At 47.8% G+C, this 72,089-nt stretch overlaps 1 protein-coding gene across 3 annotated transcripts; it reads left to right on the top strand.

The window, feature by feature from the left end:
• The first annotated feature begins 14,054 nt into the window (after window positions 1-14,054).
• On the top strand, window positions 14,055-35,596 carry slc29a3 (solute carrier family 29 member 3). Of its 3 annotated transcripts, none has more exons than XM_038783040.1 (6): window positions 14,055-14,162; window positions 23,675-23,993; window positions 25,663-25,745; window positions 29,498-29,724; window positions 30,770-30,932; window positions 34,194-35,596. In XM_038783040.1, exons 2-6 carry the CDS (start codon window positions 23,739-23,741, stop codon window positions 34,852-34,854), a joined length of 1,389 nt encoding a protein of 462 aa, XP_038638968.1. In that variant the 5' UTR covers window positions 14,055-14,162; window positions 23,675-23,738; the 3' UTR covers window positions 34,855-35,596. The 3 variants fall into 3 exon arrangements, with proteins under 3 accessions (XP_038638968.1, XP_038638969.1, XP_038638970.1); XM_038783041.1 differs by lacking the exon at window positions 14,055-14,162 and adding an exon at window positions 18,047-18,336; XM_038783042.1 differs by lacking the exon at window positions 14,055-14,162 and adding an exon at window positions 19,181-19,202.
• Window positions 35,597-72,089: the final 36,493 nt, after the last annotated feature.

Here is a 72,089-nt window from a genome sequence, read left to right as displayed (position 1 = left end):
TTCCTGGAGTGACGGCTTCTTTTCCAGCCTGGGAGATGGTGAGAGGATGCAGTTCCAAGGAAATAGTTGTGTCCAATGAGATTATTCACTCTGGTCAGTGTGTGGATGGAGGATTTGTTGCCTTGCTTGCGGTTCCTGCGTCGGTAGGTGGGTCTGCGCGGTCGAGCGTTCCGGGTCGCTGTCGGGCTGCGGTTTGTCTTCACAGGTTGGTGGATGTCCAGGACATGGTGAGGGCCGGTAAGTGGATGACGTCTCTGGGATCGCCGGTGCGGATGAGGCAATGGCCGTGTCCGTGTGTTGGGGGCCGCAGAGTCCTTTCCAGATCTCGGTCTTCCTTCAGAGGATGGAGGATCTCTAGACCAAGCAAATTTAAAAGAGCAGTATTAGTGATTGTTAGGCTGTGAGAGTTGATTTTGAGGCATGTGGGGCGACTGTAGAGGGGGCGGGGGAGTGGAAGGAGTCTCGGGATGTGCAGGAGGTCGCAGCTCTCCAAGTCAGTGGGGTTGGGAGCTGGGGGGGTGGAGGTGGGCTGCAGCTTCTGTGACGCTGGTCTGGTCGCTGAAGAGCAGCAGAGTGGAGATCCCGCCTTCTGGGAGCCTGTAGTGTGAAGGCCCTGGCTTCTAGGGTGTTTTCCTGGTCTCTGGCAGCTGCTGTAGGGGAATCCCCAGGCCAGGGACTGCAGCTCCGGCAGCTGCTCTCACGTGGTCGGCTGGTCCGGGTAGATTTCAGGTTGTCAGTTTCAGGCATCTCCAGGGTCCTAAAGATTGCTAAATCTGTAAGCAATTGAATAAGAACATTGTTGGAGACTTTAAAAGAGTTAGAATGAAGTTTTAGAAGCATAAAAGATAGATTGGATTACGACCCTGAGCGGTGTATCTGCATGGGTTTCGCCTCTGGCCAAAATCACCCCTTTGTTTCAAATTTGGAGTATCCAGTTCATTCTTTCCAATTAAGGGACAGTTTAGCGTGGCCAATCCACCTACCCTGCGCATCTTTGTGTTTGTGGGGGTGAAACCCACGCAAACACGGGGAGAATGTGCAAATTCCACACAGACAGTGACCCAGAGGCGGGATCGAACCCGGCTCCTCAGCGCTGTGAGGCTGCAGTGCTAACCACTGCGCCACCGTGCTGCCCGAAATCGCCCCTTTTACACCGATAACACCACATTGTCAAATTCTCTACCGTTAACACTCTTGGAGGTGGAATTGGATCCAGAGATTTATAGCAGCAACCAGCATACACTGATACCAGGAATTTGCGATGTAAAGTGTGTGTGTGAGTGTGTAATCTTTGTTCTCATTATTCAGTTGCTGCTTTTCCAGTGCATCAATTGAGCAACATTGTGGTGAAGGTTTGTGCTGAATGCTGCTCGCGTGCTGAATGACTCCCCAGTCATGGTCACACGGAGAGCGGGAAGTGCAGTGAGGTGTGATAATCAGGCAGAGGGGCAAGAGAAATGACACGTGATTCAATTAGTGTCAGGTGGTTACATCCGTGGCTTAATTACAGCGAAGCCTGAGTTAGTATCGAAGCAAACTCCTAGTGTTGGCTCAGGGTATTGTGAGCAGAGCATGATGTCAGCATTAAAACAATTCTCACTGCAGCCTCGCCTGCCGTTCCAAAAGAAATCTCTGCTCAAATCAACACACACCGCATTGTCGCGGCTGCCAGTCATTTTTAGCCTCTTGTGTTTGAAGGTTCTGGATGCCAATCAATGTAAATGAGGTGGGTGTGTACACCAAAGATGTTAATGTTTGGGGACGATGCTTCTTCAGTAGTTGCTACAATATACGTTCACCCTTACCTCCCCGAAACGATTAGAAAAATGGATACATATCAATGGAGTGCAGCCGAAATCCAGGTCATCCAGCCACCTCTAGACTCTCCCAGGCCTGAAGAGCGGCACGGTAGCGCAGTGGTTAGCACAGTTGTTTCACAGCTCCAGGGTCCCGGGTTCGATACCCAGCTTGGGTCACTGTCTGTGCGGAGTCTGCACGTTCTCCTCGTGTCTGTGTTGGTTTCCTCCGGGTGCTCCGGTTTCCTCCCACAGTCCAAAGATGTGCAGGTTAGGTGGATCGGCCATGATCAATTGTCCCTTTAGTGTCCAAAATGGTTGGGTGGGGTTACTGGGCTATGAGGATAGGGTGGAGGTGTGCGCTTGGGTAGAGTGCTCTTTCCAGGGACCGGTGCAGACTCAATGGGATGAATGGCCTCCTTCTTTACTGTAGGGATTTTATGATTCTACAGCACCAGGGTCCTGGGTTCGATTCCCAGCTTGGGTCACTGTCTGTGCGGAGTCTGCACGTTCCCCCCAGGTCTGCGTGGATTTCCTCCGGGTGCTCCGGTTTCCTCCCACAAGTCCCGAAAGACGTGCTTGTTAGGTGAATTGGACATTCTGAATTCTCCCTCCGTGTACCCGATCAGGCGCCTGGACATGTGGTGACTAGGGAATTTTCACAGTAACTTCATTGCAATGTTAATGTCAGCCTACTTGTGACACTAATAAAGATTATTATTAAGATGCAGTAGTGATCCACTTCTGTATGTAATATTTCCCGTTGGGTAGATAACAACTGCAGCGTTTATTTACACATGAATACATTACAGAGGTTGGCAGCCTTGTGACAGGCAGTCAGCTCCCAGGATCGAACAAACATCGCGACTGCTGGGGTGAGCCCCCACCCTGGTCCCTGATTAGTTACCAGGGTCACATGACCCGCTCGGGAGACCGCCCCATGACCGCACAGTGCCAATTTAGTGCATCTCCTATTTGCCATCTCTAAATCCGGGGCTGGCTTAGCACACTGGGCTAAATCGCTGGCTTTGAAAGCAGACCAAGGCAGGCCAGCAGCACGGTTCAATTCCTGTACCATCCTCCCCGAACAGGCGCCGGAATGTAGCAACAAGTAACTTCATTGAAGCCTACTCGTGACTATAAGCGATTTTCATTTCATTTCATTTCGGATGAGGAGGCTATTCAGCCACTTGAGTCTGTCCTGCCATTCAACTCAATGATGCTTGATCAGCATCTCCTCCCTAACCACCCCCCCCCATATCCTACTTTAATACCCTGACCTAACAAAAATCTGTCGATCTCAGTTTTGACATTTCACCCACGCTCCAACATGCCCCCTTATTAGATAATGGTGGAAGTTAATGATTTGCGGTTAGGGTTGGGCAGCCAACGTCGGCCCAGCCAACGATGCCAACATCCTGTGAAAGAATTAAAGAAAGGGCTACTTGTTAAGATTTGCGGCGATGTAGTTCATTGATTCAAGCTGGTCTTGATGTGAGCAAGTTCGAGTTGGCAGGTGGGGACGTGTTTTGCGATATTTCTGCCAGATGCGATGGGATTCTTTCCAAGTGCAAATGTTAACAGAAAGGTTGGCATTTAAATAAAACCTTTTGCATCCTCAGGATTCTCCCAAAATGCTTTCCAGCCAATGAATCTCTTCTGAAGTATAGTCACTCAACCCTCAGTAACCAATTTGCGCACAGCAAGTTCCCAACACAATGTGGTCATGGCTAGATAAACTGCTTTGCGATGTTAGCTGAGGGATAAGTTTGCCCAGGACACCCTTACTCGTCTTTGAAATAGTGACACGGGGGCGGTATTCTCTGTTTCTGAGGCTAACTGTTGATGCCAACTCAGAATCCGTAAACTTTCATTACAGAAAAACTGGCGCCACACCTGGACCGATTCTGCTACCGCTGAGGAGCTAGCACCGGTGCGGTATCAATTCCAATGGAAAACGGTGCGGGATTCGCCGGGTCCGAGATTGACACTCGGGAGGCTGACAAGCTACAGCCAGGCATACTCATTACACTCCACACAAACACACACTCATCCCAGCCAACAAGGTGGCACTGGTTGTGCTGGAGCGCGTCCATCCTACTGATGGGTCAGCTGGGGCCAGAGGGCACCCAGAGGGGTGCCCTAGGGGGACACCTATACGACCCGTTGCACTAAGATCAAAGTGGGCTGTTAGAGGTGTGCGCAGCTGCATGGCTGCCTTGTCGGCTGCGGCAATGGTGTTCCATGCCCGTCCACATTGACCCTACCGCCCAACTCCTGGCCGCCCCCCATTACTACCCCTCCCGGCCAGCGGCACAACTGTCAGCAAACAATGGCAATGTTGGACACTTTCCATACCCCCTCTTTCTCCCTCAGCAGCCAACACGCCGCTTTCATGATTTTTGAAAGCACGTGAACGCCCGGCGTTGCCGGGAATCAGAGGCGGAGAATTGCAGAGACCCCGGAGAATAGGGGGCGGGATGCTCCCAATGGGAGTGTTTTACTCCGGCATCAGCGCACGTTCCGGGACCCCATTCTGCGGCCCACAGGGGGCTAGGACGGCGCTGGAGCGGCCTCCGCTGCCCAAGCTGCCGATCCCGGCCTGAATCCGGCGCCGCGGGGTCCACGCATGCGCAGTTGAGCCGGCGCCAACTAGCGCATGCGCAGTGGCCTTGTTCCCCACGCCGGCCCCGATGCCAAATGGCGCAGGGCTACAGGAGCCGGCATGGAGGATTTGAGGCCGCGGGGAAGAGAGGCCGGCCCGCTGATCGGTGGACCCCGATCGCGGGTCAGGCCACTACGGAGCCCCCCCCCCCCCCCCCGGGGGTCGGACCCACGGGGCACCCCTGGATCCTTCAACGCCGAGGTTCTGCCGGCTCTGAGGATGTTAGAACTGTGCCAGCTGGACTCGGCTTTTTGTTGACGGACGCTCGGCCCAGAGAATCGGCGTGCCGGCCCGGGCCAGAGAGTCGGCGCATAGCCCGACCGGCGCCATGCCGAGCAAGCCTGCGCCAATGGCGCCGATTCTCCGCATGATTGTGCGACCTATGAGTCACGGCTGACAGCGCTGTCTTTTCTAAGTAGCCATGATGGGGATGCTGGCGTTGGGCTGGGTTGAGCACAGTAAGAAGTCTTACAGCACCAGGTTAAAGTCCAACATGTTTGTTTCAAACACTAGCTCTCGGAGCACTGCTGATTCACCTGAGGAAGGAGCAGTGCTCCGAAAGCTAGTGTTTGAAACAAACATGTTGGACTTTAACCTGGTGTTGTAAGACTTCTTACTATTTTCTAAGTAGGGCAGTGGTATCATCTAAAGCAAATATTGTAAAAAAAAAAGGTATTGGTGATGTTCGAACAGATATCTGATGGTGCCGATCTCCTAGTGTTTATATGTGGAAGTGTTGCGGGGTAAGTAGACTTTGAGTTTCTGTCAGGGGTTGAGTTTCTCTCTGTGGTGAAATTTCTCTCATCGCCATTTCCTGTGGGTTTTTTTTTTGCTGTGTTGTCTCAGTATCTGTCACGAGGAATTGTTCTTGATTTTCTGATTTGTTGTTAAAATCTTTTCCAAATGTCATCAACATTAGGCATCAGACAAAGAACCTATTTCCACATCACAAGTGGGTTGGAGGTTCTTGGCTTCGTGCATTTTTGCTTTGGTTTGGTTTATTGTAAGGCCGCTATTTACAATTTAATTGAGCGGTTTGCATTTCTATCGTTAAGTGGAAGGGAGAGTTCGCTGAGTTTCACTAAGCTGCAATTGCCTCGAGAACAGGGGCAATGGCTATTTGTGGTGCTCGTCAACAGGACTCCTGATTGGTCGGTATTTACACTCACTGCAAAACCGATTTGCTTTTTGTAATCTCAGGACACCCCAACGTACTTTACAAACAATGAAACTCATCAGATAATGAAGCAGTCCATGTCCAGATGCTGCAAGACCTGGACATTATCTAGGCTTGGGGCTGACAAGTGGGAAGTTACATTCGCGCCACACAAGCACCAGGCAATGACCGTCTCCTACAAGAGAAGATCTCACCATTGCCCCTTGGCATTCAATGCCATTATCATCTCTGAGTCATAGAATTTACAATGCATAAGGAGGCCATTTGGCCCATTGAGTCTACACCGGCCCTTGGAAACAGCACCCTACTTAAACCCACACCTCCACTCTATCCACGTAACCCAGTAACCCCACCTAACCTTTTTTTGGACACTAAGGGCAATTTAGAATGGCCAATCCACCTAACCTGCATATCTTTGGACTGTGGGAGGAAACCGGAGCACCCGGCGGAAACCCAGGCACACACGGGGAGAACGTGCAGACTCCACACAGACAGTGACCCAAGCCGGGATTGAAACCTGGGACCCTGGAGCTGTGAAGCAACTGTGCTAACTATTGTGCTACTGTGCTGCCCTCTGACTATCAACATCCTGGGGGTTACCATTGATCAGAAACTGAATTGGACGAGCCAAATGAATACTGTGGCTACAAGAGCAGGTCAGAGGAATCCTGTGGTGTTTAACTCACCTCCTGACCCTCCAAAGCCTATCCACCATCTACAAGGCACAAGTCAGAAGTGTAATGGAATACTCCCCACTTGCCTGGATCCTGGATGAGAGAAGTTCCAACAACATAAGAAGCTCAATACCATCCCGGACAAAGCAGCCCCACTTGATTGCTCCCCCTTCCACAAACATTCAAACCCTCCACCACCAACAAACAGTGGCAGCCATGTGTACCATATACAAAATGCACTGCAGGTCCTTGTCAAGGTTCCTTAGGCAGCGCCTTCCAAACCCATGACCTCTACCATCTAGAAGGACAAAAACAGCAGATACTTGGGAACCCCACCACCGGAGTGTGGCGACTAAGGGATTTTCACAGTAGCGTCATTGCAGTGTTAATGTGAGCCTACTTGTAACAATAAAGAGTACTTTACTTTTAAATCTTTGCTGTTGACTATTCCCAATGATAATTCAAATAAATGTAAAGATTTACACAGCCTAGTCCCCCCTGCCTCCATTGAATTCTGTTGACTATAGGTCTGCCTTAATATATTTGTCAACGAGATTACGTACCTTTAAAGTGTAAAATGTTGAGGATGAAGAGTCAATCTGTTTTGACAATATTCTGTTTGATGCCTGAATATTGCTGATATTGGATTATTGACCTATACACTAGCGAGTACAGATTCATGTACTACCTCAAGTTTATACTGAAGGCGACAAGGATAGTCTTGTGCTCATGTATTATTGAAGATGTATTGAATGTTGTTGCATTATGGAAGTCCTGCAGATTTGTCGACTAGAAAGCAATGCTTCCAGTTGAATAATTCTCTGCCCTTAACAGCAGCAGTTATTAAATGCATGGGCATGAAGACTTTCCTGACAGTTCAATATCGAGAAATACCTCAATTTTACGGGTGGAAGAGTTGCTGTCAGCACCAAACTCCTCAATATCCTGTGTACTCACATGAAAGGTAGCCTCTGTTTCCCTCAGTTAGGGAAATGTATTTATTATATCATGTTAAAATGGGAAAAGGCTTGTGTGGAGCATGCTGACATACAGTAATTGGGCTGAATGGCCTGTTTTCTGCACTGTAAATTCGATGCAATTTAGATGTGAATTTAAATTGACTTCAGTTCACTGTAGTGAAGTTATTTTACCTTGAGGCTCGTCATTGGGCAGGATTTTTCATCCTTGCTAGCGGTGGGCGTCATCGTGGGAATGAAGGGTAAATTTATAAGAAGATGATTATGTTTTAAACTGTCTCTTTTAATTCAAGGTAAAAAGGGAGCATGTGACCTCCTACTAGTTCTGCCCAGCTTAAGCCAATGTGACCTGGTTACCATAGGGTCTGGAGCCGAAAGGTAAAGTGCTGTTGAAATGCTGGTGTCAATGTTCACACCATGACTGGCCTAGTTTGGAGCAAACTTTGGACAGAGAAAGGGAGCGACAGAGAGAGAAGGATCCTGAGAGAGAGTCGACAGAGGGGAAATGCTGTGGTCAGCAGAGGGGAAAGGGCTGTTTCTTGGTTAAGTACAAAACACAATCAGAATGGAAAGGCCATTCTTTGGACAGGATCTGGGGACATTTAAGGAATGCTGGAAGGTCTTTCTTGGTGTGGCCAGGGTAAGGAACCACCAGAGAGGGCAGTGCTGCCGGAGGTCAGTTCGGGATTTCTCAGAAGATTGATGGAAAGGCCCTTTGACGGTCTCTGGGAATTACGATTCAGTAAAAGCAAAGGGAAATTAGCCTGTTGAAAGACAGGAATAACTTCGGACAGGTTCCTTTCGAGATTGCAATCCTGCAGAGGCTGTTTAGCACAGGGCTAAATCGCTGGCTTTGAAAGCAGACCAAGGCAGGCCAGCAGCGTGGGTTCAATTCCCGTACCAGCCTCCCCAAACAGGTGCCGGAATGTGGCGACTAGGGGCTTTTCACAATAACTTCATTTGAAGCCTACTTGTGATGATAAGCGATTTTCATTTAATTTCAGAGAGTGTCTCGTAATGTATAAATCAGCGCGGGGTTTTCTAGTTGGTTAAAATGCTAATAAGCATTGACTTTTCTGTAGGTTAGTGCTCTCTAATGTTTAGCCGATCATGATCTCAGTTTGCTACAGCAAAGATGTTAAAATGTGAAATTCTGTCAAGTGGTCCTTTGAACCGGTCGTCACAGAATTGTTACAGTGCAGTCGGTCATCGACTGATTGAACCTGCACTGGTTTCCCAAATGAACAGTTCGCCTTGTGCCACTCTCCCACCTTTTCCCCATAACAGCACATTCTTCCTTTGCAGATGACATGCTCCTTCCCTTTTAAAAAATAAATTTAGAGTATCCAATTCATTGTTTCCAATTAAGGAGCAATTTTTAGCGTGGCCAATCCACCTAGCCTGCACATCTTTGGGTTGTGGGGGCGAAACCCACGCAAACACGGGGAGAATGTGCAAACTCCACACGGACAGTGACACAGAGCTGGGATCGAACCTGGGACCTTGGCGCCGTGAGGCAACCGTGCTAACCACTTGTGCCACCGTGCTGCCCCTCCTTACCTTTTGAATGCTTCGATTGAAGCTAGCTCCACCACATTCTCAGGCAGTGCATTCCAAAACTGGACACAATACTCCAGATATGGTCTCGCCAACACCCTATACAATTGCAACAACATCTCTCCACTTGTATACTCCAGTCATTTTGCAATAAACACGAACATTCCATTTGCCTTTGTTATTACATTTTGTGCCTCCATTTTGTGCCACCGACTTTCTGCGATTCATGAACAAAGACACCCAGATCCCTCTGCCCAGACCCATTTTGAATCTGATTTCAATTTGGATACTAATTTGCCTTTCCATTTTTTCGGCCGATATGGGTCACCTCACACTAATCCACATTAAACGTGGCCCATTCTCCTAGCCTATCTAAATATAAATGAACTCTTTATCCCTTCACTACCTGCTTTGCCACCTATTTTAGTATCATCCGCAAATTTTGCTATTTCCCAGCTTGCAGATCATTTTTTAAAATAAATTTAGAGTACCCAATTATTTTTTTCAATTACGGGGCAATTTATCGTGGCCAATTCACGTAGCCTGCACATCTTTGGGATGTGGGGGTGAAACTCACACAGACACAGGGAGAATGTACAAACTCCACACGGACAGTAACCCGGAGCCGGGATTCGAACCCTGGTCCTCAGCGCCATATTCCAGTGCTAACCACTGCACCACCGTGCTGCCCTGCAGATCATTTATATAGATTGTAAACAGGTGAGGTCCGAGGACTGACCGGTGCGGCACCCCACTAGGTACAGTTCACCATCCAGAGAAGGATCCATTGATCCTGATGCTCTGCCTTCTGTCAGTCAGTCAATCCTCAATCTAATCTACTACTCTAACCCCAATCCCCTGCGATCTCATCTTCTGGATCAGTCTTTTACACGAGAACTTGCCTACAGGACAGTCACCCGAGGCTGAGAATTGAACCGGGGACCCTGGCGCTGGGAGACAGCAGTGCTAACCATTGTGCCGCCTTGGAAAGCAAAGGTGATAATAGTGCTACAACAACAATAGCTTGCATTTTCATAGCACCGTAACAGAATAAATTACCACAGGAATGCTAATCAAACACAAATTTGACACCCAGCGAGATATTAAGACATTTGGTTTAATGGGTGGGGTTTAACGCTTGGCCTTAAAAGGAGAAAAGTGGGGCAGGGAGGTTTCGGGAAGAATTCAAGAGGTTAGGGCCCAGGCAGCTGAAGGCACAGTTTCCAATGGCGGAGGAAAGAAAACTGCGGAGACACACAAGGCCAAATTGGAGGAGCTCAGAGAGCTTGGCCGCGATCTAAAGGCAAAAAACTGGGTCCAGAGGTAAAGGTTACAGCGAAATAGCAGAGGGGGTGTGAAGCTGGGAAAATCTGGTATAGCGGAGAACGCTCAAAACAGAGCCACAGTGTATTTTGTCAATGAGCAGTGAGGGTGGACCACCTCCCACCTGCACGAATAATTTGTTGAATCAATCCATCAAATAAATGATCTAATTATCTTACTGCAGCTGCCAAGTGGTAGCAGGCACATTTGTTTACAGTGAGAACATGCAAATTGTGCTGTAGCAATGCAAAGCAGAACAAATGTGCATTAATTATTGTGTCAGTGCTCCCCATCCCCATGGAGCTTGCTGACTGTGGTTTGTGCTTTATACCCTGAATTCATGGTCTGGAGCTTGTGCAGTGTGGTGAGTTACGTCTGATAGTTTGTTTTAATTTAAAGTGCCCAATTCTTTTTTTCCCCAATTAAGGGACAATTCACCTAACTTGCACATCGTTTTGGGTTGTGGGGGTGAGACCCGTGCAGACACGGGGAGAATGTGCAAACTCCACACGGACAGTGACCCAGGGCCGGGATTGAACCCAGGTCCTTGGCGCCGTGAGGTAGCAATGCTAATCACTGCGCCACTCTTAGATAAGTGTGATAATGCCCAAACAGAACGCCTTAAGTGTGGTAGCCTCCCCAAGGCACTTTCCAGGAATTTAATGAATAATAATTAAAACCAATTGCTTTGAGGAAATTAGAAACTGACGACGCATTTCACTGTTGAAGGTGGGTTATAAAATCCTGTCCAAGGTCATCGAAAATCGGATCAGGGCTGCCCTGGAGTCGATGATCCACCCTGACCAGACCTGCTTGGTACTACGCAGAGGGTGATGGGTGATGGGTGCCTGGAACACTTTGCCAGCGGAGGTGGTAGAGGCGGGCACAATAGCATCATTTAAGATGCATCTGGACAGATATATGAACGGGCGGGGAACATAGAACATAACAGCGCAGTACAGGTCTTTCGGCCCTTCATCTACACTATTCCATTATCATCCATATCTTTATCCAATGACCATTTAAATGCCCTTAATGTTTAGAGCAGGGGTGGGCAAACTTTTCCGTGCAAGGGCCACATTCAGAAATTCACAATTTTAAAGGGCCGCATAGTATATTAAGTAAAATAATTAATATTTTAAATAGCCAAAATAAAAGGTCTTTAAAGAAAAAAAAGCACATTTATTTGAAAAACAAAGTAACTCAGTAAGTAACAGAACAATGTCAATGAGAATGATGCATCTGACTGCAGTCATTTACCAGTTTATTAAAATCAGGTGTCAAGTTGCTTGTGCTGATCCTTAACACTGACAGAAGCACAGCCCAGCCGAGTCAACGATAAAAAGGCGCGTAGTGGGGTGGATGAGTGGGTCTGCCTTATTGGCCGGTTTAGGTGGGTGTGCGACCAATAGGAGTCCAGGTTACAAACAATAATAAGGCTTATGGACTCCTATTGGTCGCACACCCAACTAAACCGACCAATGAGACAGCCCCACTCATCCACCCCACTACGCGCGTTTTTATGCGGCCCGCCAATGAGGTGCCCGGAATCATAACCGGCATTTTTGAAAAGCCGCCGGGGAAAAGCCGCTGAGGTAAATGCGCTTATTCAATAAGCGCATTTACTTCAGCGGCTTTTCCCCGGCGGCTTTTCAAAAATGCCGGTTATGATTCCGGGCACCTCATTGGCGGGCCGCATAAAAACCTTTGTCGGGCCGCATGCGGCCCGCGGGCCGTAGTTTGCCCACCCCTGGTTTAGAGGGAAGAAAATACTTGGAAAATAGGCGACAGGTTTGGATAAAGGATCCGGATCGGCGCCGGCTGGGACGGCCGAAGGGCCTGTTCCTGTGCTGTAATTTTCTTTGTTCTTTTGTTCTTTGACATTCTCGGATAGCTTCGCTCTACTCAGGGATACGATTGCCTCTGAGTGGGGCAGGAATCTGGACACCTGCCTCATCAGTCTGGACCCGGGGAAGGCCTTTGACAGAATATCACACACCACCTGATGAATGTGCTTTCCAAAATGGGGTTCTAGAGGGAATCCCCTGGATTTGTGGTAATGGCACAATGGGGAATAGGCTGAGCCATGAGGGGGGCAGCACGGTAGCACAGTGGTTAGCACAGTTGCTTCACAGCTCCAGGTCCCAGATTTGATTCCCGGCTTGGGTCACTGTCTGTGCGGAGATTGCTCGTTCTCCCCGTGGGTTTCCTCCGGGTGCTCCGGTTTCCTCCCACAGTCCAAAGATGTGCGGGTTAGGTGGACTGACCATGATAAATTGCCCTTAGTGTCCAAAAAGATTGGTTGGGGTTCTTGGGTTACGGGGATAGAATGGAGGCATGGGCTTAAGTGGGGTGCTCTTTCCAAGGGCCGGTGCAGACTTGCTGGGCCGAATGGCCTCCTTCTGCACTGTATTTCTATGATCTATGAGGTTACAGATTGCGGTTGAGTACAATTCTGCTGCTGATGATGTCACACGAGTCTCGAGTTGCTAGATCATTTCTGAATCTATCCCAATCAGTGTGATTGTAGTGCCACACAACACGATGGAGGGTATCTTTTGTCTCCGCAAGCACTATGCGGTGATCACTTTCACCGATACTGCCATGGACAGATGCATCTGTAGCAGACTGGTTGGTGAGGATGAGGCCAAGTATATTTTCGCCTCTTGTTGATTCGCTCGCCATCTGTCGCAGACCCAGTCTTGCAACTATGTCTTTTAGGACTGAAAAATCCTTTGCTGGAGTTTTGTTTGCACTTCAGCCCCACGCTCCTGATCTACGTACACCTGGTGCAGAGAGGGACAGAGAAGGCGGAGGACCTGGTTGTGAACCTGCTCCTGGGCCTGGCAAAGCTTGCCATTTTAGTTCCAGGCAGGGGTCGACCGAGGGGCGTCATCCAACCTGACTGTCTTCCCCTCTTCACGAATATATTCGTGGCCGGGTGTCCCTAGAAAAGGAGCACGCAGTGTCCATGTTCAACATTGAGGCCTTCCGTGCCCCATGGGCACCACAGGGGTTGGAGTGCTTTATTGACCCTTTCGTTGCACTCTGTTTATAAGTTTCCATAGATCTTTGTGACGCTTGGGCAGTGCCCCTATCAGGAGTGGCCCTCTTTGCTTTATCCCCAAGTTTGTTTCCTTCCTGATATTTGGTTGACGTAAACTGAGTTGGCCAATCCACCAAACCTTATCTTAATCTCCTCAATCTTCCCGTGCCAGCCTCCCCGGACAGGCACCGGAATGTGGCGACTAGGTGCTTTTCACAGTAACTTCATTGAAGCCTACTCGTGACAATAAGCGATTTTATTTTCATTTCATTTTCGAAGGGAAATCTAAAATGACAGGGAAACAGGGTTAAAGTTTCGGGTCTGATGACCTTTCATTCTGATTTCTGAAGTATTTGCAGCATCTTTTTGTTGGGATTTCACTAACAGAGACAGCAGTGCAATGCTGACTGTGTGACAGGGAAGGGAGGGGGATACTGGGGGGAACCCCAGTCAGGGGGAACCCCAGTCAGGGGGACCCCCAAACAGGGGAACCCCCCCAGGACCCCCAAACAGGGGGGGATTTTCCCAGGGACCCCCAGCCAGGGAGGAACTCCTCAGGGACCCCCAGTCAGGGGGAACCCCCCCAGGACCCCCAAACAGGGGAACCCCCCCCAGGACCCCCAAACAGGGGGGGATTTCCCCAGGGACCCCCAGCCAGGGGGAACTCCTCAGGGACCCCCAGCCAGGGAGAATCCCCCGTCCCAGACCTCCAGCAAGGGAGGACCCCCACCCCGCAGAGACCCCCACCCCAGCTCTGAGACAAGTTTCAATCTGTGCTGGGAGGGGACGGCACAGGTCCGGGGTGAAGGCCGCTGATTGGCTGTTAGCTGCTGGGGGCGGGGAGAAGGGCCGAGTGGTACCGGAGCCGGCAGCTGGAGCTCGGCAGCGGCCCCGGAGGCAGCGCTGAGCCGGGGGCCGCAGGGCGGAGCTCCGCCACGGCACCGGGGGTAAGTGACGGAGCTCCGCCTCAGGGCCGCTCTCAGAGCCTGAGCCGGGCCCTGCCCGTCAGCTCCCTCCCCTCAGCCCCCTCTCCCTCAGCCCCCTCTCCCTCAGCCCCCTCTCCCTCAGCCCCCTCTCCCTCACCCCCCTCCCCCTCAGCCCCCTCAACCCCCTGCCCCTCAGCCCCCTCTCCCTCAGCCCCCTCTCCCTCAGCTGTCCCTCAGCCCCCTCTCCCTCAACCCCCTCTCCCTCAGCCCCCTCTCCCTCAGCTCCCTCTCCCTCAGCCCCCTCTCCCTCAGCCCCCTCTCCCTCAGCCCCCTCCCCCTCAGCCCCCTCAACCCCCTGCCCCTCAGCCCCCTCCCCCTCAGCCCCCTCAACCCCCTGCCCCTCAGCCCCTCTCCCTCAACCCCCTCTCCCTCAGCCCCCTCTCCCTCAGCTGTCCCTCAGCCCCCTCTCCCTCAACCCCCTGCCCCTCAGCCCCCTCTCCCTCAGCCCCCTCTCCCTCACCCCCTGCCCCTCAGCCCCTCTCCCTCAACCCCCTCTCCCTCAACCCCCTGCCCCTCAGCCCCCTCTCCCTCAACCCCCTCTCCCTCAGCCCCCTCTCCCTCAGCTCCCTCTCCCTCAGCCCCCTCTCCCTCAGCTCCCTCCCCTCAGCCCCCTCTCCCTCAACCCCCTCTCCCTCAGCTGTCCCTCAGCCCCCTCTCCCTCAACCCCCTGCCCCTCAGCCCCCTCTCCCTCAACCCCCTCGCCCTCAGCTGTCCCTCAGCCCCCTCTCCCTCAACCCCCTCTCCCTCAGCTCCCCCTCAGCCCCCTCTCCCTCAACTCCCCCTCAGCCCCCTGCCGCTCAGCGCCCTCAGCCCCTGCCCCTCAGCCCCCTCTCCCTCAACCCCCTGCCCCTCAGCCCCCTCTCCCTCAACCCCCTCTCCCTCAGCTGTCCCTCAGCCCCCTCTCCCTCAACCCCCTGCCCCTCAGCCCCCTCTCCCTCAACCCCCTCTCCCTCAGCTCCCCCTCAGCCCCCTCTCCCTCAGCCCCCTCTCCCTCAGCCCCCTCTCCCTCAGCTCCCTCCCCTCAGCCCCCTCTCCCTCAGCTGTCCCTCAGCCCCCTCTCCCTCAACCCCCTGCCCCTCAGCCCCCTCTCCCTCAACCCCCTCGCCCTCAGCTGTCCCTCAGCCCCCTCTCCCTCAACCCCCTCTCCCTCAGCTGTCCCTCAGCCCCCTCTCCCTCAACCCCCTGCCCCTCAGCCCCCTCTCCCTCAACCCCCTCGCCCTCAGCTGTCCCTCAGCCCCCTCTCCCTCAACCCCCTCTCCCTCAGCTCCCCCTCAGCCCCCTCTCCCTCAACCCCCTCTCCCTCAGCTCCCCCTCAGCCCCCTGCCGCTCAGCGCCCTCAGCCCCTGCCCCTCAGCCCCCTGCCCCTGACCCCCTCAGCCCCCTGCCCCTGACCCCCTCAGCCCCTGACCCCCTCAGCCCCCTGCCCCTCAGCTCCCTCCCCTGCCCCTCAGTCCTCTGCCCCTCAGTCCTCTGCCCCTCAGTCCTCTGCCCCTCAGTCCTCTGCCCCTCAGTCCTCTGCCCCTCAGTCCTCTGCCCCTCAGCCCCCTCCCCCTGCCCCTCAGCCCCCTCCCCCTGCCCATCAGCCCCCTCAGCCCCCTCCCCCTGCCCCTCAGCCCCCTCCCCCTGCCCCTCAGCCCCCTCCCCTGCCCCTCAGCCCCCTCCCCCTGCCCCTCAGCCCCTCCCCCTGCCCCTCAGCCCTTCAGCCCCTCAGTTCCCTCGTCCCTCAGCCCCCCTCATCCCTCAGCCCCCCTGTCCCTCAGCCCCCCTGCCCCCTGTCCCTGCCCTCAGCCTCCTCTCCCTGCCCGTGTCTGGGAAGCTTCAAACTGGAAACAGGGAGGGAGGGGGTCTGTGCCTCACTGGGGTAGGATGTGGGGGCTGGGTCTGTGCCTCACTGGGGTAGGATGTGGGGGCTGGGGCTGTGTCTCACTGGTGTAGGATGTGGGGGCTGGGTCTGTGTCTCACTGGGGTAGGATGTGGGGGCTGGGTCTGTGCCTCACTGGGGTAGGATGTGGGGGTGGGTCTGTGTCTCACTGGGGTAGGATGTGGGGGTGGGTCTGTGTCTCACTGGGGAGATTTATATTACTACAATTGTTACATATATTATGTAACTGTTAACTGGATACATGGATTTGTTACTATATTAATCAGACACTGTTCCTCATTGAGTTTGTGAGTGTGAGTATTTTGACTGTGTGGCATTGACTGCACCCACACTCTGATCTCAGGTCCTGGTTACACATTTTCTGTAATTTTCTTCTCCATGTTCTAAACTCGCCTTGTACAGTCTGACTACAGTTTTCATTGGGGGCCACTAAACCAGAATATGAGTTGTTGTTTTGATCAAAATGCAAGTGTAACAGATTTTTTGGATATTTTTAATTAGCATTTGTTATAGGTGAAAAAAAAATGTTCTTGAAGAGGGCAAATGTGTGTGATTATAGGGGAAAGGATTTGAGGATGGACACAGGTTTGATGGGCTGAATGGCCTTCTTCTGCCCTGTAAGATTCTGAGAATTTAACTATTATCCGGGCACTTGCTTTTGTGTTGCACCCCAGCAGCATTGTGGTTCATTTTAGCACAGTGTGTTTGTTAGAGTCAGATTTTTATCAGGTTTTGGTGCCGAGGATCCGAGGTCAATCACGGCCCCAGGTCACTGTCCGTGTGGAGTTTGCACATTCTCCCTGTGTCTGCGTGGGTCTCACCCCTACATCCCAAAGATGTGCAGGGTTGGTGGAATTGCCACGCTAAATTGCCCCTTAATTGGAAAAAGATTTAAACAAAAAGATTTTTAAAATCAGGATTGAGGTCTAGCAAGGAACCTACAGTGTTGCAAAGCAATTTTGAAAACAAACCAGAAACAAACGATTATATTTTAATATCTGGAATTGGAGCAGGAGAGAGAGAGAAGAAATTCCTCACTCACATACTGGGTCTGAAACTGTGTTTTCAAATTTGCAGTTCAAGGTGGTCCTGTAGAGAGGGCAGCAAGCGGGGTGGGGGGGGTGCCGTATTGAAAATGAAATGAAAATCGCTTATTGTCACGAGTAGGCTTCAATGAAGTTACTGTGAAAAGCCCCTAGTCGCCACATTCCGGCGCCTGTCCGGGGAGGCTGATACGAGAATTGAACCGTGCTGCTGGCCTGCTTGGTCTGCTTTAAAAGCCAGCGATTTAGCCGAGTGAGCTAAACCAGCCCCTTTACTGTACTACAGTAGTCCCCCGTTATAACGCGGGTGTTGGGGTCCAAGACAGCCACATGCGTTGCATCCGAGCCGCGGATATCCACGATGGGGGTTTTAAATTTATTTTAAAATCTATGCATGTGCTTCCCATTGTGAGTCTACGGGGGGGTGGGGGGAGAGGTCAGACCCCCGTAGACTCACAATGGGAAGCGCATGCATAGATTTTTAAATAAATTTAAAACCCCCATCGTGGATCTAATTAAAACAAGCTCTCTGATTGCCACAGAATGAGGCTGGGAGTTATTCCAGAGGGAAACCCACAGAAACATACCAGGAACTCTGGTGGGTTTCACCAAACTGGAGGAAAGGATTGCCTTTCAAAAATATGTTCTGACCGCCATCGCTTTAAAGAACCTGTCTGCTGTGCAGGGTTGAGGCAGCTGTAGCTCTGCACTATCCACTTCCGGACGCTGTGTGAGCTGCTCCTCTCTCACTGAATCTCCCTCCAATCAGCCGGCAGTGTCAACTTCAGCGGCCGTCTCACTTTGATCCGGAGAGGGAAGCTGACAGTTTGGGTCCATAAGCCCCCTCCCCGCCGTATATCGCGAACCGCGGTATTGCGGAGCGCGGTATAACGGGGGACTACTGTACTATAGACCAGCGGATGCAGCAACGGTGAGGTGTTGTGTCGTGGAGGTGGGTTAGGATGGAGGAGGGTTTGTGAAATGGTTTGGGGCTGAGGGCATTGGTAAAGACGCCTTTTCCGATGGCCCCAGAGGAAGGGTTTCAGCACTGAGACTTTGCGAGGAAGGAGGTTCCGAGCTTCCCGATGGTGCCGGCCCCCTGGTTGTTGGAAGAGGTATTGATGGCAGGGGCACTGGTGGCTGCGAGAGGTTTGGATAGAGCTTTCTGTACTGTGCCTCGGCGTGGAGGGAATTTCTGACTCTGGAGAAGGTAATATTTGAGCTGAGGGGGAAGAAGGGGTTCTACAATTCATAGGGGCTGTTTTTTATGCACCTTCGGGAACTGGTTGCCATTAAACATTGGGTGGGGGAAGGGGGTTGGGATTATTCTTTTACTGTTTTTGTTGTTAAACTCGTGCTTGGAATGCACGATGGATGTATTGGAATGTATATTGAGGGAGATGTTGTTTCTGGGGGATTGTTATCGTGTTTGTTTTCTGCTTGTTTTTCTTTTATTGTTTTTTGATGAAAATGTGGAGAAATAAAAAGAATTAAAAATAAATAAATAAATAAAATTTGCAGTTCATCTGGCGAGTTTAGTAAAGGGTATCAATTCGAAATGTGTTCGGTAAAATCAAGTGTTACTCGAGAGATTCTCGGGAGATATTGAATTAAGTTATCTTGTTCCCCAATCTGTCCCCGACTTTATTTGTGTTGTGTTTAGATTTATTGTGAGAAACCACTTTGCACAAATACGAGTAGCAGGTCCTGCTCTTTCTTACCTTCTGTAAGTTTTCAAGTTTTCCGAGACATGGCTGAATAAACATTGTCCATACCCCAGATTACCCAAGTAATCTGACCACGTTCTACCATTCTGTGCACTTTCCAATCTGTTGTTCTCCTCGATACTTGAGTGAGACAGCTGTCACAGCCGTGCATTCTAGAATCCTCTTCCTGAACTTTCTACCTACCTTGTAAAGTTTTCGAGAAAACCTCCCTCTTCATCTTGGCTTCTGTTTTTAATTCTTTCATGGAATATGAGTGTGACAAGGCCAACATTTGTTGCCCGTCGCTAATTAAGCAGTTAAAAGTTGGCGACATTGCTGTGGGTTTGGAGTCACAGATGGACCAGACTGGGTAAGGACGGCAGATAGTGTCATGGTTACCATTGATGAGACAAGGGTTATATTCCAGATTTATTAACTGAACCAGCTCCTCCCACCCACCCCCCCTCCCCCCAAGATAATACTGGGCCTCTGGACAACTAGTTCCATGGCATTACCACTATGCGACAGTCTCCCCTTCAGTTTTCATTGTATACTCTCTCAAACAAGAGTGTTTTTGTTCTCTGATCCCTCCTGAAATATTTTGGGGTATTGGATGGTGCGACAGGTTCTGTTGAAGCATTGCTCATCCTGTTACATTTACCTTGGCAATGCAGATCTTTCACTTCAACCTTGTTACTTACTCAAGTGTGATCATTTCACTGAATTGTGCCTTCAAAATTCTTTCATGGAATATGAAAATGTTACTTGTTTCAGTGTCGAGATTGAAGCAAGAACTTGCCTTTTCTTTGGTGCCTTTCTTGACTTCAGGAAGTTTTCAAAGCGTTTCAGATCGGGGAAGGACTTTTAATGGTGATGGTAGAACTGTAAATAAGCCAGCAGGGCATCAGGAGAACTACTCGACGCGGCCAGGAATACTGCCATGTGGTGATTTACATCCACCCGAGAGGGCAGTCGGGGCTATTAACACATTGCACAAAAGGTGCAGTGCAGCACTCCCTCAGTAACACCCTGGGCGTGCCGGCCTAAATTCTGTGATGAAATCTCCGGAGTGGCTGTTGAACCCAGAACCTTCTGAATCCGAGGCAGGAGTGGCAGGACAGAGCTCAACAAGAGGCACGACTGACTCATTATTGCAATTTACGGGAAGGAACTACTGCATTCAAATTAGAGATCTGTTTTATTCCTGTACTGCTTTAACTCTCGCCTCTGTCACCAATAAGTTTGGCAAAGAAAATGATTGCAGTGAGCATTGTGACTCTGACTGTTGTGTACATGTCCCAACCTGACCATCCACAGCAAGAAGACATTTTGACAGGTTACTCATCATATTCATGTCGAACATAAACATCAGAGCAGTTGGGGCATTGAGTACGAGAGTTGGCAGGTCATGTTGCAGTTGTATAAAACTTTAGTTGGCCCACATTTGGAATATCGGGTGCAATTCTGGTCGCCACACTATCAGAAAGATGTGGAAGCTTTGGAGAGGGTGCAAAGAAGGTTTACCAAGGCGTTGTCTGGTCTGGGGGGGTGTTAGCTATGAGGAGAGGTTGAAGAAACTCGGATTGTTTTTGTTGGAAAGACTGAGGCTGAGAGGAAACCTGATTGAGGTCCACAAAATGACAAGTGTTATAGACAGGGTAAATAGTCAGAAACTGTTTCCCAGGCTGGAAGACTCCATTTACAAGGGGACACAGGTTCAAGGTGAGAGGGGAAAAGTTTACGAGAGATCACAGAATTTATAGTGTAGAAGGAGGCCATTCGGCCCATCGAGTCTGCACCAGCCCTTACAAAGAGGATCCTACTAAAGCCCAGTATCTACCCTATCCCCGTAACCCAGTAACTCCACTTAAAATTTTTTCGATTCTAAGGGCAATTTAGCATGGCCAATCCACCTGATGTGCGGGGAAAGTTTTTCACGCAGAGGGTGATGGGTGCCCGGAGCGCGTTGCCAGTGGAGGTGGTGGAGGCAGGCACGATAGCAACGTTTAAGATGTATCTTGATAGACACATGGACGGATGAGGAATGGAGGATACAAATCATTTGGGCAATAAGTAGTAGGTCTAAGTAAGGAATCTGGATTGGCGCAGGCTTGGTGGACCGAAGGGCCTGTTCCTGTGCTGTAATGTTCTTTGCTCTATTGGCCTGACATTGTGCTGTAAATTCTAAGCAATGATTTATGGTTCTATTTTACGAATTAAGGCTGAGCCATTTCTATCTTTCAGTATATGGTGAGTTTGTTAAATTAAATCTGCTTTAGCAGGGTCTTGTGTGATTTCCTTCTGCACCAGCAGAAACTTAGACACTACCACCCAACAGTTAGTGCTCTGGAGTGTCGAGTTCTGGAGTGGGGTGTGTTATGATCCCGGATGAGAACCCAACTATTTGCAATTTGAGAAATGAAATGAAAATCGCTTATTGTCACGAGTAGGCTTCAACTGAAGTTACTGTGAAAAGCCCCTAGTCGACGCATTCCGGCGCCCGTCCGGGGAGGCTGGTACGGGAATCGAACCGTGCTGCTGGCCTGCTTGGTCTGCTTTCAAAGCCAGCGATTTAGCCCAGTGTGCTAAACCAGCCTCTAAACTGTAAAACTGAAGGAATGTTACTGCACCACAGGAGAGATTTAGGGATGGAATTCCAGAGTTTAGGGCTCAGGAAGCTGAATTTGCTGCTGCCAGTGAGGAGGTGAAGCAAGTGGAGGATGTACAAGAGGCGAGGTTTGGAGGAGCAGAGAGCGGGGAAGGTTGTGGGGCTGGAGGAGGTTCCAGAGATGGGCAGGGTTGGGGTTACCAAGATGATTGTAAACAAGGATGTAAATTTTAAAACTGAAACACAACAGGACCAGGGAACTGAAAGGTTGGTGATCACAAGAGTGACTGGTAAATGGAAATTGGTGCAATATATGACCTGGGCAGCAGAGTTTTGGATAGGCTTTAGTTTAAGCAGGATGGGAGGCTGGTGAATAGTCTAGGCTGTTGGGTTTCAGTGAGCTGAGACAGGTGATGTTAGTAAGGTGGAAGTGAACAGTAGAAAAGAATGAAAACAGTTTCACGTGCTTCGTAACAAGCGACTAGTTGCATAGCAGCAAGTTTCAAGACCCTTTGAAAAGGCTCTGCTACTCTCTCGGGACAGGTTCGGAGCATGAAACGGGTGAATAAGCATTGGTCGAACAGAAGACTCTATTGTCGCAACTGTAAATAAGAAATGGGAGGCCATTCAGCCCCTCTAACCTGCTAGTGTCGGAGGTTTCAGAATGCAGTTTTCATTAACAAATGTTCTTCATAAAGCCAATGCGACTTTTCGCATTATCTGATAGCATTTGTGGAGAGAGACGGGAGCTAACATTTCGAGTCTGGGTGACTCTTTGTCAAAGCTAGAGTGAACTGGAAATAGGATAAGATTTATACTGTTGTGTGGGTGGGGGAGGTCGTAGAGTAGTGGGGCACCCAGTCTGCGTCTAGTCTCTCCAGTGTAGAGTATACCACATTGGGATCAGCGAATACAACAGATCAGTTTGAAGGAGGTACACGTGAAGCGCTGCCTCACCTGAAAAGAATATGCAGACTGGGTGACCGCTTTGCAGAACACCTTCCGTCCGTCCGCAAGCAGGATCCAGACCTTCCTGTCGCTGCCATTTCAACTCATCGTCCTGCTCTCAGGTCCACATGTCTGTCCTTGGCCTGCTGCAACGTTCCAGTGAAGCCCAGCGCAAACTGGAGGAACAGCACCTCATCTTCCGATTTAGGCACGTTACAGCCTTCCGGATTTAATACTGGGTTGAACAATTTCCTGTGAACCGTGAGCTCTCTCTTCCACCTTCACCCCATTTTTATTTCTATCAACTCTTTTTTTCATTTCTTCCATCGATCCCGCTTCCCCCACTCCACCAGGGCCGTCTGCTCCCTGTTCCAGGTTGTCCCTTGACACACTGCTTACCTTTGTTCTGCAGTTAACACATTCTAATCTCTTAATCTGTCACTATCAGCACCCGCTTTCGTCATTAACACTACCATTTACATTCCCTTTGTCTTTCTGCCCATGACATCTTTGTCAGTTGCCACCTATCGCTGGCCCCCTACCCATCCCCACGTCTCCCCACACTACAGAATAAATCTGACCTAATTTCCAGTTGCTCGAGCTTTGACGAAGAGTCATCCAGTCTCGAAACGTCCGCTCCCTTCTCTCTCCACAGAGGCTGTCAGACCTCATAGAATTTACAGTGCAGGAGGAGGCCATTTGGCCCATCGAGTCTGCACCGGCTCTTGGAAAGAGCTGCCTATCCAACCCCCCACCTCCACCCTATCCCCATAACCCAGTAACCCCACCCAACACTAAGGGCCGTTTTGGACACTAAGGGGCAATTTATCATGGCCAATCCACCTAACCTGCACATCTTTGGACTGTGGGAGGAAACTGGAGCACCCGGAGGAAACCCACGCACACACAGGGAGGATGTGCAGACTCCGCACAGACAGTGACCCAAACCAGAATCGAACGTGGGACCCTGGAGCTGTGAAGCAATTGTGCTATCCACAATGCTACCGTGCTGCCCGTTTTGTAGAAGACTGCCAAGAAAATAGCTATTGGGGGGGGGGGAAGGGAAATATGGTTTGATTCATTCAGGGTCCTCAAGCTAGTGATGGAGTTGTGGGAGGTGAATCTCAAAGAACAAGTGCAGATAATGAAGTTTGGTGTTTAAAAGGCTGCCTTTGATGCGGAGCCGTTGTCTCCTGGTGGATAACTAACTGTTGTATTCACGTTGTCTTCTGAACAGTTTATTAATCCCCCTCCCCCTTTCTTTGGTTTCTCCTGTTGCACTCCAGCCTTGGGAGACCTGAATAGAAGTTGTTGCAGTGAGCACCCCTGGCGAATCCCAGCACCGAGAAGATGGAAAGCCCAGACTCTTTGCACAGGGCCCCGAGCTCACAGACAGAAGAGGAAGAACCTCTGATCTTCCAGACGTTAGTTAAAAGCCGCTTCCACCAGGCGCCTCCCGACAGGTTCAACGCTGTGTACATGATTTTCTTCTTCCTTGGGATTGGCTCCCTGTTGCCGTGGAACTTCTTCTGCACGGCAAAGCAGTATTGGCTATACAAACTGAGCAACGGGACAGACCGGTCTCCCCAGCAGAATGACCTTGGCGTGAGTATCAGTGTATTGTGTCATGGCATGTGCAGTAATTTCCTTCTGGACAATAATAAGTAGTGTGGAAGCTATAGTACTGGAGTGGCTACCCACCTTGTCTGAGTTCAAATCACAAATCGTGGTTGTTGACCCAGGGAGAAATCCCCCCAAGTCACACACTATCCCGGACTTAGAAATATATCGCCTGCTCCACAATACTAGGTCAAAATCCTGGACCTCCCTTCCTAATAGCACTGTGAGTGTATCTAGGCTACACGCGTTACAGCAGCTCAAGAAGACTCACACCATCTCCTAAAGGGTCATTAGAGTTTGTCAGTAAATCCTGGCTTGGCCAGCTATGCCCACATCTCGTGAATGATTAAAGAGAAAAATCTCACTAGGGCATATTAAGGAACTGAATCTGACACAACTGCTTTGGCAGATACTCGATTGCTCTCGACCTTTTCACTAATTTAAAGAGAAGTTGCCATAACCTGTCTGCGCATGTCAGGCGGTTGTGTCTGAAAGGGGCCACTCACATGCAACAATTTCTCAGTTACCGTCCCCCGGTAAAAACAAAAAATAAACCTCACATTGAAGGCAATCCCACCAAATTCAACTCAAAACCTTACCAAACAATTGGCGAGGTGAGGATCATCATCAGCAAGCTACCGTCCAACAATATCCTCTCCTCGCTGCTTCCTGGACTCAAATATTTCCACCAGTTCAGTCTTGCCAGTAGTTTCATAGAATTTTACCGCACATAAACCAGCCATCCAGAAACAATATGCCCCCCTCAACGCCGTCTGAACTTCCTCTCTGCCTCCCACTTCATCTTAGCATAATCATCTATTCGTATGAGGAGCAGTTGAGGACTCTGGGTCTGCACTCGTTGTCTTTGAGAAGGATGAGGGGGGATCTTATTGAAACGTACAGGACACTGAGAGGCCTGGAGAGAGTAGACGTGGAGAGGATGTTTCCACTTGTAGGAAAAACTAAAACCCGAGGCTACAGCCTCAGACTGAAGGGACTTCCCTTCAAAATTGAAGTGAGGAGGAATTTCTTCAGCCAGAGGGTGGTGAATCTGTGGAACTTTGCCGCAGAAGGCTGTGGAGGCCAAATCACTGAGTGTCTTTAAGACAGAGGTAGATAGGTCATGATTAATTAGAGGATCAGGGGTTATGGGAGAAGGCAGGAGAATGGGGATGATAAAAATATCAGCCATGATTGAATGGTGGAGCAGAGTCGATAGATTGAAAGGCCTAACTCTACTCCTATGCCTTATGGTCTTTTCTCGTTCATGTACTTATCTAGTTTTTCTTTAAATGTACCTATGCATTTTCCTCAGCCACTTGTGGCAGTGTGTTCCACATTCACACCACTTTCTGAACTTTCTCCTTATTAGATTGACTGGTGACTATTTTCTATTTATGGAGGTCTTACCGTGCAGTGGGTACTGTCCATGCCTCTGAGCTAGAAGCTCCACGTTTAAGTCCCTCTCCAGGACTTGATGACTAATGCATTTGTTATGCATTCATAACGCAACCAAACAGGTTGCTAATCAACCTGCAAGTTCTTCCAACACACACCAATATCCTTTTTGTAATATAGAGTGCAGTATACTCCAGTACACAGCGCACTAAAGCAAACTGAATGAAACTTACGATTGTTCTGATTCATTTTCTAGAATTATTTCGAGAGTTACCTTTCGCTGGCATCAACTGTGCCCTCTGTCCTGTGCCTGATGATTAACTATCTCCTGGTGAACAAGTAAGTATTGATGACAGGATTTGACCTCTCCTGGTTCCTCAATAACTGGTTTTGACAAAATGTTGCAGAGTAGGGTGGCGCAGTGGTTAGCACTGCTGCCTCATGGCGCCGAGGACCCGGGTTCGATCCGGCTTCAAGGTCCGTGTGGAGTTTGCACATTCTCCCCGTGTCTGCGTGGGTCTCAACCCCACAGCCCAAAGATGCGCAGGTTAGGTGGATTGGCCACACAATACTGCCCCTTAATTGGAAAAAAATTTAAAATAAATAAAATTGAAATTCATCACTGCTGTACCTTTCGTGATCCTGTCTAGGGTGACATTTTGGGAGAGTCTCGGGCAGCCATTGACATTTCAATTTCATCGTCTCTGCTAGCCCTGGCTCAAAAGAGCTCCCTCATTCTGTATTTCTCAGGTTTTCAGACATTTTCCTCATTCCCATAAATATCTTGATTGGCATCAATCCCCATTTGTGTTGATGCATTCCACGTTCCAATAAACCTTTGCAGTGAAAGAAAATTCTTCCATTTCGTTCTTTGCTGTAGAAATATTTCACGATTTTTCCCTCAACAATTCATCGTTATCGACACGCTTATTATCCTCCCCTTAACATTCTCTTCTCAGTTAATTGGATGCTTTGTTAAGCCTTTCTCTTTGATACACGATCCTGTCCTCCCTTGGCTCAGCCAGGGATTGCATCGTGTGAAAGCTGAAGAGAGGATGGACAGCAGACTATCTAGTCTTCTAGACCGGTTTCATCAGCTGAGGAGAGTCAGAGAGGAATCTTATGAAGCCCCCCCCCCACCACGTCGCCCTCCAGTATTGAAGTTTTAATAAATGATTCCAGGCTATGGGATTGGGAGTGGATGATAGAGTGGGAATGGTCCAGTTCAGTTGCCACAGGCTTGATAGAACGGGCTGACTGATTCCTAGCCAGTCATTCTCCGATTCTCCCAGATGCATACTGATGACACCCAGCTCTCTCTCCCCCCTCCACCCCACTCTTCAGTGGACCTGACTCACTCCATTGTCTCTGCCCTGCTTTGGAAGAGTTGCTTACTCCAACTGGACAAAGGACAAAGAAAGCAATTGCCTCTGGTGACCGTCCTAGTCACAGGCTGAAGCAGACTGTCCAGTGCTCGAAAATTGTTGAAAACGGAGAAGTGCAGTCAAAGCTTTTTGTCTTGCGCTCATGTCAAAGGGAGCAGCAGTTTGTACTGCCCAAGAAAAAGATTCCGGCTATGAGCCAACTCTGGTCAAGGCATTGCCACAGAGAATGCATCAACTATTGTTCCTTAATTGATAAAAGGGACAATTCCTGACAACAGTTCCTTGGTGCATTCTTCATGAGAACACCTTCATCAGAGTCTACTTACCAATCACCTTTTTCTCATGCCTTTGCTCCCTTTGAAATTTGGTATTCTTGCATCTGTCCTGATAAGTGCGAGTTGAAAAGCTTCGACAACTCATCTTTTTTTTTCCAGCAATATTGAAGTTCTGCCAAGCTGCTACATTCAGTGCGGTGTTCAGTTTCTAACTTTGAGTTTCTCACCCTGACCAATCTATTCAAACGTATAAATTGTTTAAATCCAATTGACCTCACAATGTGCACAGTTAGAAGGCTTGTTCTCCCACCTTTGTCTTTGTGAAGGGACTTTTCATGTTGGTATTAAATCTGATCCATACCCAGGCGACTCTTGGCCTTCATCCCAGGAGATGAGCTTGTAAAAAGGTTACGTTTGCCGTGTCTGAAGTTCTTTCTCATTGCACTGTTCCCATGAGCAAGTATCAGACACGTCTTTGTATTCAAAGTGGTAACTGGGGATTAACTTTTGGTCCTAGCGACATAAACTGACTCGACAGACATTCAAAAGAACCTCACGTTTGACTTGGCTTTTTAAAATGCTGTCCAAGGCAGTGCATCCTGCGTTGCCTCCCTCTTTCCTGTTTATGCAAAAGATTGTTTCAGTAATGGGGAAAAGCCAGCGTTCTGTGATGCACCAGAGTGGGGAGGATGTGGGGTTGGTGGTTTGCTGTCTCTAATGAGGGCTGACCTATGAGGCAGGCAGTGCAGCCAGTGATTACATCAGCAAATATTTCTGGAGGACAGGAACTAGGTCAGTGAACAGGGAAGGAGGTGAAAAAGAAGCAAACAAAACTGGCGGCTGGAATGGGTTGTGAGGAAGGGTACTCGAGCTTGAAACAATCAGTTAATGTAAGAATAGTTGAAAATGGTAGCGTATTTATTATGAAAGCGCCTCCAGACCCAAACCTGCCTGAAGCCTAAACTTTCTGTTAAAAAGAGATTATTCTTTCCACGTGATGCTGTAAGAGAAGTGAGACTATTGACTAGTTCAACCAGCATAGATTCAACAGGTTGAATGGTCTCTTTTTGAGATCAGAAAATAAAATTGGCCAATAAACCTTTTTCCACTTCACGGAGTTTGAAGTTGACCCATTGTCTCGACCAACACATCATCCTTCAACCAAATTCATATTAACTGAATGTTCACCGAATCTCTACAATGCAGAAGGAGGCCATTCAGCCCATCCATTCTGCACCAACCCTCCGAAAGACCACCCCACTTAGGCCCATGCCCCTACCCTATCCCGGCGGTAACCCCACGGAACTTTGGACACTAAGGGGCAATTTTATCGCAGCCAATCCACCTAAACTGCACATCTGTGGGAGGAATCCGGAGCACCCGGAGGAAACCCACGCAGACACGGGGAGAACGTGCAGACTCCGCACAGTGGTGATAGTAAGCGAACAAAACAGTAGTGACTACATTTCAAGAATAATTCATTGTTAATAAAGCACTTAAAGACGTGACAGGGTCTGTATAAATGTAATTTCATTCATTCATTGGCTAGGTAAACAAGGTGGTGGACATTGGAGGACTGTGTGGAGTTGGGTAGGATTTACAGTCTATAAATATATCATTTAGCCCATCTAGTTTATTCTGCGGTATTTACTCCATGAACATCTCCCCTCGTTTTTCCGACCTCATCTCGCCCATTCCGCAAATCTTTCTCCATTTCCCTAGTTTCCATTGTCAAAAGCACCAAAGCTATTTACCTCCGAGTTCTTGTGGCAGGGCGGTCCCCATTCTAACCCCTCTCTGACTAAAGAAACCTCTCCTTAATTGCCAACTTGAATTTATTGGTAACTATCTTCTATTTAAAAATAGCGTGGGCAAATAGATTTTGCTTTTTTAAAAAGTTTGAAAATCATCGGCTATGCAAATTTGCCTTGGGTTACCTACTTCCTTGTAACACACCAAAGGATCAAATCGATCACCTCTGACATCATGGTCTCAAACTGTTTTTTGAACGTTGACCATTGTACCTTCTAATTCCCCCCCCCCCCCCCCCCCCCGCCCTTTAACGTTCTCTTAAGGGACGCAACCTTCGCAGTTTCAATCCCTCACATTGGGGCCCTGCATCCCTTGTACTTTTCCTGTAAACCTCCTCCGCCACCCCCTCTCTCAGGCTACCTCCTCGTTCAAGTGTGGTGCCCAGGGTTAGATGCAACAGTATGGTTGAGGATAACTAGCCTTGCATAGCCTCCCTGCTTTTGTACCCCATTCCTTTCCGAATAGAAATAAGGATTCTCTTTGACAGTCCCCTCAGCGTCTGGCCATCTTCAGAGACTTGAGTAACGAGACCCCCTTTAAGATCTTACTGCGAAAAGTTCATTTATCTAGTTTGGAATGTTTCAGTATTGTCTCTGCACATTTCCTCTTTCTCTTTTAGGGTTTCGGCGAAAGTCCGCGTGCTCTCTTCCTTGTCTGTCATGGTCATTATATTTTGCGTGACCACCATTTTGGTGAAAGTGGACACATCTTCATGGACGTATGGATTCTTTGGTTTGACCATGGTCTGTGTGGTCATCGTTAGCGGAGCATCCAATATGCTTTTGGGCAGCGTTTTTGGAGAGGTCGGACGGTTTCCCATGCGGAATTCACAAGCTTTAATTTCAGGTAAGTTGCAGCACCAGAAACAGGCCATTCAGCCCAACTGGGCAATGCCAGTCTTTGCACTTCTCCCATTCCTCTTCATTAAACTCCATCAATACGTCTTTCCGTTCTTGGTCATGTCTTTGTCCAGCGCCTCCTTTAATGTGACATTGCTATTGGCCTCACTGCCCCGTGCAGGTTAGGTGGATTGGCCATGATAAATTACCCTTTAGTGTCCAAAATGTTTAAGTGGGGTTACTGGATTATGAGGGTGGAGGTGTGGGCTTAAGTATGGTGCTCTTTCCAAGGGCCGGTGCAGACTCGATGGGCTGAATGGTCTCCTTCTGCACTGTAAATTCTCTGATTGAAGAAATTTCTCCAGAATTCTTCACTGGGTTTATTAGTGGCTGCCTTCTCTGTAAGGCCTCTAGATTGTCCTGGAATTGTGGATCAGTGCAACGGGCCATTCAGCGCATTGAGTCAGTGCCGGGTCTTTAAAAGAGCAATCCAGTCAGTCACACACACCCACTCTTTCCCCATATCTCTGCAATTTCTTTTTCCCCTTCAGATACTTATTCAAATCCCTTTTGAAGGCTAACATTGAATCTGTATCCACCACTATCAGACGGTGCATTCCAAATCTGAATGACTCTTTGCATATAAATTTTCCCTCGAGTTGCTGCTGTCCATTGCCTGAAATCTTTGTCCTGTGGCTATCGACTCTTCAACCTCTGGAAGCTGCTTCTCTCTCTTTGCTCCATCTGAATGCTCACTCCATTGAACACTTCCTTCAAATCTCATCTTACCGTTCTCTACCCTTTCAGGAGATCAAGCCCAGCTTCTCCAATCTAGTCAAGTAATTACAATCTTCCTCCTGGAATTACACTGGATGCTTCTCTGCCTCGATGTAGTGTTTGAACGGTGATGAACCCCACGGTTTGCGAACTCGTGGTTTCTGAGCCGAGGAGCAAAGTTGAAGATTTGCAGCTACATTTGGAAAGATATGAAACGCCCCGTTCTCCACGACTGATCACACTGCGGCTTAGTCCTCACTTTTCTTCTTTTACAGGACAAGCCATGGGAGGAACCTTTAGTGCTGTGGCTTCAGTGGTGGATCTTGCTACTGCGTGTTCCATTTCAGACAGTGCACTGGCCTATTTTCTCACTGCTGATATTTTCCTCGTGGTCTGTATTGTTCTCTACTTGATTTTGCCCTCGATCCCGTATTCCAGGTAAGCATGTATCTTCATCCTCTCTCGTCTGGGGTGGCATGGTAGCACAGCGATTAGCACTCTTGCTTCACAGCTCCAGGATCCCAGGTTCGATTCTCGGCTTGGCAGGCATTCCCTGTGCGGGCAAATCATTTTTCACACATTGTCAGCCCAGAATGGCTTCATGTGACTCTTGGGATAGAATCTGACCAGGTCTGCCGGGAAGAATGTCAGCCCTTTGTGGGGACAGGAGAATTCCTAACAGGAATGAGTTAGGGCGGCGAAATTGGAGGGCGGGGCTGAGGGGAGTTGGTAAGATGGTGCAATTGTAACTCAGTTTCAAGTGGGTCACTGTCTGTGCGGAGTCTGCACGTTCTCCCCGTGTGTGCGTGGGTTTCCTCCGGGTGCTCCGGTTTCCTCCCAGTCCAAATATGTGCAGGTTAGGTGGATTGGCCATGATAAATTACCCTTTAGTGTCCAAAATGTTTAAGTGGAGTTACTGGATTATGAGGGTGGAGGTTTGGGCTTAAGTATGGTGCTCTTTCCAAGGGCCAGTGCAGACTCGATGGGCTGAATGGTCTCCTTCTGCACTGTAAATTCTATGATCTGGCACTTGGAATCTCTCCGTCATTTCTTTGGCGTTTGATATTGCAATAATTCCAATGTGAATTCATGGAAACACCATCACTCTCAAGTATCCCCCCCAAGCTGCACACCATCCTGACTTGGAAATATATCGCCATCCCTTCACTGTCACTGGGTCAAAATCCTGGAACCCCCCCCAACAGCACTGTGGGTGTACCTACACCACAGGGACTGCAGTGGTTCAAGAAGGCAGCTCCTTCTGAAGTCGCAACTAGGGACGGGTAGTAAATGCTGGCCTAACCAGTGATGTCCGCATCCCATAGAAGAATAAAGAAGTGAATTACTAATATAACTTGAATACAGGGCCGGCTCAAGGCACCGGCAACTCGGGCTGTCGCCCGGGGCGCCATGTGCTAGGGGGCGCCAGACTCGGGTCCCGCGCATGCGCAGTTGGGCCGGCGCCAACCAGCGCATGCGCGGTGGCCGCACTCCCCCAGTGTGGCCGCACTCCCCCAGGGCGCCCCCCCCCCCCGGTCCGTCCCCTCGGTCCGCCCCCCGCTCGGTCCGCTCCCCCCCCGCCCCCCCCTCGGGTCCGCCCCGCCCCCCCTCGGGTCCGCCCCCGCCCCGCCCTCCCCTCGGGTCCGCTCCCCCCGCCCTCCCCTCGGGTCCGCTCCCCCCGCCCTCCCCTCGGGTCCGCTCCCCCCGCCCTCCCCTCGGGTCCCCCCCCCCGGGTCCGCCCCCCCTCTCGGCCCCGCCCCCCCCTCTCGGCCCCCCCCCCCTCTCGGCCCCCCCCCCCCCCCCCCTCTCGGCCCCCCCCCCCCCTCTCGCGCCCCCCCCCCCCCCTCCCCCCCCAAGGGCGCCGAAGTTCAGCTTGCCCGGGGCGCCAGCAACCCTAGGGCCGGTGCTGCTTGAATACAAATCATTTTTACCATATTGTCAGCCTGCTATGTTATTAGATGGTAACCCAATTTCAAGTATGTATAGATCTGCGGCACAAAGGTAAGCAGAATATATTGGGAAACATCACATTGACGCAGTGAGAGTGAAGAGGAGAGACATTCCAATTATCCGCAGCAACATTCCTCACACTGATCGCCTATTGCTCCTCCGGTATAATTAAAATTTAGGCAGTGCCTGTAAATGGCTAATCAACGTTCGTTAGAATCCTATCAGCTGTTGGATTGTTGTCATAAGAGATGAATGAGACTAATGGGAAAGAAAACATTGCAGGTCTGTTGTTTCTTGTTGATCGATTTGGACACTTTCCCTTTCATGTGAGTGACTGGGCTAATTGTAAATGTTACTTGGCCGGATGATTTTGTTCTGGCTCAAGTGAGGGTAATGGTAAATGTGTCAAAAGGAAATACTTTCCTACTTCTGTGCCACACAAGTTAGTTATCGTGAGGTGCAGAGTAGATCTCCCACTGCTCAATAGCAAGCCTTTGTCAGAATCCGAGTTAAATACCCCTGACTGCACACTCCCGTTTCCCACAAATTTAAGATGGGTTTCCGTAATGGACCAATGCAAATTGAGGCTTTCCAAAGTCGGCCCATGTAACCCACTGTGTAGCCCACCCTCCATATTGACTTCTTGCTAACTGGTGAAAACATACGGATAGGAGTAGGCCTCTCGGCCCATCGAGCCTGCTCCACCATTCAATACGATCCTGGCTGATCATTTCCTTCGATGCTTCCCCCCCCCCCCCCCCCCCCCCCCCCCCCCCCCCCATACTATCCCCTCATCCCTTTATGCCACTGGTGTTTAGAAATCTTTACAATTTCTGTCTGGAACGTACTCAATGACTGAGGGCGCCACGGTGGCGCAGTGGGTTAGCACTGCTGCCTCACGGTGCTGAGGTCCCAGGTTCAATCCCGGCTCTGGGTCACTGTCCGTGTGGAGTTTGCACATTCTCCCCGTGACTGCGTGGGTCTCACCCCCACAACCCAAAGATGTAGGTGAATTGGCCACGCTGAATTGCCCCTTCATTGGAAAAAATGAATTGGGTACTCTAAATTTAAGAAACAAAACCCCAAAAAAAAACATACTCAATGACTGAGCTTCAACAACGGCTCTGGTGTAGAGAATTCCAAAGATGCACAACCCTGATTTAAAATATTTTCATCTCGGTCCCAAGTGCAAACCCCCTTATTTTGAAATTGTGCCCCCTGGTTCGAGACACCATAACCAGGGGCAGCATCCTACCCTGAATATTGCTTTAAGTAATTTGTAGGTATCAATGAGACCACATCTCATTCTTCAAAACTCTAGACTAGAGAATACAGTCCCCATTTCGTCCATCTCTCTACCGAGGACAGTCCTGCCATCCCCAGAACGAGATGTTATATTATCCGATCTGATACGGAATGAAACATTCCAGAAGGCCTATGGTGATGTTATTTGCGTTTACACTGACTTTAGCAACTTGGATTGCTGAAGACCTGGGGGGGGGGGTAATCTGAACCCACAAATCTCAGTGGCAACACGCCCCTCAAACCGACACCACACACTGGCTGCCAGGTTGGATGTTGTGCGACATTAAGTCGAGGGCACTTTGCAGAGAGAGAGAGTGAGTTTCCAGATTAGTCCATGTTGGTTTTCAGTCATTTTAATGAAACAGGATGAGAATCTATGTATTTGGCAATTATGTGTCCCAGCTTAATTTTGACTATAAACTTAACACTCTTCTTTATCTTTAGCTACTACCTGAAGAGTATGAGTGAGAGAATACAACATTCTGGTTCGCTCAGCAATGACACTGGCTCCGGGAATGGCTCAGTCGAGAATGCTTCCTTGTCCAGCAACGCGAGCACTGTTCCTCCACTGAAACCCATCCTGAGCAAGACCAAGTGGGTGGGCTTCAGTGTGTTTTACACCTTCTTCATCTCCATCGTCATCTTCCCTTCCATCTCCTCCAGCATCAAGTCTGTCTCAAAGGACACAGCCAATGTGTGGACCAGTAAGTACTTTGTACCTCTCTCCTGCTTCCTCCTGTACAACTTTGCCGATTGGACTGGCAGACAGATAACTGTCTGGATCCAAATTCCTGGGCCGAAGAGTAAAGCCCTTCCTGTCTTGGTGCTTCTGCGGACCTTGTTCTTGCCTTTGTTCATATTCTGCAATTACCAACCACGAGAGCATTTACACTTGGTTGTCTTCAATCAGGATTATTACCCTGCCGTCTTCACCTCCGCTCTGGGCCTTACCAATGGATACCTGGGGACTCTGCCTATGATCTACGGCCCAAAGATTGTGCCAAAAGAATTATCCGAGCCGGCTGGGGTTGTGATGTCGTTCTATCTCACTCTCGGTCTCGCTGTCGGCTCTGCTGCATCTGTCCTTCTTGTCCACCTGATGTAGAAAAGTGTATTTGTGAAATGTTAAATTAATTGAGAATTGCAGTGGACCAGGATTGGACTTTCAGCTGCCTTGTGGGGAATGTCGTTGAGCTACTAGCCAGCCATACCATAAAATGGTGTCACCACTCGGCGAAGCCACACACCGACTATTCGAGTAGTGTGATGACGCCCGAGTTCTCATTGTTCAAAGTGACGTCTACGTTCAGCAATCCCACATCAACTCTGATGAAGGTTCCCTTCTCTACCTGAACCACAGCAGGAAGATTGCCTTGATGTTCTATGTGTAACTGTTGGATTATTGCTCATGAAGGAATGGTTTATGGTTTTCTGAAATGGAAGTGCGTTTTCCCTGTGTGTTCCTAAGCCCTCATCGCAGGTCATCAACCCTCTGTTGAGTGGGATTGCTCAATGCCAGATGGAAAAGGAGGAGAAGAATTGTCAAAAGTGCATACAGGCCACCTTTGTAATAACAGCGACGATATCCAACCCAACCACATGGGTAGGATTTTGTTTCCCTGTCTAAGGACTCGAAGCAGAGTGTTTTTAAACCTTTAGTCATTCCGGCACACACCAGTTTTCACCAGCAATGTATTCCTACGGGTAATTCAAAGAAACAAAAGTATAGGATTAGGTTTGTGGGCTTTTATTACCTCTTTTTATTCTTCTTAGAGCAGACTGGATATGCTCTCAAGTGATTTTCAGAGTCAAGTGGCTTCCATTTTTAAAAGGCGGTCAATTTGCAATTGGACAATGTTTGGTGTTTTTGAGGAGTTTGGGAAAATGACTTTTCTCTCATTAGTGCTGAAGCTGGGACCAAGTTCATTTCTCTCTGGCACATAGCGGGATGAAGATTGAGCTCGCTGACAAGTTTATGAAAGCTGGTCAGAAGCAATCATGAACTTTATTTGTTTACCATCTGCCAAATGTGTGTTCACATGAGCATTATGGAAATTTCACATGGGGGAGCAGTGTGAAGAAAGCTACCAAGTTTTTTTTAAAAAAGGACCTATTTTTAACATTTTAACTGAAATTGGAGAACGGTTTGTTTTCCTTTGCCACGGCAACAGGGCAGCCATTTTGAATGCGGTTGAGTACTTCAAGTTAGACCATGGTTGGGCAAGGGGGCATGGGTTCCAACTGATGACAGGAATATTACCATCAGGAAAAGAATGAAATACGTTCCTAATCGATGTTCAGGGTGCGTAATGGTGAAAACCCTACATCAGCATCAGTCAGAAGTTTATCTCATAGTATTGGGACACTACTTTCTCAATGGATGGGATCAGATGGGCGTGAATGCCTTCCTTTATCTATGTATCTCTTATGATGAGAGGTCATTGCTGTGTTTTAGAACATAGAACATTACAGCGCAGTACAGGCCCTTCGGCCCTCGATGTTGCGCCGACCTGTGAAACCCTTCTAAAGCCCATCTACACTATTCCCTTGTCGTCCATTTTTAATTTATATTTAAAATTCCTTCATGTGGGTGTCACTGACAAAGGCCATTCCAAACTCCCCGGAAGCTCAGTGGCTTGCTCGGCCATTTCAAAGTGCAGTTCAGAGTCAACCACATTAGGGCCTGGCATCATATGCGGGGCTGAACCGGGTAAGGATGACGGATTAGATTTAGATTTAGTTTATTGTCACGTGTACCGAAGTATGGTGAAAAGTATTGTTCTGCGTGCAGTCCAGGCAGATCGCTCCATACATGAAAAACACAGGACATATGATATACACACAATGTAAATACATAGACATCGGGTGAAGCATATGGAGTGCAGTGCTACAACTGTAAAGAAAATGCATAGAGATCAGTTCAGTCCATAAGAGAGTACTTCAGGAGTCTGGTAACAGCGGGGAAGAAGCTGTTTTAAAATCTATTAGTGCATGTTCTCAGACTTTTGTATCTTCTGCCCGATGGAAGAGGTTGGAAGAACGAATACCCCGGGTGAGAGGGGTCTTCGATTACGCTGCCCGCTTTCCCAAGGCAGTGGGAGGTATAGACCGAGTCAATGGATGGGAGGGGGGTTCTGTGATGGACTGGGCCATGTTCACGGCTCTTTGTACTTTCTTATAGTCTTGGGCCGAGCAGTTGCCATACCAGAGACAGCACAGTAGCACAAGTGGATAGCACTGTGGCTTCACAGCACCAGGGTCCCAGGTTCAATTCCCCGCCAGGTCACTGTCTGTGCGGAGTCTGCACCTTATCCCCGTGTCTGTGTGGGTTTCCTCCGTTTTCCTCCCACACATGTGCGTGGAAAGTTGTTTTAAGCAGAGGGTGGTGGGTGCCTGGAACGCTTTGCCAATGGAGGTGGTAGAGGCGGGCACGATAGCATCATTTAAGATGCATCTGGACAGATATATGAACGGGCGGGAACAGAGGGAAGTAGATCCTTGGAAAATAGGCAACAGGTTTAGATAAAGGATCTGGATCGGCGCACAGGCTGGGAGGGCCGAAGGGCCTGTTCCTGTGCTGAAATTTTCTTTGTTCTTTTTTTGTTCAGTCCAAAGACGTGCAGGTTAGGTGGATTGGCCATGATAAATTGCCCTTAGTGTTGAAAAAGGTTAGTAGGGGTTATTGGGTTTCGGGGATAAGGTGGAGGTGAGGGGTTTAGTGGGTCGGTGCAGACTCGATGGGCCAAATGGCCTCCTGCACTGTTATGTTCTATGTATGTACTAGACAGTGGTGCAGCCAGATAGGATGCTTTCTATCCTTCTCTAATGGGCCTCAGCAAATCAGATGGGTTTTTAATAACAATCGATGTTAGTTGTCATGGTCACCATTACTGAGACTGACTTTCAATTCCAGATTTATTAATGGAATTTGGATTCCACCGGTTGCTACAGTGAGATTTGAACTCCTGTCCCCAGGATACCAATCCAGCCACATTAGGAATTTAAGCCTTATGTTAGCACTGATTATTTGTTTACATTGAAAGGTAGGTGAGATGATGGTTCCCTCAGGGTGTTGCAGAATCTGTTCTACATCCCTTTCCTCCATTCTACTTGATTGTCTCTCGAAATTGTCATATTGCAAAAACCCATGGTTCACAACCCCTAAATCTCTTGAAGTAAAATGATGTAAAGGGCAGACCAGTGCTTGGGTGGTGTTGGCACTGGATGAGCGAGCCCGAGACTTGGGGCAGTGTTCCGGCTCCGACACCAACACAGCAGACGGTGAAATTTGAATTCCATGAAAATCTGGAGTTAAAAACTGACCATGGAACCATCGGCGATTGTCGTCAAAACCCATCTGGTTCACTAATGACCTCTGGGGAAGGAAATCTGCCGTCCTCACCTGGTCTGGCCTACATGGAACAACAATGTGGTTGATCTTAAAAAAAAAACCAAAGAAAACAAAAAAACATTGGCTCTGAAGTGACCTAGCAAGCGGTTCAAAGCCAATTAGCCATGGGCAATTATTTTGCTGGCCTACATCTCGTGAATGAATAGAAAAAAAAAGTGACGATAATTCTAAGCGATAATCTGAGGAACTTTTACTTGTCAGTTCGCACAATGTGCTTAATTCTTTTTACCTGTCGATTCTCAGTAATTTCCCATGGTAATTATTATTGACACAGTCGCATCTTGGCTGTTCATTTACCCATTCTTAAAACTACATGATCCTTTTCTCTTTTGAAATTTAAACCTTCAAACTAAAGGCTACGTCACAAATAATACCTCCAGAAACTTCTAACCCTCCGTGTCCAAAATGTGGATTTTCAGTCGATGAATAAATTACACACTTGAGGGACAGGAAATGGAGAGACGTGCTCAGGAGGAAGTTGGATTAATTAATTACAGAGCCAGGCTGGCAATAACCTTCCTGTTAATTAGGTCCCACATCTACACCATTTGGCTAATTGTTGACCTTGTGTGTTTAAGTAAAAGATAAGTTTTTGATCTTAAATTCAATGGATGTGCAATCAGTTCCCAACCATATCTTCGCCAATCCCATTGGGTAACATTGCACAAAATGTGAAGCCTTTAAACATCTGTTAGCTTCACAAATATCCATGTGAAATACTCCTCGTGGGAGCTGAAATTCCCCTTTAAATAATTTGAGCAGCTCAGCTTGCGTGAATAAATGTCACTTCCTTTCGTAAATTTTTCCTGATGTTTTAATTAGGCATCCAAATTTGTTTATACATTTCACACTTTCGATTGGTAATTGAACTGTAAGAAAGCCAGCGTTTTTCGAGGGCTTGTCCCAACAGCATTTAGTGTTTTTGTATTTTTCCCTGTGTCTCCGGCATCGTCCTGTAGATTTTTAGTTTTAAAAATTGCTGGAGTGCTTTATGTCCCCGTGTAACAGGTGCTCGAGCAGAACATGTGGAATTCTGGTGTAAGTTATCTGAAGAGCTGTTTCAATAGCAAGAATCTTGAATGCTGAATAAGAGAGGGAGAGAGATTGCCTTTCTGAAACTTATGTCCCAGAGTGAAATCTATTTGCACTTTGGTTGCGAAACTTGAAATCTTTGTTGGATGTTCTGAATCCTGTAACTGCACAAGAAGCAGCCCCTCTGTGGCGGGACACATACATAGCAAATAATATTCTTTATTGTCACAAGCAGGCTTAAATTTACACTGTAATGAAGATACTGTGAAAATCTCCCAGTTGCCACAATGTGGCGCTGTTTGGGTGCACAGAGGGAGAATTCAGAATGTCCAATTCACCTAACAGCACGTCTTTTGGGACTTGTGAGAGGAAACTGGAGCGCCCGGAGGAAGCCCACGCTGACACGGGGAGAATGTGCAGACTCCGCACGGACAGCGACCCAGCGGGGAATTGAACCTGGTACCCTGGAGCTGTGATGCAATAGTGCTAACCACTGTGCTACCGTGCCGCCTTGTACGATGCGGAAAACGTTGACACTTACTGCACCGAGGGAGCACAGATTCCAGCATGAATCGGGTAATAACTACTGAGGTCAGGCTTCCCGGTCTCATTATTCCCTCTCTAATCTCCTCTGTCCACAAGCTGAGGAGGTAGGTACTGTATTGTGTTTATTTTTCCAAATATATCTGCCTCCAATGCCACCACATCCTTCTGCAATTTGTTCAGCAAAAATCCTTGGGGAATGTGAACACTATTCATGGTGGATGTTCTGGAATTCTGTAGAAACCTGGCATGATTCAAAATACAATATTGACCAGGTTGCCCAATCTCGATCTGCTCTCTGATATTTGGGTCATTTATCGAAACAATTTCATGGATATTCACAGTAAATGACGGGGGGTTGCAGGCAGGGCATTCCATGCCCTTACTACTCTCTGAGTAAAGAACCTACCTCTGACATGTGTCCTATATCTATCTCCCCTCAATTTAAAGCTATGTTCCCTCATGCTGGACATCACCATATGAGGAAAAAGGGACTCGATGTCCACCCTATCTAATCCTTTGATCATCTTGTATGCCTCAATTAAGTCACCTCTTAACCGTCTTCTCTCTAACGAAAACAGCCTCAAGTCCCTCAGCCTTTCCTCGTAAGATCTTCCCTCCATACCATGCAACATCCTTGTAAATCTCCTCTGTACCCTTTCCAATGCTTCCACATACTTCCTATAATGCGGCGACCAGAACTGCACGCAATACTCCAAATGCGGCCGCACCAGAGTTTTGTACAACTGCAACATGACCTCAGGGCTCCGAAACTCAATTCCTCTACCAATAAAAGCTAACACCGTACGCCTTCTTAACAACCCTCTCAACCTGGGTGGCAACTTTCAGGGATCTATGAACATGGACACCGAGATCTCTCTACTCATCCACACTACCAAGAATCTTACCATAAGCCCAGTACTCTCTTCCTGTTATTCCTTCCAAAATGAATCATCTCACACTTTTCTGCATTAAACTCCATTTGCCACCTGTCAGCCCAGCGCTGCAGCTTATCTATGTCTCTCTGTAACTTGTAACATCCTTCTGCAGTGTCCACAACTCCACCGAATTTAGTGCCATCTGCAAATTTACTCACCCATCCTTCTAAGCCCTCCAGGTCATTTATAAAAATGACAAACAGCAGCGGCCCCAAAACAGATCCTTGTGGTACACCACTAGTAACTGTACACCAGTCTGAACATTTCACATCAACCACCACCCTTTGTCTTCTTCCAGCTAGCCAATTTCTGATCCAAACTGCTAAATCACCCTGAATCCCATGCCTCCGTATTTTCTGTAATAGCCTACCGTGGGGAACCTTATCAAACGCTTTACTGAAATCCATATACACCACATCAACTGCTTTACCCTCATCCACCTGTTTGGTCACCTTCTTGAAGAACTCAATAAGGTTTGTGAGGCACGACCTACCCTTCACAAAACCATGTTGACTATCTCTAATCAAATTATTCCTTTCCAGATGATTATACATCCTAACTCTTATAAACCTTTCCAAGACTTTGCCCACAACAGAAGTAAGGCTCACTGGTCTATAGTTACCGGAGTTATCTCTACTCCCCTTCTTGAACAAGGGGACAACATTTGCTATCCTCCAGTCTTCTGGCACTATTCCTGAAGACAAAGGTGACTTAAAGATCAAAGCCAAAGGCTCAGCAATCTCCTCCCTAGCTTCCCAGAGAATCCTAGGATAAATCCCATCCGGCCCAGGGGACTTAGCTATTTTAACACTTTCCAGAATCGAATCATGGCTAATATTTTCTCATCCCCATTTTCCTCCCTTTGCCCCATAACCCCTGATCCCCTTATTAATCAAGGCTCCTTGTGGTTGGGTACCTGACCTCTGTTCTCCTATATATGTGTGGCTGCCTGGTATTGAAACATACCACGGGGCATACTTGTGGTCCATGAGGTGTGCCCTGCCTGTCGCTGTACTGGGCATTCTTTCCGGATCCTCTCGTGCTCTTTCCAACTTCTCTGCTCCTCTTGCGCTCCCTTTGTAAACATAAGCCAATTAGGAGTTTAGGCACAATCCTGGCCCTGGCCGTTTGGTCAGTTAGCCCATGAGTCATGGGAACAAGACCTGGATATCAGTTGTGCTTTAGTTTAATAAACCGCTTTACTGTTTCAAGACTGTCTTCTCGATCGCCTTGCAATACAACAGCTGCCCAACCATCTCCAGGTGGCCCTCATTCCATCGTAAGGTGAGAATTGGGGATGTTCACTGATGATGACAGCTCATGATGAAACAGTCCATGTCCATATGCAGCAAGACTTGGGCCAATAAGTGGCAAATAACATTCACGCTGCAGCATGTGCCAGGAAATGACCATCTCCAACAAGGGAGAACCTAACCATTGCCCCCTGACATTCAATGGCATTGACATCGCTGAAGATAGTTGGGCTTCGGACAGATGCCCGAAGTAGCTCATGTAGCGATATCATGGGTCAGGCATTGGCCTCCAACAACACAGCAGTCTGCCTTTTGTCCTAGGTATGAGTTCAACCAATGGAGACTGATTTGCTTCGACCTCAAATTTGCTGGAGCTCCCTGATGGCAAACTCAGTCACATGCTGCCTTGGAGTCCACCCTCACCTGAGCCAGTACTAGTGCAAAGTAATAGCATAAATAATATTTTAATGCTCCAAATATGTTTATAAAGCAGAAAATTGCACTTCTCAATAAACAAACAGTTAAAACAAGGAAAAGGCATTGGGATCATTCCATAATGTGTGATTATTATTTCATGAGCTTTACCCCGTCACACTCCTTTGTTATCCTGTTGATTCCCAATTTTAAGGAACACCAAGCCTGAAAGTGACTTGACAGTCGTAGAAAGCAGACATTGTGGTGATATGCATCACTGTAAATACACAAGGGGTGAATGTAAATGCACTACAACTAAGTAAACACTAGAGGGAGCACAGGAGATGTCCTTAGAGAGAAGGACAGGGGCAGATCAGAAACATCACACCCACCACATGGCTTGGAGCAGACTGGTTAGTTAGACTGAGTTACTATAGCAAGATTAGCAGGAGAGTCAAACTCAAGTAGGAGAATTGTTAACTCTCCAATAAATGTGTTCAACCGATCTCCAAGTCTGAACCTTCCTTTGTCAGAGCATACATCAAGGAAGCAGCTTATACTACATGAAGAAGCATAACACAACAGACTTAACATGACTTAATATCCTCAATCTGATATTCCAACTGAGGAGTTACTCTGTTTAAAACCCTTCAGTCGAGAAAAACTCAGATCATCGTTATAAAAAGGATGAGGTCGACTAAACAAGCAATTAACTTAATAAAGCTTTCAACAGAATTTCTTTCCTGTCATTTCTTTTTGCTCCTGACAAATGCATTGCAATCGTAAACATGAACTAATATAGCCTGTCCCCTCTTGTCACAGGTGAAACATCTTGCATTTGTATAGCACCTTTCACAACATTAGGGTGCCCCCCCCCCATCCCAAAGTGCTTTATTGCCAATTAATAACTTTTTGAAGTGTAGTCACTGTGGTGATGTGGAAAGTGCGGCGGGCAAGTTGTGCACAGCAAGATCCCACAAACGGCAATGGCCGGATCATCTGATGCTGGTTAAGGGAGAGGATTTGGCCAGGGCCCTGGGGAGAAATCCCCTCTTTTCGATTCGTGCCATGGGGTCTTTCACGTCCACCTGAGAGGGCAGGTACGGCCATGGTCTGGTGCGAAAGGCGGCACCTCCAGCCATGCGCAACCGCTCGATACTGCGCCTTGTCCTCGAGAGCATCAACCTGGGTTTTGTGTTCAATTCCCTGCGGCGGGATTTAGGTCCATGACCTCCTGACTTGGGGGCAAAGGTGGCACCCCTGACCAACAGTTCAAACAGTCGTTTATCAAACATTATCAAACTGATTCGCATGCTGCTAGCGGGGTGCGGATGAAGACCAGGCCGAACCTCTACCCCACAAACCCCCCCCCCCCCCTTCCACACCCAATTCTCCATGAAACCAGCGGGTTAACACACTGGTTCAGAGCGCTTCGGGACCAACATGGGTGTGCAGAAGTCAGGATTTCCTGAGGAAGGCCCGGTGTTGCCCTTGGAGTTCGGGATGGAGGTCAGCAGCAACCCTGGAACCCTCCCGCACCACAGTAAGTGGATTCTCCAGCTTCTGTGTCATTGAGGAGATCAATCATCTTCCTTCCAATGGTGGGTCAATGATGCTCAGTGCCTTTTAGATTTGGCACCTAGGCATGATGGCTGGATGCGCACCGTCATGCCCACCCTGCCACAAATACGGTGCAAACCTCCCCACCCCCCTCCCCGGTGCATAATATATGCGTTCGGGGCTGGAAGATATGGCATGGTTTCCCATCGACTTCTGCAGCAGCAACACTCCCTGTTCTGTCCCGTCCCTGCCACAGGCCTTAGTCTCAGGCGGGAGAGTGTAAAAAACTGCTCTGTTTGAGAACAAGGACAAATATTCTCTAACATAAAGTTTCTCTTGTATTCCTGAGCTTGTGTTTGTCATGATTATTTCATAGAATTTACAGTGCAGAAGGAGGCCATTCGGCCCATCGAGTCTGCACCAGCTCTTTGAAAGAGCACCCTACCCAAGCCCACACCTGCACCCCATCCCCACAACCCAGTAACCCCACCCAATACTAAGGCCAATTTTGGACACTAAGGGCAATTTAGCATAGCCAATCCACCTAACCTGCACATCTTTGGACTGTGGGAGGAAATCGGAGCACCCGGAGGAAACCCACGCACACACAGGGAGAACGTGCAGACTCCACACAGACAGTGACCCAAGCCGGGAATCAAACTTGGGACCCTGGAGCTGTGAAGCAATTGTGCTACCGTGCTGCCATTGAATTAAATACATTATGTATTAATATAATGGAGACAATGGCCCAGCACTCAAGTGGTAGCTGGCAGACAGAGGAATTGTACTTGAAGAAGTTTGCCGCTAATATTGGGTCGGGTTTTTTTGGGAGAAATTCCCTGTTGTTCCCATCTCCTGCCTCTTGGTGGTGCCGTTAAACCATTGGACGGAACAAATTAATGCAAGGTTCCATTCGCCTGGATTTTTTCAGTGGTCGTTCCATTAAAAGGTATTTACGATCCCTTCGTATTTCGATGTCAAAGCTTAATGCGAAGTGACAATATTGCCGCTTTACCCTGCCATCTGCTGCACAGCTCATGCCACAAGGAGGCAAGTTGTTCTGCAAAGCACTTAGCCAAATTTCTCGCACAGGTGTCAGCTTGACACTGTCGCCTTGGCAACTTTTCCTGCCGTTTTATCATTTTAAGTTTAAAAATTCACACCCAAAATGTGATGGCGCTGCGAATATCCATCCACGTGAGATACGTCACTTGCTACCCAACGTTGCTGGTCAGAGTCTGGAGTAGGGGCTGCTCCCACAATGTACCAGGCTCAAGCCTGCCTGAAAACTCCATAGAAAAGCATTGATAGAATCCCTACAGGCAGAAGGAGGCCATTCGGCCCATCGAGTCTGCACCGACCCTCTGAAAGAGCACCCCCACCTCGGCCCACTCCCCCGCCCTATCCCCATAACCCCACCTAACCTACACATTTTTGGACACTAAGGGGCAATTTAGCATGGCCAATATACCTAACCTGCACATCTTTGGACTGTGGGGGGAAACCGGAGCACCCGGAGGAAACCCACGCAGACACACACACACGGGGAGAAAGTGCAAACTCCCCACAGTCACCCAATGCCGGAATCGAACCGGGGTCCCTGGTGCTGTCGGGTAGCAGTGCTAGCCACTGTGCCACCGTGATTTGGCTGATGTTGAAATTACCCCTTACTATACAGAATAATATGCCATTTAATTGGCATGGGATGGCGTCCTCTCTCTCTTTGATTGGGATCCTTACGAATTTGTACTTTCGAACATCACTTCGCCAAACGCTTTGTGGTACTGGTCACTCTGTGTCACAGGGAACAGAATGTAGCTGAGCCTCGTGGGAAAAATGACACAATTACCACAACCGGGGCAAGCTTACCTGCGGAATGTGCATTCTAACTGGTCGATTGCACGGCCATTTTCCATGCAATCTGTTGCTGTGAAGAATTGACTCAAATGTGCAGCACAGAAACGGGCCATTCAGCCCATCGTTCCATGCTGGCACGTATGCTCCACATAAACCTTCTACCCCTCGACATCGCACTCTGTCAGCATGCATCCTTTGATTCATTTCTTCCATGCATGCATGATAACTGAATGACGTTTGGCATAGCAAAGTGCGCGCGAGGGTATGACTTACCTTCGGCAGATGAACAAATTGCCTTTCTGTGGGCTCAAGAATTACTGTGGTAACTACACCTGGCCAGCAGCGGAAACATTCCCCGTCCCAACTGTGGTAAACCACTGTAATGTATAATGGCCACTGTATTATATGTAATGTGGTAAGCCACTGCCCAATGGCTCCGCCTCCCCTCGGGCCAGTTTTAAGGTGGTTGGTCTCCGCCTGTGATCCAGTTCGGGATCTGAGGCCAGGAGGCTTTCTGTTTAGTCTATTAAAGCCTCAGTTACGTTCACCACTCGCCATGTGTTCATTGATGGCACATCACCGTCCCTGACACAGGGTTCGGTCAAAGGCAGAAGAGTGTAAGCCAACTGCTTTGTTTGAGAACAGACCACAATGTTCTCCAATATACGCTTTCTCTTATATTCCTGGACCTGTGTTGGTCACCATTATACCGGTGCCTTTAAACTAAATATATTATGTGTTAATATAATGGAGACTTGTTATTTTGAATGTGTCCATGACAACGCGACACTTAACGATCAAAGCAATCGCCACTCCGATTTTGTGATCTTGTAGGGGCTGCAGACATATTAGATTAATGCGAGAGAATGAAAGGCAATGCATTTTGCAAATAGACTGATCTGAGGGAATAAATCTCAGACAAATGAATGGATTTATGCAAATTAAATGGGTTCATATTCAAACAAAATACTTCATGTCGTATAACTTAATGAATTATGTAAAAAAAAAATGTGGAAAATGGAGAAGGCTGTATTGCGTGCATTTAAGTAACCCATAAATAACTGCAATTGCAATCAAGAGTTATGATGTTGGCGTGAGTACAAAGGATGTTGGGAATAGGTTGAATTTACTGTGCGATTTTCGGGCAGGTGCGGAGTAAACAAGGGTTATTTATGCTCTAGTTAAAAAAAAATTACAATTTCAGATGATCCCGCTAAACATTTTTTTAAGTGACTGTGCAGGAGAATTATGCGCACTCTTAAGCTGTTCTTTGGCTGTTAGGTAAAGTGCACACTGAGATACTGACAGCTAACCTGCCAACTCAAACTGTTAAGACACTCCATGTCCGACCTGTGGCAGAAGGTCACCAGCACAAGTATCCGGGATGCTTGTCAATTCTACCTCGTTTGGTTCACACCCCGGATGAAGAGCTGGACAGCTACCTGAACACAAGGCAAGATAATCCAGCACACAGGATTTAGGAAGGAAAATAAAGGGTAGTGCAATATGCAGTTCGTTCATAATCAGATCTTCTTTTTCCCTAAGTTCCAAAAGTATTACATTTTTAAAACTTGCCGCATGATCCCCATAAATCTTCAGCTTTTAGAAAAAAGAGAAATAATGATCGCTGTGAAGGCTGCAGCCTGATTTTGCTCGGGTAGCATTCTCGCCTTTGAGTCAGAAGTTTGCAGATTCATCTCCCACTCCGGAGACGCGTGCACGTTATTTAGGCTGACACTCCCAGTTGCAGTACAGAGGGAGTGCTGCGCTGTCAAAGGTGCCATCTCCCAGCCGATACATTGCAGCGAGGCCCTGTCTTCCCTCTCGTGTGGGTGCAAAAGATCCCGCGGCAATATTCCAGAGGGGAAAAAAAACAGCGCCGTTATCCCCAGACGCTGTTTATCCGCCCAGCAAACTATTGCTGGGACAGATTATCCGATCACTATCTTAATGCTGTTCGTTGGAGCTTGCTGTGTGCAAATCAGCTGTCACGTTTCCTCCATGACATTAACAGAATGCACTTCTTTGGCTATAAAGTGCTTTGGGATGGTCAGAGGTCATGAAAGGCGCTATATAAATTAATTTTTTTTAAAACCCTGCTGCTGACAGGAATCCGTGTCTTTCAGAGTGGTACCTGTTTTCTCTCTGCAGTGAGTGATTCACATATAACCGATGCGGAGAGCCAGGCCTGATGCACCACTCTCAAAGCCACAAGGTGGTTATCTGCACTGTAGCATTACATACATAGATACATAGAAGATAGGAGCAGAAGGAGGCCTTTTGGCCCTTCAAGCCTGCTCCGCCAACGATCATGGCTGATCATCCAACTCAATAGCCTAATCCTGCTTTCTCCCCATAGCCTTTGATCCCATTCTCCCCAAGTGCTATATCCAGCCGCCTCTTGAATATATTCAAAGTTATAGCATCAACTACTTCCTGTGGTAATGAATTCCACAGGCTCACCACTCTTTGTGTGAAGAAATGTCTCCTTATCTCTGTCCGAAATGGTTTACCCTGAATCCTCAGACTGTGACCCCTGATTCTGGGCACACCCATCATTGGTGACATCTTCCCTGCATCTACCCTGTCTAGTCCTGTTAGAATTCTATAAGTCTCTCTGAGATCCACCCTCATTCTTCTGAACTCCAGCGAGAACAATCCCAACCTAGTCAATCTCTCCTCATATGACAGTCCCGCCATCCCTGGAATCAGTCTGGTAAACCTTCGCTGCACTCCCTCGAGAGCAAGAACATCCTTCCTCAGAGAAAGAGACCAAAACTGCACACAATACTCCAGGTGTGGCCTCACCAAGGCCTTGTGCAATTGAAGCAATACATCTCTGCTTCTATACTCAAAACCTCTCGCAATGAAGGCCAACAGACCATTAGCCTTCTTTACCGCCTGCTCCACCTGCATGCTTACCTTCAGCGAATGATGCACAAGGACAACCCTGGTCCCGCTGCACACTGCCCTCTCCCAATTTACAACCTTCAGGTAGTAATCTGCCTTCCTGTTTTGCTTCCAAAATGAATAACCTCACACTTATCTAAATTATACTGCATCTACCATTGATTTGCCCACTCGTCCAACCTGTCCACATCTTGCTGTAGGATCCCTGCATGCTCGTCACAATTCACCATCCCACCTAATTTGATATCATCTGCAAATTTTGAGATGTTACATTTTGTTCCCTTATCCAAATCATTAATATATATTGTGAAAAGCTGGGGTCCCAGCACCGATCCCTGTGGTACTCAACTGGTTACTGCCTGCCAATTTGAAAAGGACCCATTAATCCCTACTCTTTGTTTCCTCTCTGCCAACCAGTTTTCTATCCACCTCAATACATTTCCCCCAATCCCATGCGCTTTAATTTTGCACAATAATCTCTTATGCGGGACTTTGTCGAACTCCTTCTGAAAGTCCAAATATACCACATCGACTGGCTCCCCATTGTCAACTGCACTGGTTACCTCTTCAAAGAATTCGAACAGATTTGTCAAGCATGATTTTCCCTTCATAAAACCATGCTGACTCTGACTGATCCTGCCACTGCTTTCTAAATGTTCCGCTATAAAGTCCTTGTTAATGGATTCAAGCATTTTCCCCACTACCGATGTTAGGCTTACAGGTCTATAATTCCCTGCTTTCTCTCTACCTCCCTTTTTGAATATCGGAGTGACGTGAGCTATCCTCCAATCTGCAGGGACAGTTCCAGAGTCTATAGAATCCCGGAAGATGACCACCAATGCATCCATTATTTCCAGAGCCACCTCCTTAAGCACTCTGGGATGCAGATTCTCAGGTCCTGGGGATTTATCCGCCTTCAATCCCATAAGCTTTCCCTGCACCATTTCTCTATTAATGTTGATCTCCCTCAGTTCTTCTCTCACTAAACCTTTCATTCTCCAATATTTCTCGGATCTGATTTGTGTCCTCATTTGTGAAGACAGAACCAAAGTATGTATTCAATTGCTCAGCCATTTCTTTGTCCCTTATTATGCATTCCCCTGTTTCTGTCTGTAGGGGGCCTACATTTCTCTTTCCAATCTCTTTCTCTTCAAATATCTACAGAAACTTATGTTCCCTGCAATCTTCCTTTCGTACTGTACTTTCCCCTTCTTAATCAATCCCTTCATCCTTCTTTGCTGAATTCTAAACTGCTCCCAATCCTCAGACCTATAATTTTTCTTGGCCAATCTGTATGCCTTTTCCTTGGATCAGATACTATTTCTAATTTCCTTTGTAATCCATGGATTAGCCCTCTTATCCCCGTTGCTATTGTGCCAGAACAGTTGCTGTAGTTCCTCCATGCGTTCCTTGAATATGTGCCATTGTCTATCCACTGTTATCCCTTTAAGTAACTCTCCCCAATCTATAAAAGCCAACTCCTGCCTCATATCCTCATAGTTCCCTTTATTAAGATTCAGCACCCCAGTCTCCGAATCAACTACTTCACTCTCCACCCTGATAAAAAATTCTATCATGTTATGGTCGCTCATCCCCAAGGGGTCTCATACAGCCAGGTTGGCAATGATCCCCTTCTCATTACACAGTACCCAATCTAAGATGGCCTGCTCTCTAGTTGGTTCCTCCACATATTGGTCAGGAAAACCATTCCGTATACACTCCAGGAATTCCTCCTCTACAGCATTGTGGCTAATTTGATTTGCCCAATCTATGTGAAGATTAAAATCACCCATGATCACCGATATTCCCTTATTACATTCATCACTAATTTCATGTTTAATGCCATTCCCAACCTCACCACTGCAGTTTGGGGGTCTATATATGACACCCACTAATGTTTTTGTCCCTTGGTATTTTTCAACTTTACGCATACAGATTCCACATTGTCAGAGCTAATGTCCTTTCTCACTATTGTGTTAATTTCCTCTTTATCCAGCAGTGTCACGCCACCACCTTTTCTTTTATGTCTGTCCTTCCTAAATACTGAGAACCCTGGGACATTCAGTTCCCATCCCTGTTCACCCTGCAGCCATGCCTCCGTAATCCCAATTATATCCATTAACAGGGTCACTAGGGCAGCTGTCAACCTATCAATAGCAACCTAGTCATAAGAGAAACAAGGAATAGCAGAAAACAGGATAATGTTCAATTCTCCGCAAATCATTCTGAATAACATTCACCTTTTTTTTTCCTTTTCCAAAATACTAATTGCACACTCAATTTCACATTGGCCAGTTCCTGTGGTTCAAACTTTGGGATAATTTCTTCAAAGATACGCTACGCGTTTCTGTTTTAATGGGTGGGGTTTTCTTGCGCAAAAATCTTTTTGGGGGTTTTCTCCAATCATGCCTCTCAAGATCACGATACACTGCCCTGGTCACTGGCTATGAGGACAAGTTGCAGTATTGGGCCTGTAACGTGGTGTCCCCACTGGGTCTGAGGGAAGAAAGTCAGCAAGGAATTGTTGGCAAGGAGGCAGGGTGGTTTCTGTCTGAGTTTGCAGCCCACATCCTGGATTCCTCGCTGCATCTCGATACTCAATGCAGTACCGAGGGGGTGCTGCACTGTTGGCCCTTTTGGGTGATGCTTTAAGCCGAGCCCCCATCTGCCTGCTCAGCTGTATGTGAGAGACTCCACGGCACTTGGTGAAGAGCGGGAGAGTCGTCCTCGGTGTCCTGCCCAATATTCATCCCCTCAATCAACATCACTGAACCAGATTACTTCATCATTGCTGCTTCTGGGAGCTCTCTGTGCGCAAATTGGCTGCCGTGTTTCCTACATTAGTCCTGTGATGACATTTCAAAGGGTATCTCATTGGCTGTAAAGCAGTTTGGGGCTTTCCATTGCCATGAACACGTGGGCAGCACGGTAGCTCAGTGGTTAGCACAGTTGCTTCACAGCGCCAGGGTCCCAGGTTCGATTTCCCCGCTGGGTCGCTGTCTGTGCGGAGTCTGCACGTTCTCCCCGTGTCTGCGTGGGTTTCCTCCGGGTGCTCCGGTTTCCTCCCACAAGTCCAAAGACGAGCACGTTAGGTGGATTGGCCATGCTAAATTGCCCTTAGTGTCCAAAAAAGGTTAGGAGGGGTCATTGGGTTATGGGGATGGGGTTGAAGTGGCTTAAGTGGGTCGGTGCAGATTCGATGGACTGAATGGCCTCCTTCTGCACTGTATATTCAATGTTCTGTGAAAGCAAGTCTTTCTTTTTGCTCATTGGTTTGTATGAGCCATTCGCTGATCAGTGTCAGAGTACTAATGACCAATTTCAGTCTTGACTTGGGGAGGAGGAACTCCAAGTTGAGAAATTAATTCACAACAAGCAAAATATCATGCCAAACTGTGGCTTGACGGAGCGTGATGGAGGCACCATTTACTTCAGTGAAGGTCATTTTGAAGTCTTGAGACAGACCTATATGTGTGCCATAAATGCTAAAATGTGTTTATGTTTCGCAAACAAGAAACAGTGCCAACATTTTATTTACACTTTGAGTGGCACTGCTCACAGATAAATTGTTACCAAAGATTGGAATGTTACACAGTGTAACACATTATTATTCCACTGCGAAGATGTAGCAGTTTGTTACTGATATGTTCCCTTTAAAATGATAAAATGTAGTTGCTGTGCCTTTCTGGGTCATTCAGAGGTTAATTGCTCTAGGGCAAATCTTCCAATTGGAGTTTGGACTGACTTTGTTTAATGCTTCTTCATTGAAACCTAAAGTGACACAGATGAGGCTCAAAATTTTCATATTTTCTAATTGATGGCAGTATGCAAACAGATTTTCTTTTTGCCAGTTTTCAATATAATGATGGATTGTGAGGGGATCCTGGAAGTTAAGGTTATTTAGATATGTTTGGTGCAGGAAAAGTATTTTAAAATGTTAGGCCCGTAATGGTGAGTCAGCAGGGTAGTGGTTGTGGTGAACAGTATGATGAAAACTCGAAACAGTTTTTCACTGATCGTCTATTTGAAAAACGTTTTCTAATTTGGAGACTCAAACTGAGGTGGGGCATGGAGCAATGAATCCGAATTCAAGGGACATAATCATTGGCAGCAATGAAATTAACCTCTGTTATTGCTCGTGATTTGGAATGAGATCAATTTTCTATTCTGAGCAATGGAGACATGTGAAAGGCCCGTCTACAGAACAGTCTGAATTTCCAACTTCCTCTGATGCTAAGGCAGGAAAGCCAACCCACCATCGCTGAGCTGCCTGAAGGCTCTGACCACCAATGGTGTCTATGCTCTGGAGGAGCCTTTTTCCATCTTACTTCAGCTCATCCTAATATATTCACTGGCATCTAGGAGAGGGAATCTAATTGAAACGTATAACATTCTGGCAGAGCTGGACCAAATGGATGCAGAGATGTTGTTGTTACCTCTGGCTGGGATGGGGGGTCCAGAATACGGGGTCACGATCTGAGGATATGGAGTTGGCCAATTGGGACTGAGATGAGGAAAAATGTCTTCACTCAGAGGGTGGTGAACATATGGAAATCTCCACCACGGAAGACTGTGGAGGCCAAGTTGCCAAATATATTTAAGAAGGAAAGAAATACATTCCTAGACTCTGGATTCTAAATGTGTCAAAGAGCAAAGGAAGAGACCCAAAGGAAGGGAGATAAAGGATCGGCCATGATCATATTGAATGATGGAGCAGGTTCAAAAGGCCGAATGGCCTACTTCTGTTCCTATTTTCTATGTTTCTATGTTACGTTTCTATATCCATGAATGTCTGCGTGAATTAAAGAATAGAAAGAGGCCTAAGCTAGTCTTGGTAATGATAACTAGACAGTTCACCCCTGAGAATTTAATCAAGTTGGAAAGCATATAACGTTATCGGAAAGAACACAATGATATGACTAGAAGCTAGTGAGTGTTGTCCGATTCCGCGGAAAAGAATGATGAGCCTGTTAGTTTGACATCTACCAGTTAGAATCTATTGTTAAGGATGTCATTCTAGACCATCTATTGACAATAAATCCAAGCTAACTGGGGTTTATGAAAGGGATCCTGCACCTAATGAGCTCTTTGGGAATCTAACTGAGTTAGTGGCTGAGATATTGCGGTTGATATTATGAATTGATTTATAGAGGGAAATTCAGAAGCTCATTCACAAGAGGTTTGTGTCTGCGATGAGGACTGTTGGTATTCGACGGGGAGTCTCTAACACAGTACGAAATAGAAGGGAACGGCAGTGAACAATAGCAAGAGCAAGTGAACAGAATTGTGCCAGAAATATCTGCTGCTCAAGATAAAGAGTTGCCCCCCCCACCCTCCCCCCACCCCCCCCCAACCCCCCCCCCCACCCCCCCACCCCCACACACCACACCCCCCCCCCCCCCCCCCCCCCCCCCCAAACACATTCCTACCCCATGACCTCGCTAACGGGAAGTTGCAGTCAAGTACAGGGCTCAGGTGAAGAGGGATAGTGGGGTAATTTGCCTAAGGTACACAGAGGCAATCCAATCGCCATTCTTACATAAGAAAATAAGAACTAGGAGCAGAAGTAGACCGTCCGGCCCTTCGAGCCTGCTCCGCCATTCTATAAGATCATGGCTGATCTATTCGTGGTCTCAGAACCACTTACCTGCATTCGCGCCATATCCCGTAATTCCTTTATTTTTCAAAAAAACATCTACCCTATCTTTAAATATATTCAATGATGTAGCGTCTACTACTCCTTTCGGTAGGGAATTCCATACTTTAACCACCCTCTGAGTGAAGAAGTTCCTCCTTGATTCAGTCCTAAATCTGCTCCCCCTAATCTTGAGGCTATGCCCTCTTGTTCTATTTTCACCTACCAGTGGAAACATCCTTTCTACTTCTATCTTATCCATTCCCTTCAAAATTTTCTATGTTTCTATTAGATCCCCCCTCAACCTTCTGAATTCCAGTGAATATAATCCCAATATACTCAGCCTCTCCTCATACGATAACCCCCTCAACTCCGGAATCAGCCTAGTGAACCTCCTCTGCACCCCCTCTAGTGCTAGCACATCCTTTCTCAAGTGTGGAGACCAAAACTGCACACAGTACTCCAGGTGTGGATTCACCAGCACATTGTACAACTGCAACATTACCTCTCTGCTTTTAAACTCAATCCCCTTTGCAATGAAGGACAAAATTCCATTTGCCTTCCTAATTACTTGTTGCACCTGCAGACCAACCTTCTGTGACTCATGCACAAGTACACCCAGGTCCCTCTGCATAGCAGCATGCTGCAGCTTTTTACCATTTAAGTAATAATCCGTTCTATTGTTACTCCTACCAAAATGCACAACTTCACACTTATTGACATTATACTCCATCTGCCAGACCTTTGCCCACTCACTCAATGTGTCAATGTTCCTCTGTAAGGTTTTACAGTCCTCAGTACACTTTGCTCTGCCACACACCTTCGTGTCATCTGCAAACTTGGATACCTTACACGTAGTTCCCAACTCCAAATCGTCTATATAAATTGTAAATAATTGTGGTCCCAACACCGATCCCTGAGTTACACCACTCGTCACTGATTGCCAGCCAGAATAGCACTCATTTATTCCCACTCTTTGTTTCCTGTTAGACAACCAATTCTCTATTCATGCTAGTACTCTACCCTTAACACCATGCATCCTTATCTTATGCAGCAGCCTCTATGCGGTACCTTGTCAAAGGCCTTTTGGAAATCTAGGTACACCACATCCACTGTCTACCTTGCTCGAAATGTCCCCTTTGCCTACCTTGCTCGAAATGTCTTCATAGAATTCCAAGAGATTCGTCAAGCATGACCTGCCCTTCATGAATCCATGCTGCGTCCGTTCGATGGAACAATTTCTATAGAGGTGCCCTCCTATCTCTTTCTTGATAATAGACTCAAGAATCTTCCCCACGACAGAGGTTAAGCTAACCGGTCTATAATTCCCCATCTTTTGTCTACTTCCCTTTTTAAACAGTGGCGTCACATTTGCTGTTTTCCAATCCTCTGGGACTGCCCCAGTGTTCAGCGAATTTTGGGAAATTACCACCAGTGCATCTGCTATTACTCCAGCCATCTCTTTCAGTACCCTGGGATGCATTCCATCAGGGCCAGGAGACTTATCTATCCTGAGCTCCATTAGCTTGCCCAACACTTGCTCTTTCGTGATAGTAATGGTTTCCAGGTCCTCACCTACCTTCTTCTCTCGGTTAATTGCTGGCATTGCAGGGCAGCACGGTAGCATTGTGGATAGCATAATTGCTTCACAGCTCCAGGGTCCCAGGTTCGATTCCGGCTTGGGTCACTGTCTGTGTGGAGTCTGCACATCCTCCCCATGTGTGCGTGGGTTTCCTCCCACAGTCCAAAGATGTGCAGGTTAGGTGGATTTGCCATGATAAATTGCCCTTAGTGTCCAAAATTGCCCTTAGTGTTGGGTGGGGTTACTGGGTTATGGGGACAAGGTGGAGGAGTTGACCTTGGGCAGGGTGCTCTTTCCAAGAGCCGGTGCAGACTCGATGGGCCGAATGGCCTCCTTCTGCACTGTAAATTCTATGATCTATTTTATTAGTGTCCTCCACTGTGAAGACCGAAACAAAATATTTGTTCAATGCCTCCGCCACTTCATCATATCCCATAACTAAATGACCACTCTCATCCTCTAACGGACCAATGTTTACTTCAGCCACTCTTTTTAGTTTTATATAATTATAAAAACTTTTGCTATCCGTCTTTATATTCTGTGCCAGTTTTTTTTCGTGTTCTATCTTACTTTTCTTTATGGCTTTTTTTGTGGATTTCTGCTGACCTTTAAAGTTTCCCCAATCTTCTAGTTTCCCGCTGATCTTGGCCACTTTGTAAGCCTTCTCTTTCAATTTGACAGCCTCACGTATCTCCTTAGACACCCAGGTAGATTACCTCTTTTCTTACAATTCTTCCTTCTCACTGGAATATACTTTTGTTGAGCACTATGAAAGATTTCTTTGAAAGTACTCCACTGCTCCTCAACTGTCCTACCATAAAATATTTGTTTCCAGTCTACTTTAGCGAGGTCCTTCCTCATTCTATCATAGTCCCCTTTGTTCAAACATAGGACCCTGGTATTGGATTCTATCATCACACTCTCCATCTGTATACTAAATTCAACCATGCTGTGATCACTCCTCCCAAGAGGATCCCTAACAATGAGGTCATTAATTATTCCTGCCTCATTACACAGGACCAGATCTAGGATAGCTTGCTCTCTCATCGGTTCCATTACATATTGTTCCAGAAAACTATCCCGGATACATTCAACAAACTCCTCTTCAAGGCTACCCTGACCCAGCTGATTTGACCAATCTATATGCAGATTAAAATCTCGCATGATAACTGCTGTACCCTTTTCACAGGCATTAGTTATCTCTTCATTTACTGCCTGTCCCAGTGTGATGCTATTATTTGGTGGCCTGTAGACTACGCCTATCAGTGTCTTTTTCTTCTTAGAATTTCTCATTTCTACCCAAATGGATTTAACCTCATTCTCCCTAGAACCTATATCATCCCTCAATGCCACCCTGATGTCGTCCTTGATTATTAATGCTACTCCACCTCCCTTACATACCTGTCTATCCCTCCAAAAAGTCTGGTACCCCTGGATATTTAACTCCCAGTCGTGACCATCCTGCAACCATGTCTCCGTAATGGCTATCAAGTCATATTCATTCGCGATGATTTGTGCCGTTAATTCATCAACTTTGTTATGAATGCTACGAGCATTCAGGTAAAGTGCCTTAATGCTGACTTTCTTATCATTATTAGAGAAATTGGACATCATGAGATGTCCTAAGTTATCCTTTTTGCTTCATTCCTAGTCTGCCTGGAACTTAAACCCACCTGCACACATGCTAACCTGCTGCTTATCCTTCCATTTAACTCCCTACTCCCTGTCGCTTTCCCTTTCTCTTCCCCACGACTCAGAAGTTTAAAGTCCTACTGACCATCCTATTTATCCTTTTCGCTAGAACACTGGTTCCAGATCGGTTCAGGTGGAGACCGTCCCAACGGTACAGATCCCCCCGGTTCCAAAACTGGTGCCAATGCCCCATGAAATAGAATCCCTCTTTCCCACACCAATCCCTTAGCCACGTGTTTACTTCCCTAACTTTCTTATCCCTATGTCAATTAGCACGTGGCTCGGGCAGTAATCCGGAGATTATGACCCTCGAGGACCTGTTCTTCAATTTCCTTCCTAGTGCTTGATAATCCCCAAACAGGTCCTCCACCCTAGCCTTGCCTATGTTGTTAGTCCCAACGTGGACCACAACAACTGGATCCTCCCCCTCCCGCTCCAGTATCCTTTCACGCCCACTTGCCTGCCCTCTCCCAATAACCCCTTAACCTAACCTACACATCTTTTGGACACTAAGAGGCAATTTAACATGACCAATCTGCCTAACCTTCACATCTTTGGGCTGTGGGAGGAAACCGGAGCACCCGGAGGAAACCCACACAGACACGGAGAGAATGTGCAAAATCCACGCAAACAATCACCCAAGGCCCGAATTGAACCCTGGTGCTGTGAGGCAGCGGTGCTAACCACTGTGCCACCCTATCGCCCTCAATTCTCACGAAGATCTATCGACTTCTGGTCTGAATCTGCACAACCACTGCATCCACAGATCTGTGGGGCAGGGAATCAAAATTTAATTCACTAAGGTGAAGGAATTTCTCCTCACCTCAATCCAAAATAACTGTGAGAACATGACGCCATGTTCCAGATCCCTCAGCCAGGGGGAACGTTTTCTCTCAGCATCTACCCTGTCAAACTGCTTAAGAATTTCATATGTTTCCATTTTCATATTCCTATTATAGATTTTAGGGTCTGTCGAAATGGCCTGTGCAACTTTGTCACACTGCAATTGCACCTTCCTGCCTGTGGGGGGGCTATAATCCTGTGTTTTGCGGAGAGAGAGACCGCCCGCCATGGTGAGTTTTCCAGCGGTTCACCACTGGTTGCCAACAGGATATGTTGGCCCAGCTGATATTTATGGGCCTGGATTCTCCGAAACGGTGGCTAAATGTTGATGCCAGCGTAAACACCAGAGTGGGCCTCTTGGCCCAGCGATTCCGTGACCCATAGGGAGCCAGCATAGCGCCGAAGTGCTCCACACAGCTCCGTCTGTCGTACGCAGCCATGCACTGGCAGCCGTGGGTCCGTGCATGCGCGAGGCAGCTGGGTCCGCGCAACATGGCGGAGCCACACAGCGGGCCAGCGCGGAAGAAGTCAGGCCCACCCTAGATCGCCTGTGCCCACTGATCGGAAGCCCCCGATCGCGGGCCTGGCCATCGTGGAGCCCCCCCCCCCCCTCCAGAGATTGATCCCCCCCCCCCCCCCCCAACCAGGACGGCTATCGAAGCCGCGACGCTGAGCTCCCGCCTGGTGGAACCATACGTGAACCACGCCAGCGGGAACTCGGCCGGTTGACCGCGGAGAATCGCCGGGGGGGGGGAGGGGGGGATCTCTTTCAACGGTCCCCGACCGGGGCCGATTCTCCGGTCGGCGGAGAATCGCGTCCCGGTGTCGGACCCGATTGAGGCCCCATTCTCCGTTCCCGCGCCAAGCGTGATTTTGGTGCAGAGGCTCAGAGAATCCTGCCCCCGGCTCTTTTGTGCGGCTGCTCCGTCGACCACCGGGGAACCCGTCCGGGGTGGACCAGAAGACCCAGCCAATGGGAACGGATGGAAAATCCCACCCTTGAAGCCAACACCATTCTGCCACTGGAAATGGATTGTCGCAGGATTCGCTGAAATGGCAGCCAGTGGCTGCCCCGTTCGTGAGGCTTTAACCCCCCCCCCCCTCCCCCCCACTCACTCTTCAGTGAACAGATATTTTGCCCTGTGAGTTGCTGGCAGTGTCGGTGCTGCTGGCAGGGTGAGGTGCCCGACAACCTCTCATTCAACCAATGAGATTTAAGGATTGAGGAAGAAACGGGACGGGATCTTTCCGGCCCCACCAAAGCTGACTGCCCCGCGGCAAGTTACCTGGGGGTGGGCTGGCAAAAATTCCTGAGACTTTGGAAGTAGTGGCTCACCACGGAGCAGCTGGAAAATCCCATCCATAGGATGAATTAGAGTCAAATCCGGTACAGTTTGAGAAATAAAAAGAGGAAAATTGGATTAAGCAACAGGGAGACAAAAGGAGACCGAAAGAACAGGTAGGAATAGCTTTAAAAAAATGTATAATTTAAATATATATCTTTAAGCACAATTTGCTACCTGTACGAATTAAATTCTGGGGCTGGATTCTCGGGTCTCCCAGCCGTGTGTTTCTTGGCTGTGTGCTGTTGGCTGATAGCGGGATCTCGGCACCCGCCGCTCGTCAATGGGATTTCCTATTGAAACCACCCTACCCCACCAGGAATCCCAAGGGCAGAAACCGGAATTCCCAAAGGCGGAGAATCCTGGCCCCGGTTTCATTTGTTCGTTTTCTGGGCTGGAGGGATTGACTGGCATTGCAGGAACACGCACCTTTCCCGTTAAAAAGGTGCTTACGCTGTTGAGTGCTTTGCCTGACCTTCTAGCACAAGCTTGATTGGTGATTTAATTGTTTTGAAACTTACGGGGTGGTTGAGGGCTAACTGCGGCCGAAAGACGTTTACAGCAATGAGGGAGAAAAAATATCCACGAGGACGGACCATCATTTCCTCATTCAGGCCCTTTGCTGCAGGGAGTTGCACAGTTTTGAGACGTCTGCACACACATTCCTCGGACTTGTGAACGTCAATCATTATTAATTCACTTTCAAGCTCTTTCACAAAATGGTCCAGTAGATGAGGACTGCATCTTATATTGTGCTGATTTAACTCTCAGCTCCCTCCCAGCTACATTTACATTTCTACCAGAATATATTCCTTTTTATCCAGAGGGTGTCATGAATATTTATAGCTGATTTATTTTCCCCATCTGTTTTAGCCCCTCTTAGGAGCAGGTAGCTTACTCAATATGTGTTTGAGGCTGTGTTACCTCCTGCAATAATCTCCCCCAGGAACTCTCCTTAACCTGACCCCAACTCTTAGGCAGTATATATTAGATTTTCAGGGTTTTATCCAAGACAGCGAACTTAAGACCTGCTTAGCGTGAAAGAATTGAAGAGATCATCCTTCAGATGATTGCAAAGATAGCTGACTGCTTCTTTCAACTGCAATTTATTTTCATTTTTATTTTTCCCAGGTTGGAACCTTCAGTGATTTAATAAGACATTTAGGGGAGAATTTAAAATCTTCCTGTCTTGTTAAGAATAAGCATGTCTGATGTTTTAAAGGGAGACAGCTAATCAGAAATGATAAGGTTCAAAAGGATGTGGAAAACTGTATATTTATAATGCTTAACATTCTGACATTACATCAAATTAAATTATGAGATAGGGCGACAAGTAGCAACGAGACACACACACATAAGCGATTTCCGTATTCTAGCACATCCGCATATCCCACAGTCCCCTCTGTCAACAAGTGTACGTATATGTCAGCCAGGTTTCACTGGGTAACCCTCTCACTTCAGAGCCAGAAAGCTCTGGATTGAAGTCCCAGTCCAGGGACATTGGTACAACATCGAGCGCGAGAGCCTACTGCAGTGGTGAGGAAGTGCTGCATTGTCAGAGATGCCACTGTTTGGACGTGTGTTAAGTCAAGGCCCCACATCCTGTCCCCTCAGGTGGATGTAAAAGATCCCACGGCACCATTTCTATTGGCATTTTACAATTTTACAGAATGATGCTTTTAACGGATGGCGTATCTGGTATTTACTTGTTAGACAGTTTCTTATTTACATTAATTTTTCTTAACATACATTCTCCCCCTTCCCCCCCCCCCCCCCCTTACCCCCTCCCTGCCCCCTCCCCATCCCCTCGTTGGTAGCCCCCTCTACCACCTTGGGTGTCCTACTGCTGAGCTCCTCTCCTCTTTTCTGCGGCTTTTGTTGTTGATCTTGTGGGTTCGGAGGGTGGGGGGGGGGGGGGGATTCCTGCTCCCTCCCCTCCCCCCTTTTCCCCCCATGTTTCTCTCTGGGGCTCCCTTGGGATTCCTCCTCATCTCCTTCCCTTTCCCCCTTTGTACCTTCTCGGTGTATGCGTGATCTCCCCTAGTTTCCCCCTCTTTCCCTCGTCGCTGTTGGCCTCAAATGACATTGGGACAGACCGACGAATGGCCCCACGCTTCGTGGAAGCCCTCCTCTGACGAGCGGATGGTGAATAGATAGAGACCTGCTACTACTTTAAGACTTTCTTTTTACCGTGAATGTGGAAGAGAGCTCTTTGGGACTAATTACACAGAAATAACTACAAAACCAGGACGTTCGAATAGCCAGTCCGCTTTGTTCATTCTACAAATGAACATTCATGTTAAGCCCTCGCACCCATTCAGTTCCCAGATCATTTTCTCCCTTTCTCCTTCAATCACTTATATATCCTGTTCGTGGCAGTTCTCAGAATCCCTGCTTCAATCGCAATCTCCGGATGTGAATCTCACAGCCTCCTAACCCTCTGTGCATTTCTCCAACTTTTGCCTATCATCTTGGGTCAAATTAGCTTCACTCTAATCCTCCCAAATACTGGAAACAATCTGCTACTTTCAACTTTGTGCCCACCCCGCATAATTTTAAATCCCATTAACCATAATAATCTTTATTATTGTCACAAGTAGGCTGACATTAACACTGCAATGAAGTTACTGTGAAAAGCCCCTAGTTGCAACACTCCGGCGCCTGTTTGGGTTCACAGAGGGAGAATTCAGAATGTCCAATTCAGGACTGTGGGAAGAAACCGGAGCACCCGGGGGAAACCCACGCAGACACGGGGAGAATGTGCAAACTCCACACAGACAGTGACCCAAACCGGGAATCGATCCCGGGACCCTGGCGCTGTGAAGCAACAGTGCTAACCACTGTGTTACCGTGCTACCGTATCGTGCCATTAATAGCTCACCCTGCAACCAACCTATTGTGTGTGCATATTCGCACAGCAGGCAGCATGTTAGGGATTCTGCACTGTATCCTTTGCATTGCCACGACACCTTTACAATAACACAGATCTCAAAACTGCAAACAGCCCATCAACTGGGACCTTGCTACGTTTTACAGAAATTCACCACCTCATCTTTGGCAATCTGTGCCTCTTGGCATAAAAGCTGGTTTCCCATTGGTTTTGTGGCTGTGTCCATTTTGATCACAGTGGGTAGCATCCCTGCCCCTGAGCTCCCGGAAGCTCTGGGTTCGAGTCCCACACGAGGACTTGACGGCCGAGGAAGATGCGTTCGTAACGAGGCGAAACAGGGTGAGTGGGACAACCTGCAAATCCTTCCAAACTCGCCAATGGCTGGCGGCAAGAGCGGGAGAGACTCAGGGTCCATCATCCTTGATGTGGAGTGGCGCCCCTTGGGCGAGAAGCCTCTGGCGACAGCTCAGCGACCCTGTTCCGGGAATTACTACCTGTGGAAACGGATGAAAGACTGTCTTATTGCAACTACTAGGCGCGGGAAATGGAAAAATGGAAAGAATATAAAACGAAGAGCTTATGTTAATATCATGCTGATCTGAGCATTTCAACACACTTTGCAGCCAGTCGTGCATTTTTGAACGTGAGTGAATTCTGTAGCTTCTATCTTTAACACAAGCAGAGGCAGGGAAGAAGATGTCAGGAGGGATCAGAACCAGACTTGCGTAAAGCACCCCCATGCCCCCATGGTTGAACCATCTTCCAATGACTTGATTTGGAACGTGTATGATTCCGGAAAGACTGCAGTTGTTGTCCATCCCTAACTGAGATGGTGCCAGTGATGTGCAGCTGGTCACTTCAAAAGCCAAATAGCCGAGGTCAGCTGGAGTTGAATCGAATTGAAATGAAGATCGCTTATTGTCATGAGTAGGCTTCAATGAAGTTACTGTGAAAAGCCCCCAGCCGCCACATTCCGGCGGCGCCTGTCCGGGGAGGCTGGTACGGGAATTGAACCCGCGCTGCTGGCCTGCCTTGGTCTGCTTTAAAAGCCAGCGATTTAGCCCAGTGTGCTAAATCAGCCCCTTGGGCTGACGTCGGGCTGACATCGAGCAATCAATGAGTGCCAGGCACTAATTCACCAAATTGGATTTTTATCTCAATTCAGCTGCTTTCATCATCGTACCCCTGGTGCCAACCCAACAATGAACCACGCACATTTATTTTGCTTCTGCCAACTTTCCACCTCAAACTAGGTCATCCAGTGCAGAACCACAACAGCACTGTGGCTAATTAAATCTTAATCTTTATTATTGTCACAAGAAGGCATATATTAACACTGCAGTTAAGTTAGTATGAAAATCCCCTAGTCACCAGATTCCGGCACCTGTTCAGGTACACAGAGGGAGAATTCAGGATGCCCAATTCACCTAACAGCACATCTTTCAGGACTTGTGGGAGGAAACCGAAGCACCCGGAGGAAACGCACACAGACACGGGGAGAATGTGCAGACTCCGCATGGACAGTGACCCAAGCTGGGAATTGCACCTGGGACCCTGGCGCCGCGAAGCAACAGTGCTAACCACAGTGCGCTTTCGCCAATGAATGAAAAATGAGGATGTACCAAAATGCAATGTGATGTATGTCATTGAACGTATACCTTCCCATGAAAAGGGTTGTTACAATAACAGGCCTGTCTTTAGTGAGCTGAATGTTTATTTAGCTGCGATGATAAGTAAGCTAGTAAGCTGTGGGGGGGGGGGCGACCTCTCTGCTCCGTTTGTTCAGACTGACTCAGTCTGCACCTCTCTTTTACCCGCCTGCGATTGGGAGGTTGTAGCAGGACTACAGAATGTGACTGACATTGCTCAGCTGAAGGTTAGCAACAGGCTGCTGCACATACAGAAGAATAGGTGTTGTGAGACGAGATTCCTTGGTTTATGTGACGTAGCAGCTCATTACTGGATTGAGTGGGCGAGCCGCGAAATGAAATATCCTTGGGTCCCTGACAGCACAATCCATGGTGAGCGGTAATGATGATCCTTTGTCCTGAGTTTGGAGAGATTTTGTACCAACAGTGTTGATCAAAATCTCTGGCACAACATTATGTGATTGTTGTGACACTCTCTCTACATGTTGTCTCGGTGTATCTTGTCAAGTTTGTACAGTTCTACCAGACTGAGATTGGCAGAGGCAATGGAACACTCTCTGCTATGTAAAAATAGTGCAGTGGTACAGTTAAGAAACTGATTATTTAACTCACCTGATCTGTATTGATATTTATGCAACTCACAGGCTATCTCCCACCTCCCTACCTCTTAAGAAAATAAGAAAAGGAACAGGAGTAGACAATTCAGACTTTGAACCTCCTCGACATTCAGCAGGGTCATGGCTGAATTACTTTTGAAGTGCCGTCACCATTATATATGTTACGTAATTGATTTGCCTCAGAGCAATGCAGAGATGAAACCAGTTTCAAAGTGTGAAACATGTTTGTTTACAGGCGTTTCAAAATATCTCTGCAATCATAAAACATCTGCACCCATGCTTTCAGCTTAGCTTCTGGTGGTGCCTGTTTGCTCTGAGTCCACACCCAGGCGTAAGCTATCAACCACAGTGAACATAGTTCAGTTACCGGACTCGCATAATCAAATGCAGAACAATTGAACCACTGAACACTACAGTCACTGCTATTAAGTAGGATATGCAGCAGCCAAGTTGCCAATGGAAAGATCCCACAAACAACAATGAAATAAAAACAAATTATTTTTGCCGTGTTGGCTGAGAAATAAATATTGGCGAGCACATTGGGACACTTCCCCTGTTCTTCTTTGAAACAGGATAGTTGGATTTTTACATCCTCTGAGAGGGCAAAGGAGGCCTCGGTTTAATGTGTTGTCTGAAAGATTGCACCTCCGATAATGCAGCACCCGTTCACTGCCCTGGGAGTGTCAACCTGGTTTATCTGCTTGGGACTATGGAGGGAGATTTGAATGCACAACGGTTGGACCCGGAGGAGAGGAAACAACCCACTGAAGACTGGGAGAATTTGTACTAAGTTCTCAATGCGGGGGTGACACCCTGAGTCTTATAGAGACGACCGCCATTCTGGGTGAGGACAATGGAATTTTTAAATGGGACAAGTTGACAGCAAAGAATGACAAAAATGTGATGCGCTTAAAGTAAAGAGCAGTAGATGGGAAGTGCTGACGGATGGAAGATTGCGCTAGGATATTAACGATTCTGGAACCACGTTTTGTAAATTAATTCAAGACACAAATCAACCATGATGTAATTGAATAGCGGATCAGGCTCGAGGGGCTGGATGGCCTGCTCCTGTTCCTATAGCTTGGGGCACTGTGAATTCAAAGAAATTGCTCAGGGATCTGGCAAGTGGGTTTTGGCGACAGATTGCATATTCAAGTTCTTTTTAAATTGCTCTTTTTGTAACTGGCATAAAATGGAGAAGGTGTGAGAGAGTGAGAGAGAGAGAGAGATGGATTGATTTAACTAACCAGGGCACGCTGCAATGTGAATTCACTTGGAAAATGGCTGGATTACTCTCCAGGGAGCACGCCACACGGGTTGCGAAAGAAACCGAGAATCCAGGGAGCAAATGTTGCTTTCACAGTTTATTTTCGATCAAAAGACAATTTAAATCAGAAAATACAACATTGCTCGGTCTGCAAAACTGTGCTTGATACATTTTGGGTGGTTCAAAAAGAAACAACTTCATACAATGGTTTCAAAATACTGCAGTAAATGTACCCCCAACTGAGGCTCTCTGTGTGAAGACAGGCCCCAAATACTGAAGGACACTTCCCAATGCTAACGAATTCCTATAGATCCTCACATACTGGCACATTCCTGAGATCCTCTGTGTAAACTGATGCGCCTCTGGGAATTCTTTCTGAGACATCCTGGGACCCTCTGTAAGCACTGAGATTCTCCTGGGTTCCTCTGTAAATATTGACATACGCCTAAGACACTCTGTAAATACTGAGGCACTCAAAGAACAAGAACAAAGAACAATACAGCACAGGGAACAGGCCCTCCGGCCCTCCAAGCCTGCGCCGACCATGGTACCTGCCGAGACTAAAATCATCTGCGCTTAGGGAGTCTGTACCTTCCATTCCCACCCTATTCATATATTTGTCTAGATGCTCCTTAAATGCCGTTATCATACCAGCTCCCACCACCTCCCCAGGCAGCGCGTTCCATATAGTTACCACCTTCTGTGTAAAAGCCTTGCCTCGTGTGGTAAACCACTGTTACACCTGTATTAGGTGATGTAAGGTAGGACCTGTACTACAGGTTCGCCAGTAGCCCCTGCCTGCTGGCTCCGCCCAGTAGGAGGAGTATAAATATGCATGTCCTCTATCAAGCAGCAATTTCACCAGCTGCTGTGGGAGGCCACACATCTTACTGCAATAAAGCCTCAGTTGTATCCAACCTTAGTCTTTGCACAATTGATCGTGCATCACTTCGCACATCTGTTCTCCACACCTTAAATCTATGTCCCCTAGTACTTGACTCTCCTACCTTAGGAAACAGCATCTGACTATCCACTCTGTCCATGCCACTCATAATCTTGTAGACCTCTATCAGGTCACCCCTCAACCTGCTGGAACCCTTGTAAAAATTAACAAACCCTGGGTAACATTTCTAAACACTGCTGTACTGGTCACTTGCACTTGTTATGGCATTTTCACTGTCAAACAATAAGGTAAACTGGCAAGATGGGGACAATAAAATTATTACAATATATACGATGTAATATAATTGGATACATTATAAAATATAATTGGGAAATGGGTTTGGTTTCAAGCTGTTACTCTCAGGGTTCAGGTTCTATAAACAATGAGTATATAGCTCTGAGGTTTTAATGTCACTTTAACTTATCCTGACATTACAGTGAGTATTGGGTTTCTTAGTCCCAGTAATATAAATTGATCCAACAGTCCAAAGTACACATAAAAACTTGAAAACAACAAAAACAGTTGTGGTGACCATGCCGGGGTGCAGAGGTGAGTATAGACCCCCCCCCCCTCTCCCGGTTTGGTGAAGGACATGGCACGGCAGTGCCCTGGCACTCTTCCCTGGCACCCCTGTAGCAGCCGCCTGTCATCTTGGCAGTGCCAACTTGGTACTGCCAGGTTAGCATCAGGAACGGGCTCTCTGTGGTGGAGGTCAGATGGATGATAGTTGGGCGGGGAGGGGGGTAAGCTTGTCTCATTGGGGAGGGGGTGGGGAAGGAGAAGACCGTGAGTAGGAATGCCCTGATGCCAATGGAGGGGGGTGGGAGTGGGGGGGAGGGGGGGGGGGTGGGGGCAGCCCCAGCCCCGATCGTCCAGTGCTCCCACGTCTGTCAGAGGTCCCGCTGTTCATGATGGGGGAAGGGGGCCTTTAACTTTACTTTAAGATCTGGGAGCACTTTTATACAGGGACATTAATTTAAAACAGGGTTGGGGAGAAATTTGTAACTCTGAGCTCTACCCATTTGTTATTCCCGCAGAACTGTTCGGTGCTGCAATGTTTGAGACAACATGGCTACTTTAGAGCTCTCAGACGATTATGCCAATGGCTCGGCAGATCAAAGAACTTGTCCATCCAGAGCATTTAGATCTGCAGGATTCGGAATAGATTGGGATGTTGGCTGTCCCTTCTGTTCCCATAGGGTAGTGAACCTTTACAATGTCCAGTCCTATATTCTCTGGAGTTTAGAAAAATGAGAGGCAATCTCATTGAAACATCCAAGATTCCGAAGGGGTTTGATCGGGCAGACACTGAAGGATTGTTTCCCCCAGCTGGGAAACTTATACACAAGGCCACAGTCACAGGATACATCGGCCGATCATTTAGGACTGAGTTGCGGAGAGCTGGCGTGGCTGAAAGGGTTGTGAATTTTTGGAATTCTCGACCCCAGAAGCTTGAGGATGCTCCATCGTTGAATACATTTAAGACGGAGACAGAATTTTGGTCTCTCGGGGAAATAAGGGATATGGGGAGCGAGCGGGAAAATGGAGTTGAAACTCAAGATCAGCCATGGTTGTATTGAACAGGCTGGGCAGGCCAAATATTCCATTCCTGCTCCTATTTCCTGTGTTCTTGAGGCTGGTGTGATGGGTTTGCCATCAAGAGGGAGGAAGAGCGGTTTGTGACCATGGCAAAAAGTGCATCATGTGGAAGGTAAGTGTCTTTACAGAGAACATTTGGTTAGTGTGATCTTTTGAGGTGAGTATGAGGGCCTAATGGGTTTAAAGAGGAATCTTTCAGTGTACTGTGTTCCCTTATTTTCTCCTTGTTTGTGTTGTGGCTTTTCTCCTTCCCATGAAATAATCGGAGGAGCCTCAGGTACAACCTTGGGTTACGGGCACAAGGAAGTGCTGAGGTTTTAGCCAAGGATGGTATCATGACCGGTACGGGCCTGGAGGGCCGAAGGGCCTGTTCCTGTGCTGTACTGCTCTTCGCTCTTTGTACAGAACGGTCGTTTCTTGACCTTCGCCTTGGGCGAGCCCGACTTCAGAGATAGACCTCCAGAGCTGACTCTGCCCAACATAAAAAAATCAGGTGACATTTATTTATTTTTTTTAAAATTTAGATTACCCAATTATTTTTTCCAATTAAGGGGCAATTTAGCGTGGCCAATCCACCTACTCTGCACATTTTTGGGTTGTGGGGGCAAAACCTATGCAGACACGGGGAGAATGTGCAAACTCCACACGGACAGTGGTCCAGAGCCAGGATCGCACCTGGGACCTCGGTGCAGTGAGGCCACAGTGCTAACCACTAGGCCACCGTGCTGCCCAGGTGACATTTATACAGAGTTTGGCTACGTAGGTAGCAAAATATTAGGATGTTTGCAAAAAGATATTTGAGAACCATTTATGAAATGTAATTGAAGTGGAAATGTGAAATGTAGGGTTTAATTTTTAATGTTAGGAAATATGCAGTTGGAAATTGTGGTGTGCCCAGCTTAATATTTAATTTTTTTATTTTGTTTTAATAGTTCTGGCAGCACAGGGAACCGTTTAAGGCTCCATCTTCTGTAAAATGAGCTGCCTCCTGCCTCTCTCCAGTGGGAATTCTTATTTGACAAAATAAAGTATTAAATAGTTTGACTGTTGCAGTCCTCAATGTGTCCTGCTTAAATGTGACGAGTCATTCAGTCAGAGAAACGGCGGCCATAACTTAGCCTGCTGCTTTTTGAACATATTTGTGTGTGTGTGTGTGTGTGTGTGTGGTGGGGTGGGGGGTGGGGGGGTGGGGGGTGGGGGGGGGGGGGGGTAGGGAGAGAGAGAGAGAGAGAGAGAGAGGGGGGGATGTAGATTGCTGCAGATCTTGTCACGCTGCCTGGCAGTCCCTGGGGGATGATGACATATTTCTGGGCAACTCTCAGCGCACCTGTTACTATCGTGCGCAGACATACTGGCATGCTCCCACAGAACTCTTGCAAATGCAAAGGAGAATGCCCACTTCAAGCACTGCCATACGTCTGGGGATTTTCTGCCCACATTATGGGGGAGCCCTGGCAACATTGTCACACTCTCAGGGACGTTGATGCCATCGTCATCAATCCCCACCCTAGGGCAGCACGGTGGCCTAGTGGTTAGCACGGCGCCTCACGGCGCCGAGGTCCCAGGTTCGATCCCGGCTCTGGGTCACTGTCCGTCTGGAGTTTGCACATTCTCCCCGTGTCTGCGTGGGTCTCACCCCAACAACCCAAAGATGTGCAGTTTAGAGTGGATTGGCCACGCTAAATTTCCCCATAATTGTAAAAAAATGAATTGTAACCTCTAAATTTATATTTTTAAAAATCCCCGCCATAAACTCTCAACTTTTTCCCATTGGGTTGAACTAAACTGTCGGCAATCTTAGTGTCTTGTTCATCCCCAAGCTGACTCCAAATTCACCCTTATCATAAAGACTTGCCCACTTCTACTTCCATAACAACCCATTCCAACCCCAACCAGTGTTAGTCCATCTACTACTGAAACCCTCATCCACGGGTTAAATCCCATCATGGTCTTGACCCTCCTTATCTCTGAATCCTCCTCCAGCCCAAAAGCACAACAGGCCTCCCCATCCGATTTTGTGCATTTTCCACCCCCCCCCCCCCCCCCCCCCCCTAACCTCCTATAACCCCTTTTCAAATCTCCCCCAAAACGGTACCTCTGACAGTGCAACGCTCCCAGCACTGTACTGGGAATGTCAGATCCAATGGGGTTTTTTTCCAATTAAGGGGCAATTTAGCGTGACCAATCTACCTACCCTGCATGTCTTTGGGTTGTGGGGGTTGAGACCCATGCAGACACGGGGAGAGCGTGCAAACTCCACACGGACAGTGACCCCCCCGCCAGAATCAAACTCGGGTCCTTGGTGTAGTGAGGCAGGCAGTGCTAAACTACTGCGCCACCACGCTGCCCGTGTTAGATCCAGTGTTCAGAGTATCATAGAAAAGTTACAGCACCGAAGGAGGCCGTTCAGAGCCCATCTTGTCCATGCCAGCACCAGGACATTCAGGTGCCCTTTCTAAGCCCACCTTCCTGCACCCGTCCATGCCTGTAGCTTACAGCACTTAAGGTGCGGATCCAGATCCCTTTAAATGAGTTTTGGGTCTCTGCCTCCACCACCAAGTCGGGCAGCGAATTCCAGACTCCGACTACCCTCTGCGTAAAAAAGTTCTTCCTCATGTCCTCTCTACACCTTCTGCCACTTATCTTGAATCTATGTCCCCTGGTTCTAGAATTTTCCACTGGGGAAACAATTTTATCCTGTCCATCCCATCTCTTCCCCTCGTAATTTTGTACACCTCAATTAAGTCACCCCCCAGCCTTCTTTGCTTCAAGGAAAATAACCCCAACCTATCCAATCTCTCCTCGTAGCCACACCTTTCTAGCCCTGGCAACATTCTTGTAAACCTCCTCTGCTCTCTCCCCAGAGCAATAACATCCTTCCTGTAATGTGACGGCCAGAACTGCCATCACTACTCCAGTTGTGGCCTCATCAGTGTTTCGTACAGTTCCAACATTATATCCTTACTTTTATATTCTATACCTGTGCCAATGCAGAAGAGGATTCCATATTCTTTCTTCATAACCTTGACTCCTTTTTGTGAGACTTCCACCCACAACCTCCTGACGAAGCGACAAGAATGTTGCCCATTAAGCCATGTTTGACACTCACAAGACCCACTTGGACCCTCAGAGTCCATACATTCTCAGACAGAAAATTATATGGCTCACATAGGCACAATGCAATAAATAAATCCAGGCAAGAAAGAAGTAATAAATTCAGGGTCACCCACTGCATGCATTGAAAAACTACAAATGCCAATATTAAGCACAGTTTTTCTCATACAGCACTCAAATGCTACAGATTCAATTTTAACATTACAATGTGATTTTATATATATAATTCTCGAAGCTACTAGTTCCTT

Source organism: Scyliorhinus canicula, chromosome 22 (genome assembly GCF_902713615.1).
Source record: "Scyliorhinus canicula chromosome 22, sScyCan1.1, whole genome shotgun sequence".
Classification (NCBI taxonomy): domain Eukaryota; kingdom Metazoa; phylum Chordata; class Chondrichthyes; order Carcharhiniformes; family Scyliorhinidae; genus Scyliorhinus; species Scyliorhinus canicula.
Note: the sequence above shows the minus strand (reverse complement) of the source record. Positions and strands in the feature narration are given on the sequence as shown.

Bases quoted from the DNA above. Each gene is read 5' to 3' on its own strand.
- slc29a3 (XM_038783040.1), top strand. From the start codon at position 23,739: ATGGAAAGCCCAGACTCTTTGCACAGGGCCCCGAGCTCACAGACAGAA. The intron at 23,994-25,662 runs GTGAGTATCAGT...TTCATTTTCTAG, and splicing joins CCCAGCAGAATGACCTTGGC to AATTATTTCGAGAGTTACCT. The intron at 30,933-34,193 runs GTAAGCATGTAT...CTTTATCTTTAG, and splicing joins CCCTCGATCCCGTATTCCAG to CTACTACCTGAAGAGTATGA.